General features: G+C 40.3%; 2 protein-coding genes across 2 annotated transcripts; both read right to left on the reverse strand.

The window, feature by feature from the left end:
• Positions 1-27,469: 27,469 nt before the first annotated feature.
• On the reverse strand, positions 27,470-50,014 carry LOC123269703. The gene is made up of 3 exons (XM_044735539.1): positions 49,911-50,014; positions 27,962-29,009; positions 27,470-27,882 (listed from the first exon to the last, which is right to left on the reverse strand). Exons 1-3 carry the CDS (start codon positions 49,980-49,982, stop codon positions 27,470-27,472), a joined length of 1,533 nt encoding a protein of 510 aa, XP_044591474.1. The 5' UTR covers positions 49,983-50,014.
• Positions 50,015-67,277: 17,263 nt separating this feature from the next.
• Positions 67,278-69,738, reverse strand: LOC123269594. Its single transcript, XM_044735429.1, has 5 exons — positions 69,480-69,738; positions 69,083-69,151; positions 68,786-68,990; positions 68,483-68,685; positions 67,278-67,413 (listed from the first exon to the last, which is right to left on the reverse strand). The coding sequence occupies exons 1-4, from the start codon at positions 69,648-69,650 to the stop codon at positions 68,681-68,683; spliced, it is 450 nt and encodes a 149-aa protein (XP_044591364.1). The 5' UTR covers positions 69,651-69,738; the 3' UTR covers positions 67,278-67,413; positions 68,483-68,680.
• Positions 69,739-72,089: the final 2,351 nt, after the last annotated feature.

The following is a 72,089-nucleotide window of genomic DNA, read 5'->3' on the forward strand; positions in this document are numbered from 1 at the left end:
TAAGAAAAAAAATTTTTTCAAAAGTGGTTTTTTTGGAACAACTTTTACACGGCTTTACCGATCGATTCCAAAAACTAATCAGCTCTCAATCTTGAAAAACCACGTTGAACGCCGCCAATCTGGTCAAAATCAATTGATTCGTTCGAGAGATCTCGTGAACGAAAGAAAACCGAAAAAAGTGTTTTTTTGGACTTACTCCGAAATTTCTCGTTTGACCAATTGAAACTTAGAAATTCTTCATGAGGCTCAAAAAACTGCGTTGAATGCTGCCAACTACGTGAAAATCAGTTCATTTATTCAAAAGTTATTGCGGTTTGAAAATTCAAAAAATAGTGTTCTTTGAAACGTCTATCAGACTTTTGAGCTCAAAGAGCTCAAAAGTATAGAGGAGATAGCTTTTTGAGCTCAGAGAGCTCAAAACAACACATAGATTGTATTTTTGAGCTCGAAGAGCTCAAAAACTTCGTAGGTGCAATTTTAAGCGCCCAGGTATTAACGAAGTTAGAGGGAAGTTGCAGAGATGGCCTTTAGGGTCAACCGTTTTCCTAATTTTTTTTTTTCGTTCTAGTACCGACGATAACTATACTTATACTAATTAAAAATCAGTCATATTTCTTAATTTCAGATCAGAGGGAGAGATCAATCTACCTCCACCAGTCAGGTCCATTTTTTTTTTGAGTAGGGGACTTCAGCGTCATTTTTCTAATTTTTAGAAAAAAATTTTTTTCTGTTTCCATTGTCATTTTTGTGTAGTTCATAAGTAATAGAATAAGTGTAAAAAAAATTTGAAAGTATTAGTCGTTCCCTTCATATAGAAATAAAATTTTTAAAATAGCTTAAATTTTAGGCCGCTAGACCACCGGATTCCCCTTAAAAATCAAAAAGGATTATTTATTATTAAACTTTTTTGAATTTTTTTTCATTCTTGTGACTCCTCCGCGAGAACAAAATTAAAATATTATTTAAGAATTCAAAAGGATCAATTAGTATTAAACTTTTTCGAATTCTTTTTTATTTTTTCGAATTCTCTGCAAAATTGAAATTACAAAATTTTTCAAGAATTAAAAAATATTAGTTAGTATTAAACTTTTATGAATTCTATTTCATTCTTTCGAATTCTCCTCAAGAACGAAATTAAAATATTGTTCAAGAATTAAAAAGGATTAGTTAGTATTAACCTTTTTGAATTCTTTTCTATTCTTTCGAATTCTCCGCAATATTGAAATTAAAAAATTATTTAAGAATTAAAAAGAATTAGTTAGTATTAAACTTTTTTAATTCTTTTTTATTCTTTCAAAATCTCCTCAAGAAGGAAATGAAGATATTTTTTTTTTTTCAATTTGTTTATTTAAAGTCGCCTTAACATCTTGGTCAATAGTGACTACAATTACAGAATATGATTTTACTTCATTAAGCACTTTAGTTATATGTCTTTTATTATATTAAACTCGCTGAGGAAGTCGATGGTCCTGGAACAGCCGCTGGTAGTACTAAGGCACTCCTTCATGCCCATGAGGAGTTTCACTTTTATTCTAATAGTTGATAGTTCTGGGCAGTCTACTCGGACGTGTTAGACACTATTTTCCACTCAACACCATTTACATCTACTTTTTGGTTCTTTAGTCAACAAGTGTTCGTGAGTCATTTTTATGTGGCTGATTCTAAATCTGGTAAGTACCACTTGTTCTCATCTGGGAAAAGCGTCTACTGGGTTGGGCTCCATGATCGACTCTCTGATCTCGCCCAAGTCGGTTTTGCATTCTTTTATCCACCAGTCATTCCAGTAAGTCAGAATTATTTTTTTAACTAGTTTCTTCGTGTCTTGGATCATAACTATAGGCAACTCATCGATTGTGTCTTTGTTGGTTGCTTCTTTAGCCAGTTGGTCTGCCTCTTCGTTGCCGTTGATCCCTTGGTGGCTTGGGATCCACACTAGTTCAATTCTTCTGTTATTGTTGATTAAGTTGCTGAGAATTTCTTTGATGTTGATTATCAAAGGTCACATATTGTCTGTATTTTGTAGTGCTGTGAGGCATGACATGAAGTCTGTTATTATAACGATGTTTCCTTTGTCCTGATCTTCTATAGCTGTTTTTTGTGCTAGCCAGATTGCAGCAGCTTCACATGTAAATATTGGCAGAAAATCATACAGTCTATACTCTTGCTTGAATTGACTGCTTACAACTGCACAGCTAGCTTTTCCTTCCTTCACTGATCTATCAGTGTAGTAGGGCTTGTATTATTTATACTTCTCCATAACTGCTGCGAATAAGTCCTGATATGTTTGTTGCACTGTAGTGTTTCTTTGAAGGTCAGCTAATTCAGTATTGATTATGTTGGGAAATTTTTCCCAGGGTGGACTCGATTGCTTTCTCGGTAATGCTTGAGGCACGTTGATCCTAAGCTCTTCTGATACCTTTTTTAACCTGACTCTTGGTGGTTTTGTTTTAGCGTTCTTGATTGAGTATATGATGTCTGTTCCCGGTTTGTCACTCATGAAGTTGAAGGCTGGGTCTTATGTTTGAGCTTTGGCTTTATTTGCGTATTTTACTAACAATTATACACGTCTGAGCTTTAATGGGACCTCACCTGCCTCTGCTAGTAAACTGATGACTGGGCTTGTGCTGTAGGCGCCCAGACTAAGTCGTAGAGCCTGGTTGTGTATGCTATCAAGTTGTTTTAGTCTAGCCTTAGATGCCGTGTCGTAGAAAATGGCTCCATAATCTATCTTTGTACGTGAGAAGGAGAGAATGTTTGTCAGCTCCCCAATGAATCGAGCAAATAGCTTTCAATATGTTCATTTTTTTGTTACATTCAACTTTTAAATTCTGCAAGTGATCTTTTCATGTTAGTTTATCGTCTAAGTAGGCTCCTAGTAATTTAATGCACTCGTCTTTTTTATTTCGACATTACCCAGTTGTAGGGTGACATTACTTTTCCAATTTCTTCTGGAAAAAATGATAAATTCTGACTTAGATATAGTATGTAAATGGCTGTGGATGTTGTTTTTTCCTGAGCAAGAAATTGATAGATCATCAGCGAATAATCTTCCTTTGACTGGTTTCTGGATCACTTTCATTACGTCATTAATAGAGACCAAAAAAAGTTTGGAAAATCCAAAAGTGCACGCCTCATGACGCTCATTCATTTTTTAAGAAAAAAATTAATTGTGTAATTGATTAAAAAAAAAAAAATTATAATTAAGTAGTTTCTTACAGAGTATTTTATATTTTTTTTTTAAATATCGGCGCCCTTTTTTCTTGTCATATGCGCACGCAGTCTAAAAAAATCTAGCTTGATCAAGTGGCACCATAGTTTCCACGTGACAAATAAGAAAAGTTCGTTTGGCTTTGTACAGTTGTATCGCGTAGTGATAGTGAATTTTAATAAAAATTCAATTAAAAAAAAAAATACGTAAACTAGACCACTGATATGAAATACGGACCCAGTTAATCGAATTCTTAAACTAATAAAAAAGTTCCGGTCTTGAAATATCAATTTGTTCGGGAGTAATCGTTGGTACATCCAATATGGGGTGACATCCGGACGTCCACGTAAAATTTTTTTCAAAACGTTTTTTTTTCCAAAATAGCAACATGAAATGATTTTAGAAAGTAAAAGATGGTTTAATTTAAGTGTTTTTCCGGTGTACATCTACTTATATCATTGTATAAGTGTGATATGATTGGGATAGAGGCATTTAAAGATCACAAAATTGCTTGACCTTGACTAGTCGAGTATAAAGCACAACCTTACGCGCTTCGCGCTATGAGGCGTGCAATAGAATGACACTCAGAACTGCTCCCTGGGGAAGTCCATTTTCAATTTGTGTTAGTGTTGACAACACTCCGTCAACTCTGACCTGTATTTTCCTGTCACTCAGAAAATTACTGATATATGCTAGTTTGTTACCTTTGATATCTCGTTTATCAAAAGTGCTTAGCAACCCAAATCTCCAACTCATCTCATAGGCCTTTTCTATGTCCAATGCTACTGTGATCTGTGCGTGATTTACTGCCAGTGAATCACAAACTTGGGTTACGAAGTCAGCTAAGTAGTCTTGAGTAAAATGAAATTGTCTGAAAACATATTGGTTTGGAGAGATAAGCTTTTTTTCTTCTAGAAACCACTGGAGTCTTCTGGCGACAATTTTCTCCATTAATTTTCCGATGTTGCACGTTAGGGCTATAGGCCTATAGCTTTTAGGGTCATTGGGCTTTTTGTTAGATTTTAAAATCGGGACTATGATTGCATTCTTCCATTTATTAGGGAATACCTGTTGGATCCATATGAGATTGTAGAGATCTAGGAGATAGCACAATCCACTGACTGATAAATTTTTTATTAATATATTTGGCACATCATCAGGACCTGGGCTGGAAGTTTTTAATTTTGTTAGCTCCCTCGTCAGTTCTAGCATTGATAATTCTCTATTGATGGTATTACTATTATCCTGAGTGTTGAGCTGTCTTTAAGATTCCTGGTCTATTTTGTAAGCCACAAATTGATGTTCGTAATTGGAGGAGCTTGAGTTTTCCGCGAAGGACTTTGCTAGTATGTTCGCCGTTTCTTGCGAATGAGCCGTCATGATTCCTTCTTCGTTATCCAAAACTATGATAGAGTGGTCTTTCTGTTTGCCCGTATTTATAAAGTAAAGTTTTTTCCAAATTTCAGTGGTTGGTGTATTGTTATTGATGGAGGGTACGAAGTTTCTCCAGGTGTTTTTCCGGCTCTCTTTGAGTGTTCTTCTGGCCACAGCTCTTTTTTTCATAAATTCTATTATAAATTGTACGCTTTGATCAGATTGGGCATTCTTAAGATACAGTCGGTATGCTCTATTTTTTTCCTCTGTGGCTTTTTTGCATTCTACGTTCCACCAGTACGGTTGTAGTCGTCTGGTGTTAGTTGTCTTAAGGATAGTTGCATGAGCTGCTTTTAGTATAATCTCTGTGAATTCTTCGATTAATTCATCAACTGAGACTCCGTTTCTAGAGTCTATTTTTGAAAGTCCCTGAATTAATCTGTCCGTTTCTTCTTGATATTGGACCCAATCTGCTTTGCTAAAAAGAAACTTTTCTTTAGGTTTAGCTATGTGGATGTTATTATCTGATAAGAATTTTATTGCAATGGGGAAGTGGTCACTATCAAACGTATGGTCCATGGTGTACCATGAGAAATCAGTTGCAAGCACGCTGTCTACCATTGTTAGGTCGATGCTACTGGTGCTTCCGCTCCTTGAATTGAAGTGTGTTGATTGTCCTGAGTTTAATAGTACCAGTTCGTCATTGATTTTCATCCAATCAGCTATAAGCCTTCCTCTAGGGTCACTGACACTAGAGCCCCAATATTCATAATGACTGTTAAAGTCACCCAAAATCATAAATGGTTTGAGTAATTGGTTTAAAATTTCTGTTAGCTCTTCAATGATTAACGATCTACTATTAGGAAGATATATATTACATATGGAGATTTTTCATGGGTATTTTGTTATTATGGCTACTGCTTCTAATTCTGTGACGAGTGGAATTTTTTCTGGTAACATGATGGGCTTAGCGTAGATGGCAACACCACCACTAGCTCTGCCTGCCTCAACTCTATTTTTGAAAAATTTCTCATAACTTTTTAGGTTAGCACAGTTGGTTTCCTGTAGGCATATACATAGGGGCTTCTGTTGATGGATTAGTAGGCTTAGTTGTTCTATTTTGATGTAGTAGCCGTTAATGTTCCATTATAGGATTTCTTCTGTCATCGGCATTGCTTAGCCCTAGGATGATTTTAAGTTTGTTGGTGAGTCTTGTGGATCTGCTCTTGATGGCTCTAGTTATAAGTGGTCTAATATATTCGCACATTAATATTATACCCTCTATGTTATCTGTATATTTCTTTGCGAGCTCCTTAATGTCGTTTCTGCCCGAAGAATTTTCAATCAGATGTCTTAGTTGATCGATATTTAATACATAGTTAGTTGAGTCCCCTTGTTTGTCGACGTTGTACTTAATACTTTCCCAAGCTGCTTTACATGCTTCATCCTTAGCTTCTGATATTTTACGTTTTTTATTTACATTTTTAACTTCCCGCTAAAACCAATAACTTCCCGCGAAAATTGAAAATTTTCAAAAATCGGGAAGTTATTGGTTTTACCCCGTTTTTCGAAAATCGAGTTTTCATCAGATCTCGACGTTTTGATGTCCTAAGAAGCATCCCTGACTATTTCCGCGAGGGTGTCACTATGTCTGTATGTATGTGTGTGTGTGTGTGTGTGTGTGTGTGTGTGTGTGTTTTTTTTTTTTCCCTTAGGGGGGGGAATCCTTTTTACGGATTCTAGGCATAGTTGTTTGGCCTGGATATGTGGCGACTCGACGCAGCGTCATACTAAAACTCGACACTAACGCCCCTACCCACTAAACCCTAAACCCCTTTTCCTTCTTTCCTCTAATCCCTTATGGAAACCGCCGTCAGGCATTACTTTGTGAAGGGAGGATCTAGCTACTGCTCTTCCTTCTGGTGGCTAAGGTGTTAACTACCTTCCTTCTATCTTCTGCTATTTGCTTTTCTTCTTTCGGTGGAACGCAAGTCTTTAAGGACTTCTGTTGCAAACGTATTGGTAGCGTTCCAGGCAGCTTCTGATGACAACATTGCTTCCACTAGTGAATCTGGTTGCATTCTCTGATTCAGGATCCTCTCCAGTTCTTCACGCTGTGGATCGAAACGAGGACATACAAAGAAGACGTGCTCCGCGTCTTCAGTAGCTCCTGGGCAGGACGGGCACTCCGAAGAGTCATCGCGCTTAAAGCGGTGTAGATACTCTCGAAAACACCCATGTCCCGACAACATCTGCGTAAGATAGTAATTGACCTCACCGTGATTCCGGTTAAGCCAAATGTCGATCCGAGGTATGAGACGGTGCGTCCACCTACCCTTCTCTGCAGCATCCCATTGTAGTTGCCATCGGCCTATGCTCTTCTGCCGTTCTTCAATTCTAAGTTCTTCAGGGCTCAGTGCAGTTGACCTTTTTCGTTGATAAAGGGCCCGTCTTTCCTCTGCTAGAACTCTAAGAGGTAGGATTCCAGCAATGACGCACACTGCTTCTTCTGATATAGTGCGGAAGGCAATAGCTACTCGTAGGGCACTCAGTCGGTATATTGGTCCAGCTTTCCTCCATGATTCTTGGGTTTCCAGTGCATCAGCCCAAATAGATATTCCGTAAGTGAGCACTGATGTGACTACTGATGACAATAGTAGCCTCCTGCTCTGCATTGGGCCTCCGATGTTAGGCATCAGCCGTGCGAGACTAGCCCTCACTACTGACGCTTTGGCACTGAAATGTTCCACCTGCTGCTTAAAGTTGAGTCGTGCATCCAGCATCACTCCCAGATAACGGATAAATGGTTGTGATGTGATTTCTTGTTCTCCGACTCTCAACTTGATGGTTTCTACCGTTTTTCTGCTGGTGATGAGCACTGCCTCGGTTTTATGATTGGCTAGTTGCAAGTTCATCATGTCCATCCACAAATTGACTCGTCTCAATGTAATATCAAATGCCATTTCTGTCTCTTCGAGGTGCTTTGCGACAATCACGACAGCTACGTCATCCGCATATGCTACAAGTTTGACTCCCGTAGGCAATGCTATTCTCAGGAGGCCATCATACATGATGTTCCATAGCAGAGGACCTAAGACTGATCCCTGTGGCACTCCTCCGGAGATTTCGTACACTTCCGTTCCATTCGTCGTGTCATATTTCAGGAGCCTGTTCGTGAAGTAGCTCGCTACTATTCTGCGAAGGTATCCTGGTATGTTTTTTTCTTCTAGAGCCCGCATAACGCAGTCCCAGTTAGCGGAGTTGAAGGCATTCTTGATGTCCAAAGCAGCCACCAAGCAGTATTTCTTCTTTCCACCCTTCCATCTCGTTCCGGCGATTACATCCTTGGCTATATCAACAACCAATTTGATAGCATCCAGAGTTGACCGTCCTTTTCGGAAACCAAGCTGGTTCTCTGCTAGGAGTGGATCAAATAAAGCCTCTATTCTCTGATGAATTATGCGCTCGAATATCTTGCCGGCCGTGTCTAATATGCAGAGTGGTCGGTAGGATGACGTGTATGTGTGTGTGTGTGTTTTTTTTTTTTTTTTTTAAGGGGGGGGAATCCTTTTTACGGATTCTAGGCATAGTTGTTTGGCCTGGATATGTGGCGACTCGACGCAGCGTCATACTAAAACTCGACGCTAACGCCCCTACCCACTAAACCCTAAACCCCTTTTCCTCTTTCCCCTAATCCCTCATGGAAACCGCCGTTAGGCATTACTTCGTGAGGGGAGGATCTAGCTACTGCTTTTTCTTCTGGTAGCTAAGGTGTTATTTTAACTTTCTTCTAGTTGTTGTCATTTGCTCTTCTTCTTTCGATGGAACGCAAATCTATAAGGACTTTTGTTGCAAATGTGCTGATGGCGTTCCAGGAGGCTCTTGATGACAACATTGCTTCTACTATTGTCTCTGGTTGGATTTTCTTCTTTAGGATCATCTCCAGCTCATCTCGCTGTGGGTAAAATCGTGGGCACTCAATGAAAACGTGCTCCGCGTCTTCATTGATTCCTGGGCAGGACGGGCACTCCGGTGAATCATCATGCTTGAAGCGGTAAAGATACGTCCGAAAACATCCATGTCCTGACAACAACTGCGTCAGATAGTAATTGACCTCGCCATGACTTCGGTTTAGCCAAACGTCGATCTTCGGTATGAGACGGTGTGTCCATCTCCCTGTTGTCGCGGCGTCCCACTGCGATTGCCATCGTGCGATGCTGTTCTGCCGTTCTTCAGCTTTGAGTTCCTCGGCACTTTGTGTGGTTGTCCTCTTTCGTTGGTAAAGGTTCCGTCTTTCCTCAGCTAAGACTCTGAGCGGCCAAGTTCCGGAAATGACACACACTTCTTCCTTTGATATAGTTCGAAAGGCGCTTGCAACTCGTAGGGCACTCATACGATATATTGGTCCAGCTTTTCTCCATGAATCTTGCACCTCTAGTGCGTCAGCCCAAATGGATATTCCGTAGGTGAGCAACGATGTGACTACTGATGACAATAGTAGCCTCCTGCTCTGCTTTGGGCCTCCGACGTTCGGCATCAATCGTGCGAGACTTGCTCTCACTACTGACGCTTTCGTACAGACGTGTTCCACTTGCTGCTTGAAGTTGAGTCGGGCATCAAGCATTACTCTCAGATATCGTATATGAGGTTGTGATGTGATTTCTCGGTCACCGACTTTTAGCTTAATTGTTTCAACTTCTTTTCGGCTGGTAATAAGCACTGCTTCGGTCTTCTGCTTGGCCAGTTGTAGGTTCACTGTATCTATCCACTGGTTGATCTTCTCAAAAGCGATGTCAAACAGATGTTGAATCTCGTCGAGGTGTATGGCGACGATCACTGCGGCAACATCATCCGCATACGCTACCAGTTTGACACATCTTGGAAGCTTCAGTCTCAGGAGCCCGTCATACATGATATTCCACAGAAGTGGACCAAGAACAGAGCCCTGTGGCACACCACCGGTTATATCATACTCTTTCGGACCATTCTTTGTATGGTATTTCAGCACTCTATCTGTAAAATAGCTAATCACTAGTCTGCGAAGATATGTTGGCACGTTCTTCTCGTCGAGAGCTTGCATGATGCAGTCCCAATTAGCGGAATTGAAAGCATTTTTGATGTCCAAGGCAGCCACCAGGCAGTACTTCTTCGTTCCACCCTTCCATCTAGTTCCTGCGATTGCCTCTTTGGCCATATTAACAACCAGGTTGATCACGTCCAGGGTTGATCGTCCTTTCCGGAATCCATACTGGTTGTCTGCCAAGAGTGGGTCGACTACTGCATCTATTCGCTGATGGATGATACGCTCAAATATCTTACCCGCCGTATCTAGCATGCAGAGTGGTCGGTAAGATGACGGTTCTTCTGGCGGTTTCTTTCCTTTAGGTAAAAGTACTAACCGTTGCTGTTTCTACTTACGAGGAAAAGTCCCCTCATTGAGGCATGCGTTGTAAGCGTCTAGAAATAATGTTGGTGCTGCCTTTATGATGGTTTTCAAGGCTATATTAGGGATTCCGTCCAATCCCAGCGCTTTATTATTTCCTACCCGATTACAGGCCTCCAACAATTCTTCTTCAGTGACAGGTGGAATGTTGTCCAGTTCATCTTGCGTTGACTGATAATTGAGACTGTGTTGCTGTGGAAACAGCGCAGTGACGATTTTCTGAAGGAGTTGTGGACACGTAGGTGACAGCATTTGTTGTTTCTTCAGGTGCGTCATGACCACCTTATGTCGACCTCGTATATAAGCTCTTTCCAGCATCTTCCTTTGCTCTCTTTTATGGCCTTATTAAGTTCACGACGAGCTTTTTTGTACTCTGCGATCAGCACTGCAGAGTTAGGTCGTTGATAGCCACGCTGTGATATTCTTCTCTTTCGATGACACTCTTTACGGAGGTTGCTGATATGATCATTCCACCAGTGTACCGCAGGTCTTGAATTCATAACACGTTTGCGAGGCATACTGGCATCACAAGCTTGTGTTACTCTCATCATCAGGGCATTAGTATGTTCTTCTGCACATCCAGTCTCCATCGGATCACTATCGAGGGCTGTTAGCAATACTTCCGGGTCAAAAGATTTCACCTTCCAACCGACGGTGTTAAATTGCTTGATAGGCCCCCTGAGGTTCTGGTCGTTTGACGTATCCCAGAGTATCGCATGATGGTCACTGGCAGTGTAGATGTCCAGTACCTTCCAGTTAGTGTTACTTTAGCAAGGCTGGTACTGACAAAAGTGACGTCTACAATCGAGCTTGCGTCACCTTTGGTGTAGGTCGGCGTGTCACCACTGTTGAGCAAGACTACGTCTAGTGTAGAAAGAGCTTCTAGCAGCTCTCTTCCTCGTGCATTAGTCTGCTTACTGCCCCAGTCCACTGCCCAGGCGTTAAAGTCCCCGGCTATCGCCACTGGATGATGTTGCTTCGCGTCCTCGGTCAGTCGATCCAAGAAGTCAGTAAACTCAGCAATTGAGAGGCTAGGTGGTGCGTAGCAGCTGTAAAAACGGATGCCATCTACTGATGCTGCTACAAAGCCAGCGCTGCCATTGGTAGCTACACTCTGAAAAGGGAGCTTACCACAAGCCCAGATCACAGCTTTCGTGGTGATATCCGTCTCCTAAGGTTGTCCAGCTAAATGTTTATATGGCTCCGATAAAAGCACAACGTCGAGCTTTAATTCCCGTACTGTCTGCATAAGCAGGTCATGCGCAGCTTCGCAGTGATTGATGTTTTGCTGCAGTATCCTCATGTTCGTTTATTTGTCAGCTTCTGGAGTGCTTCTTGGAAAATTGGGCATCGGCCAGAACCAGACCGGTGAGCAGTGTCCTGAGAGCCAGGTTTTTCCGCATATAACGCACATTTCACTTTATTTGGGCATTGAGCAGCTTGATGACCTGTTTGCCCACATTTGATGCAAAGCCCAGATCGGTCGACTTCGCTTTTACATTGGGCAGTAGTGTGCCCAAAGTGCCAGCACTTATAGCATCGTAGTGGTGTCTTAACTGCTCTGACACGGCAATTTACCCAGCCAATCGTTATTTTGCCTGTCTTTCCGAGTATCTTCTGCACTATTGCTGCTGGCAATCGTACCGAATCAGTTTGAGTATCTCTGTAAGCCGGACGAATTTTAATGACATCTTCAGGTATTTCGTAGTCATTTCCAGCTGCCTCTTGTAAGGCCTTCCGGACATCGTCTTTAGTTGTTTTGTCGTCAATGTCCCGGATTTCAAGCTGTTCCTTTGGGCCTTTACAGATGACTTGCGCTTCTTCTTTAAGGATGCTCTTGATGGTCTTCAGCAAAGCTTGTCCTTTGTCTGCGGTCTTTCTGGAAAGCGTCATGAGCATATTCCTATCATTCGTCTTTGGAACCTTGTCAACGACGTCACGGGTCTGATCTGGTGGGACATCTTTTCTAATCTGACGCAGTATCTCGGCATATTTTGCCTTCTCAACGGGTCGAATAATTGAGGCATCTGGTTTGGTGAATTTTCGCGGTTTTTCCCGCTTAGGCTCCGGCCGAGATTTGTTATTTTGGTAACCGCTCTCTCGCTTGCTCCTTTTTCTCTTTCTTGGATTGGACCTCTGCCATTCAGTCACCTCTTTTTTTCCGGCGTTCTGCACTGCCGTGTTTTTCGGAGGGCTTGGTTTCAGGTCCTTTTTCTTCACAACTTGGCAGATCGTTGGGTCAGGAGAAGATCGATCTTTTCTCTTAGTTGACTTACTGCTAATTCTGCTTCTGTCTTCCGCGACTGATTCACCGTCACCTTCGGCTCCAGTGTCCATTGCTTCTTCATTCACGACAATTGCTTGAATGCTTCTCTCCGGTGTAGTGCGAGAAGTGCGTCGTACTGTTAAACGCCATTCTTCATCAAGTTTCTTGAATCTCTGGAGGGCATTGGCTACGCTGGTCGTCTTGGTCTTAATCTCCTTGTGGATATTGACCTTAGATTGGATGAAGTCATTTAGCTCACTGGTCAGCTTTTCAAGGCGTTCCAACGCTTGCGACCGCTTCATTTCAGCGCTTGCTTCAATCGCTGTTTGATGGGCAAGAGGCCCGTTTTCACTATTGTTGTTTTCCTGAATTTTACTCATACTTTTAAATTCACCAGCGCATCGTACGGAGTAGAGCGGGTTGTCATAACTAGGAACGGGTGTACCCTCGGAGATAGTACTCCTACCCCAGTCCCCTGAGGCCTAGCCGACACTTAACCAGTCCCGGAATACACGGACGGACTAGACTCGCTCGGAGCGGTGAAGATTCCGATCTCTAACACTCACTGCGTACTTCCTGATCAAGGTCCGAAGTGGCTGGCTCCTGATCCACTGCTGCAACTTACACCTCGGCAAGGCAAGCTCACATCAGCCGTGGCCTGCATCGTCGGAAACTACGACACGTGGTTCCGGTCACTCCCAGTGGGTCACAGCAGGGAACGATCGTCTTGTTAGGTCAGTTAGTGTGACCAACTCATTAAAGGGGAGTTTCGTCCACGGGAACGTATTTTATTTGGCTCCTACCCTCTGTACCAGGTACAGCGAGCGTTCTCCCATCCGCTACGGGGAGACGCGCCTGGTAGCAGTTTCTCCTCTGCCCCAAGTGTGTGTGTGTGTGTGTGTGTGTGTGTGTGTGTGTGTGTGTTTTTTTTTTTTTTTTTTTTTTATAGAGGAGGTAAAATACGTTTACGTATGCCAGAACTTGGTGTTGTTGCCAGGACTAGGTGTTGGTACCTGGGTATGTCGGACTCAGAAGACAATATTATTTTGCAACAATACCGACTAAACATCCTCCTCTCTCGTTTCCCTATAGATGTTACAGGGAAGACTGGATCAGGACCGCGTTAGCATTACTTCAATCCAGTCCATGTTGTGCCTCACGACACCTACTTCTTGTTATTACTGGTTTCTAATCCCTTTCTGCGATTTTTTCTTTCAAGAGACGCTGCGCGTAGGCTACTACAGCTGTCCAGTTTTCTTCTTTTTTTATCATGCAGGCTACCAAGCTCTCAGGGGAGAGCGCGGTGCCCATTGTTTCTTCGGTGCAGATTCTATCGTACTTCCATCGATCACACTCGAAAAACGTGTGCTCGGAGTTGTCAATTTTGTCCGGACAGTATTTGCACGTTGGTGTGCTGTGCAAACCCATCTTGAATAGATAGGAATTGAACTGCCCATGACCGGTCAGTAGCTGGGTCAGAAAGAAGTCCGTGTCCCCGTGCTTCCGAGAAAGCCAGACGTTGATATTTGGCATCAGTCGCGCTATCCATCTGCCTGTCTCTCCCGACGTCCATCGGTCCTGCCACTCTTGCTGCGTTTCGGTTTTTATTCTCGTTCTTGCCTCCTTCATGTTTTCGCCACCGATTTTAGCGTCGTAGAGTCTTGCTCTCTCAAACGCTAATAGGTCGATTGGCGCAGCTCCCGCAATGACCAACACAGCCGCTTCGGAAACCGTGCAGTAGGCGCAGGCAACTCTGATAGCGCCTCACCGCTGCACTGCTGCCATTTTCCGCCGATAGGTTTTCTGCTTTAATAGATCTGCCCATATTTCCGCTCCATAAAGCAGTACCGAATGGACTGCTTCCAGAAGGACTCTCCTCTTTTTGGTTCTTGGTCCCATAGTATTCGTCATAATTCTTGCTAGGCTAGACACCGTCTTGCTGGCTTTCTGGCATGCACTATCGAGGTGTTCGCGGAAAGATAGTTTCTCGTCTATCATTACCCCCAGATAGCGCAGAGCTCTTGTTGACGTTAGCGTTATTCCTCCCATGTCAACAGCAAATGGTTTTGGGAACCATTTTTGGCGAGTCAGAACGAACATCTCGGTTTTGTGTTTTGCGAGTTTCAGGTGGTGTTTATCGAGCCAAATCTCGACAGCATCAATGGTTTTCCGAACGAGTAGTTCGGCCTCCTCTACGCTGTCTACTATTATCATGGCCGCGACGTCGTCTGCAAAGCCCGTTAGCTCCACTTGCTTTGGCAACGGGATTTCCAGAAACTCGTCGTAGTCCGCGTTTCATAGATCGGGCCCCATTATTGAGCCTTGCGGCACACCAGCCGTTATGGCGTATTCTTGTGGACCTTCCGTGGTTTCTGCTATCAGCTTTCTCTCGTCAAGGTAGTTGTCGACTAGTGCCAGATTCTCCGGCTCCACGTCAAATCTGTGCTCCAGGGCGTCCAAAATATCTCTCCAATTTGCGCTGTTAAAGGCATTTCTAATGTCTAGCGTGAGGATAAGACACACCTTGCGGGCTTTGAGGCCACTAGTCCATGCTTCTCTCGCTGTCGCTACGACTTTCTGGATCGCGCCGACTGTTGAACGTCCTTTCCGGAAGCTGTGTTGGTTTGCGGCAAAACCTCCAGCACGGTCTATGTCGTTGCGAAGTCTCCCTTGTATGAGCTTCTCGAGCAGTTTTCCAGCAATGTCCAGCATACAGAGTGGTCTAAACGACGAAGGTGTTATGGGGGTTCCCTTACCTTTGTCTAAGAGAACCAATCTCTGCTGTTTCCAGACCACGGGAAACGTGCCAGTTGCCAAGCATGCGTTGTAGGTGTTCAGGAGTATGTCTGGGTATTTCAGAGCTACAGTTTTGATCACCGATGCCAGGATGCCATCAGGTCCAGGTGCCTTTCCTGTTTTGAGTGACTTGGCCGCGTCTTGTAATTCCTTAGTTGTGAAGGGTGTTACTTCGCTGTTCTTAGTGTAGTGTTTCTTCTCCCGCGGTGGGTGTTTGAGGAAAAGCTCCGTTACAATGCTCTCCATCAAGGCAGGAGACTTCGGTGCCTCTGGTGAAGCCTTTCCAAGTCGTTTGGCGACAATTTGGTAGGCTTTACCCCAGAGGTCATTGTCGAGATCGTTGCAGATCTCTTTCCACAGTTTCACTTTACTTGCTCTAATGGCTCGGTTTAGCGTTTTTTTGGCCTGCTTGTACTCTTTTGAATACAAGTCTTGGCTTGGGGAGCGTTTCGTAGCTCTCGTTGCTCGGCGATGTAGCTGATGGCATATTTTGCGAAGTTCTGCTATGTCTGCTGACCACCAGTACGCCAGCCTGTGGAAGCTCTGGTTTTTCAGCCGGGGCATAGAGGCGTCACATGCGGCAGTAATTTCCTTCATCGTGTTTAGCACTGCCTTTTCTGTCTCGCTTCAGGTATCCGGTGTCGGGTTGTTCTGGAGGATAGACCAGCTTCGTGCGAGTGAAGCTTGCAATGCCTTTGGATCAAGCCTTTTGGCATTCCACTTCCGCTTAGAAACGTCGCGTTGGGAACCGGAGCAAATGCCAATCCAACGCTGAATGTCACAAACTGGTGATCACTGCCACTGCATTCTTCGGATACTGTCCAGTCTTCAATCATGTTGGCAGTCCTTGGAGTCGCCAATGAGATGTCGAGGATGGATTCTTGGTACCCTGGTCTTCTAAAGGTCGTAGTGCTCTCGGTGTTCAGCACTATGAGGTCGAGTATAGCCACGACGTCAGCGACCTCGTTTCCTCTGGTGTCGGAGAAAGCAGTGCCCCACTCAGCCGATTTAGCGTTGAAATCTCCGGCTACGATAACTTCGTCGTCGAACTTTGTGACCGCATCTTCTATATTTGCGAGTTTCTGTCAGAACACACTAATCCCTTCGTTAGGTGAGAGATAGACGCTCATGAAGTAGGTTGTGGGGGTTTGAATCCAGACAAAACCTGCTCCACCTCCGCTGTTGTTAACGGTAACGTTCTTTGTGTTCACAATCCAAATTGCTGCCGTTCCCGTTTCGTCTGCGAACCATGTTTTACCTTCGATGTTTAGATATTGCTCGCAGATGAAGCAGACGTCAATTTAATTTTCGAAAACAGGCTGGCGCTGCAGGTTTTGCGCCAAGGCGCACCTATTCAGGTTGCCTTGTAGTATGCGTGTCATTTCTGACCTTTCGTGGCTTCTGCAAGTGCTTTGCGGAATGCCTTACACGCTCCAGTGCCAGAAATATGGCATAGACTATCCTGGGCATCTTTGTCCGAAGCACAAAGAAAGCATTTTAACTTCTCCGTGCAGTTTACGGCCTTGTGGTTCTCTCCGCCACATTTGTAGCAGCACCTGCTTCTGTCTGGTCCCGCACACTGACGTGTTTGGTGTCCATAACCAAGACATTTAAAAAAACGTGTTACTTTTACTACTGGGCGTATACGACAGTTCACCAAACCGATCCGTATACGGGCCTTGTCAAGGGTCTTAATCGCACTGGGCTCGTCTAGTTCGCAGAAGGCTGCCCGATTACCTCGTGGTGTGGGTTTTGTAAAATTTACCCGTTTGACCTCCAGGTTGTCAGTGAATTCACGTTTGAGTTCTTCACGGACTTCGCTCTCGGTAGAGATTTCATCTAAGTCGAGGATCTCGATCGTTGTTGTTGGTGTTAGCGTCTTGACTGTGCCGATGTTTGCAGTGGGTGCCCTTACTGCATCGGTGAATGCCTTGCTGTCTTCGGTCTTTCGAGCCATTTCAAGAAGAACGCCTCCATGTTTCGTCTTTTTAATAGACCTTATGTCTACGCCCGTCTCGACAGGGCTTACCTTGGCCTTGATTTCCTTCAGGAGATCGGCGTATGTTTGCCCTTCAGCTAGTTGAACTAGGACAGCTTTAGTTCTTGTCTTCTTCCTCCTTGGTTTCTTGGAGCCACCGCTGTTTGGCTAGTGTTAGGCTGTAGCAGCTTGAGTCACTGGCTCCTGTTCTTTCTTTTTCTTGTTTTGCCGAGTCACTTTGGTCCAGGTATCATCCCGGGCTATCTTTTTCTGTGCTGGCTTGTCAATATCTGAGGAAGGGCTGGGCGTGGACAGTGGCCTCTTCTTGTTGCCATCTCCTTGCTGTGGTAATTTCTTAGGAGTGGTCAGAGGTGGCTGTGATTTTTTGTTCAGACTCGGAGATGTTTGAGTCGTTGACGCCGACTTTGTTGGTGATTTGTTGGCCAGCCTATATGCCGTACTAATAGACGAAACCAATTTTCTGATCTCATGGTGGAGATTCTTTTTGTCTTTTATGAAGTCGGCTAACTCATCAATCCTGTTGCTGAGCCTCTCCATTGGTGACTGTTGGCCGGTGACGGTCGGTAGAGAGTTCATTCTTCCTCGGTGGGTTTGATTAGTGGCAGGAGCAAAAGGCCCTCCACTTTTTGTGCGTGTGTGTGTGTGTGTGTTTATGTGTGTGTGTGTGTGAGTGAGTGTGTGTGTGCGTGTATGTGTTTTTTTTTTTTTTTTTTTTTGGGGGGGGGGAATCCTTTTAACGGATTCTAGGCATAGCTGTTGGCCTGGATATGTGGCGACTCGACGCAGCGTCATACTAAAACTCGACGCTGACGCCCCTACCCACTAAACCCTAAACCCATTTCTCTTCTATCCTCTGATCCCCCCATGGTACCGCCGTAAGGCATTTCTTCGCGGGGGGAGGAATAAGCTGCCGCTCTTCCTTCTGGTGGCTAAGATGTTATTTCTTCCTTCTAGATTCGGTCTTTCGCTCTTTTCCTCTCAATGGATCGCAACTCGGTAAGCACTTTCGTAGCAAAAATGCTTGTGGCATTCCAGGCAGCTTCTGACGACAAAATTGCCTCTACTATTGACTCTGGTTGGGTTCTCTTCTTCATAATCTTCTTTAACTCATTGCGCTGTTGGTTGAAACGTGGACACACAAAGAAGACATGCTCCGCATCTTTATTGACCCTTGGACAGGACGGGCACTCTGGGGTATCATCGTGCTTAAAGCAGTGGAGATATTTCCGGTAACATCCGTGTCCTGATAACATCTGCGTTAAATAATAGTTGATCTCACCGTGACTCCGGTTGAACCACACATCAACCCGAGGTATGAGACGGTACGTCCACCGACCCTTATCTGAAGCATTCCACTCTTGTTGCCATCTTGCGATGCTGTGTTGCCGTTCTTCGCTTCTAAGTTCTTCAGGGCTCAGTGTGGTTGACCTTTTTCGTTGATATAGGTTCCGTCTTTCCTCAGCTAGGACTCTGAGAGGCAGAGTACCGGAAATAACACACACTGCTTCCTCTGATATTGTGCGAAAAGCGCCAGCTACTCGTAGGGCACTCAGTCGATATACTGGTCCAACCTTTCTCAATGATTCTTGCGTTTTTAATGCGTCGGCCCAAATGGATATTCCGTAAGTGAGCACCGATGTGACTACTGATGACAGTAATAGCCTCCTGCTCTGCTTTGGGCCTCCGACGTTCGGCATCAGTCGTGCGAGACTGGCCCGCATTACTGACGCTTTGGCACTGACATGCTCCACTTGCTGCTTGAAGTTGAGTCGGGCATCAAGCATCACTCCCAAATATCGGATATAAGGTTGTGATGTGATTTCTTGTTCGCGGATTTTTAGCTTAATGGTCTCTACCACTTTTCTGTTGGTAATAAGCACTGCCTCAGTCTTGTGTTGCGCCAGTTGCAGGTTCACTGCGTCCATCCACCGGTTAACGCGCTCAAAAGTGAGATCGAACATATGGTTTATCTCGTCAAGGTGTTTGGCAACAATCACTACGGCTACGTCATCTGCATATGCTACGAGTTTGACGTTTCTTGGCAGAGTTAGTCTTAATAGACCGTCATACATAATATTCCACAGGAGCGGGCCTAGGACTGAACCTTGTGGTACACCTCCAGTAATATCATACTCCCTCGGACCGTTCTTCGTGTCATACTTCAAGACCCTATTTTCAAAGTAGCTTGTTACGATCTTAAGAAGGTATTCTGGTTCATTCTTCTCTTGGAGGGCCTGCATGACGCATTTCCAATTGGCGGAGTTGACCAGGCAATACTCTTTCGTTCCACTCTTCCATCTGGTTCCTGCGATTGCTTCCTTGGCCGTATCAACAACCGGTTTGATTGCGTCCAGGGTTGATCGTCCTTTCCGGAATCCATACTGATTGTCTGCCAGGAGTGGATCGACTACTGCTTCAATTCTCTGGTGAATTATGCGTTCAAATATCTTACCCACTGTATCTAGCATGCAAAGTGGGCGGTAAGATGACGGTTCATCCGGTGGTTTCTTCCCTATAGGTAACAGTACCAATCGTTGCTGTTTCCACTTATGCGGGAAAGTCCCCTCCTTAAGGCATGAATTATAAACGTCTAGGAATAATGTTGGAGCTGCCTTTATGATGGTTTTCAAGGCTATATTAGGGATTCCGTCCAATCCCAGCGCTTTATTATTCCCTACACGGTTACAGGCCTCCAGCAGTTCTTCTTCAGTGACAGGTGGAGTGTCATCCAGTTCGCCTGGCGCCAACTGGTAATCGAAGTTGCGTTGCTGTGGGAATAGTGCAGTGACGATTTTCTGGAGAAGTTGAGGACACGTAGGTGATGGCATTTGTTGTTTTTTTAGGTGGGTCATAACCACCTTATAAGGCCTACCCCACACGTCTTTATCCACCTCGTTGATGAGCTCTTTCCAGCATTGTCTCTTACTATCCTTGATGGCTTTGTTCAATGATCGACGGGCTTTTTTGTATTCTGCGACCAGCTCCGCAGAGTTAGGTCGTCGATAGCCACGCTGGGATATTCTTCTTTTCTTTAGACACTCTTTCCGAAGAACACTGATGTGGTCGTTCCACCAGTGCACTGCTGGGCGTTGGCTTATGCTGTGTTTCCGGACCATACTGGCGTCACAGGCCTGGACAACTCTTTTCATCAGGTCCTTGGTCATTTCTTCTGCGGATCCAGTAGTAATCGGTTCACTATTAAGGGCTATTACCAATGTGCTTGTGTCAAAAGGCTTCACTTTATATCCAATGGTATTGAATGACTTGATTGGTCTTCTTGTATTCCGGTCATGTGATATTTCCCAGAGAATTGCCTTGTGGTCACTGGCTGTGTAGATATCCATCACCTTCCAGTCGTATTTCCCACTGATGAGGCTGCTGCTGACGAAAGTGCGATCTACGATAGAGCTTGCTTCTCCTTTAGTATAGGTTGGCGTATCACCACTGTTGAGCTGGACTACATCTAGTGTAGAGAAAGCTTCTAGGAGTGCTTTCCCTCGCGCATTTGTCTGCTTGCTGCCCCAGTCTACTGCCCAGGAGTTGAAGTCACCGGCAATCGCGACCGGATAATGCTGTTTGGCGTCCTCGGTCAGTTTGTCCGAGAATTCAGTGAATTCAACAATGGATAGGCTGGGTGGTGCATAACAGCTGTAGAAACGGATGCCGTTAACTGTTGCTGCTACAAAGCCGGCATTATCACTGTTAACTACACTCTGGAAGGGATGCTTACCACAAGACCAGATGACAGCCTTGGTGGTGCTGTCAGATTCCCAAGGCTGGGTATTCAGGTATCTGTATGGCTCTGCTATCATTACTAAGTCTAACTCTAGTTCTCTTGCTGTTTGCATAAGCAGATCATGTGCAGCTTAGCAATGGTTTAGGTTTAGCTGCAATATCTTCATGTCTGTTTGTTTGTTATCTTCTGGAGTGCCTCTTTAAATACTGGGCACCTGGATGCGCCGGCATGATGAGCCGAGTTCTCCGCACTTTGATCCACGCATAATACACATTTCGCTGGGTTTTTGCATTCAGCAATCTTGTGTCCCTCTTGTCCGCACCTAATACATAGCTTAGACCGATCCACATTGCTCTTGCACTGGGATCCAAGATGTCCAAAGTGCCAGCACTTGAAACATTGGATTGGTCTTCTCGTAGCTCTGATTCGGCAGTTGGCCCAGCCGATCCGGACTTTACCGCTTCCTGTCAATATCTTCCGCGCTGCAGCTGCTGGTAGTGTCACAACAGCTGTCTGAGTACCTCTGTAGGCCTTATGAATCTTAATTGTCCCTAGTAATATCTCGCAGGTTTCTCCGATTTCCGTTTGCAAGGCAGCCTGAATATCCTCCTTGGTTGTGGTACCGTCAAGATCTCGGATTTCGACGTCTTCCTGTGGCCCTTTGCACATTACCTTCGCGTCTTCTTGGAGGATGTCCGCGATGGTCTTCTGTAAGGCTCTGCCTCGGTCAGCGCTCTTCTTCGAAAGCGTTATCAGCAAGCTCCCGGTCCTAGTTCTTTGGATCTTATCCACTGTAGTACGGACCTGTTCGTCAGGGACGTCCTGCTTTATTCGCTTCAGAATTTCAGCATACTTTGCCGTCTCTGCGGGGCGGATGATCAGTGCGTCCGGCCTGATCCGTTTGCGCGGTTCTTTCCGATTAGGCTCTGGCCTGGACTCCTTCGGCGGTTGCTTCTGGAGCTTTTCTACTGCTTGCTCTCTCTTGGACTTCCTTGACTGGACTTTTTGCCATTCATTCACCTCCTTTTTTCCGCCGTTCTGTGTTACCGAGTTTTTCGGGGGACTTGGTTTAAGGTCCTTCTTCTTCTTAGTACGGCTGGTCATTGAGTCTGGGGGATTTCGTTCTTTCCTTTTCCCGGGTCTGATATCAGTTCCAGTTTCCTCTCCGTCTTCGACAACTGACTCGACGTCACCCTCGCCACCTGTGTCCATCTCCTCGACAAACGTGTCGGCTTTTGCTGGTGAAGCCGCTGTCACACTCGTCTTCATCACGATATTACCGTGTTGCTGTTTTATATCCTTCCATTCTTGGTCCAGTTTTTTGAACCTTCTCAGGGCACTGCAGATGTTCGTCGACTTCGACTTGATCTCCTTGTGGACATTTTGCTTGGTTTGGAGAAAGTCTTGCAGTCCACTGACTAGCTTCTCCAGATGTGCCAGCGCATCTGTCCTCTTCATCTTTGCACTAAGTAGCAGTGCGTCTTGCTGGGCATGAGGCCCGTTTTCACTCTTGTTTGTTTCCTGTGCATTACTCATACTTTTTAATTTACCAGCGCATCGTACGGAGTGGAGTGGGTTGCCATAACTAGGAACGGGTGTACCCTCGGAGATAGTACTCCTACCCCAGTTTCCTGAGGCCTAGCCGACACTTAGCCAGTCCCGGAATACACGGACGGACTAGACTCGCTCGGAGCGGTGAAGATTCCGATCTCTAACACTCACTGCGTACTTCCTGATCAAGGCCCGAAGTGGCTGGCTCCTGATCCACTGCTGCAACTTACACCTCGGTAGAGCAAGCTCACATCAGCCGTGGCCTGTATCGTCGGAAACTACGATACAGGTTCCCGACACTCCCAGTGAGTTACAGCAGGAACCAATCGTCTTGTGAGGTCAGTTAGTGCGACCAACCCATTAAAGGGGAGTTTTGTCCACGGGAGCGTATTTTGTTTGGTTATTTTGCTTGGCTCCTACTCGCTGTACCTCATCAACTAAGAGATTAAGTGTCATCCAAGGACAGCGAGCGTTCTCCCATCCGCTCGGAGAGACGCGCCCGGTAGCAGTATCTCTTCTGCCCCGAGGTATCTCTTCTGCCCCGAGCGCGTGTGTGTGTGTGTGTGTTTTTTTTCCACTTGGGGGGGGGGGGGAATCCTCTTCACGGATTCTAGGCATAGTTGTTTGGCCTGGATATGTGGCGACTCGACGCAGCGTCATTTTTTTGAATTTTCAAACCGCAATAACTTTTGAATGAATGAACCGATTTCCACGTGGTTGCCGGCATTCAGCGCAGTTTTTTAAACCTCATAAAAAATTTTTAAGTTTAAATCGATCGAAGTAGAAATTTCGGAGTGATTCCGAAACAACACTTTTTTCGGTTTTCTTTCATTCATGATATCTCTCGAAGAAATCAACCGATTTTGGCCGGATTAGCGGTGATCGACGTGGTTTTTGAGGTTTTAGAGCTGATACGTCTTTAGAGTTTATCGATAGAGTTGTTTAAAGTTATTCCAAAAAAACCAAATTTAAAAAAAATTCTGTTTCTCAGTTTTTTGGAGATTTCTCAAAATCTATTGGTCCAAATCGGTTCAAATTCACAGGAAATCTAAGTTTGAGGGAACTCTTTAAAATGCCGTTTGGTAGGTTTCGATCGGTTGGTCGTGCAAGAGTTATAAGTGGGTCACATACTTTCACACACACACACACACACACACACACACACACACACACACACACACACACACACACACACAGTGACAACATCGCGGGGGTAGTCAGGGAAACTTCCTGTGACCTTAAAACGTCAAGATCTGATAAAAACTCGATCTTTGCAAGACGGGGTAAAACCATTAACTTGTTGATTTTTGAAAATCTTCGATTTTCTTAGCGAGAAGTTAAAAATCTGGAAAACAGTTGACCTTGCAGGCCATCCCTGGAACTTCCCACTATGTACAAAACGCTTGAAAAATGATCTACACCGAAGTTTTGAGCTTTTTGAGCTCAAAAACCCAACTTTTATCTTTTTCGAGCTCTTCGAGCACGTAATTTTAGTGCCCATGTAGGAACTGCCATAGTTGAATGACAGGGCTTTACCTAGCCCAGTACTGGGCAACCAAGCTTGGCGCACCGATATTGGCTCATGCTTGGGCCAAGACTGGGTATAGTAATCAGCCCTTGGCCAACCCAATGATTACCCGAGCCTGGGCCAAGACTGGTTCGCCATAGAATGGCCGAGGCAAAAGAACCCAACTTTGGGCCTAGTCTGGGCAGCCAAGCCTTGGTCGACTCAATGATTACCCGAGCGTTAGCTAAGACTGGAAAGCCTAGTCATGGCTGTTGAATGACCCAGACTTGAGTCAGAATTGGGTAACCTAGCCTTGGCCATTCAATGGAAAATCCAAACTCAATTAGTCAGTAAGTAATAGAATTTGAAACAGTCAATATTTATTGTTTAACAAATATTTGTTAGCAAATGCTAAAATTGAAAATTTATTATTCAACAAAAACAATTACATATCGTCAAGATTGATATGGTCTTAAAAAAATTAAAATATAATAATTTACAGTTAAATTTTTAATAATGATAATTTTAAACATTAAAATTTTTAATAAGATATTAAATGGACAAAGTCTGAAGTAATTTAAGAACTTGACTTTTGCATTTTTAACTTCCCGCTAAGAACATATTGGTTCTACCCAGTTTTTCGAAAATCGAGTTTTCATCAGATCTCGACGTTTTGAGGTCCTAGGAAGCTTCCCTGAATGTTTTCGCGATAATTTCTGTGTGTGTGTGTGTGTGTTTTTTATCTTAGGGGAATCCTTTTTACGGATTCCAGGCATAGCTGTTCGGCCTGGATATGTGGCGACTCGACGCAGCGTCATACTAAAATTCGACGCTAACGCCCCTACCCACTAAACCCTAAACCCCTTTTCTTCTTTCCTCTAATCCCTCATGGAAACCGCCGTCAGGCATTACTTCGTGAGGGGAGGATCTAGCTACTGCTATTCCTTCTGGTGGCTAAGGTGTTATTTTTCCTTCCTTCTAGTTTCTGTCATTTGCCCTTTTTCTTTCAATGGAACGCAGCTCTGTAAGCACTTCGGTGGTAAACGTGCTTGTGGCGTTCCAGGCAGCTTCGGATGACAGCATTTCTTCTACTTGACTCTGGTGTGATTTTCTTGTTCAGGATCTTCTCTAACTCATCACGCTGTGGGTTAAAACGAGGGAACTCAAAGAAAACGTGCTCCGCATTTTCAGCAACTCTTGGGCAAGACGGACACTCTGGGGAATTATCGTGCTTAAAGCGATAAAGGTACTCCCGGAAACAGCCGTGTCCTGACAACATCTGGGTCAGATAGTAGTTGGCCTCGCCGTGATTCCGGTTAAGCCAAACGTCAATCCTTGGTATAAGTCGATGAGTCAATCTTCCCTTCTCCGCAGCATCCCATAGTTGTTGCCATCTTGCTATACTATGTTGTCGCTCTTCAGTTCTCAGTTCTTCAACGCTCAGTGTAGATGACCTCTTTCGGTGGTATAGGTTCCGTCTTTCCTCAGCTAGGACTCTAAGAGGCAGAGTTCCAGAAATGACGCACACTGCCTCCTCGGATATTGTGCGGAAGGCGCTTGCAACTCTCAGTGCACTTAATCGGTAGACCGGTCCGGCTTTCCTCCATGATTCTTGGGTCTCCAGCGCGTCTGCCCAAACGGATATTCCATATGTGAGCACTGATGTGACTACTGACGACAGCAATAGTCTCCTGCTCTGCTTCGGGCCTCCATCATTCGGCATCAGTCTTGATAGGCTAGTTACCACCGCTGATGCTTTAGCACTTATGTGTTCGACCTGTTGTTTAAAGTTCAGTCGGGCATCCAGCGTCACCCCCAGATATCGGATAAATGGTTGCGATGCGATCTCCTGCTCGCCGACATTCAGCTTGATGTTTTCTACGATCTTTCTGCTGGTGATGAGCACAGCTTCAGTTTTGTGCTTGGCTAACTCCAACTTTATCATCTCCATCCATAGGTTAATCCGGCTAAATGTGATATCGAAAGCCAGATTGATCTCTTCCAAGTGTTTCGCGACAATCACTACCGCTACATCATCGGCATATGCTACAAGTTTCACCTCTGATGGTAATGCAACTCTCAGGAGACCATCATACATGATGTTCCACAGCAAAGGACCCAAAACCGAGCCCTGTGGCACTCCTCCGGTTATTTCGTACTCCCTTGGACCGTTTTTAGTGTCATATTTGAGGACTCTGTCTGTAAAGTAGTTTGCTACCATTCTGCGCAGGTATCCTGGCACTTCTTTATCTTCGAGAGCTCGCATGATGCAGTCCCAGTTAGCGGAATTGAAGGCATTTTTGATGTCCAAGGCAGCCACTAAACAATACTTCTTTCTGCCACGTTCCCATTTCTTTCCAGCGATTGCCTCCTTAGCTGTATCGACCACCAGGTTGATCGCATCCAGCGTTGATCGTCCTTTCCGGAAACCATACTGGCCTTCTGCTAGGAGTGGATCGACGACTGCTTCTATTCGTTGGTGCATTATACGCTTTAATATCTTACCCGCTGTATCCAGCATGCAGAGTGGTCGGTAGGATGATGGCTCGTCCGGTGGCTTCTTCCCTTTAGGGAGAAGTACAAGTCTTTGCTGTTTCCATCTTCTAGGAAAAATCCCTTCTTTGAGGCACGAATCGTAGGTATCTAAGAATAGATTTGGCGCTGCTTTAATAGCTGTTTTTAATGCGATATTCGGGATTCCATCCAATCCCGGCGCCTTATTATTCCCTACTCGGTTGCACGCCTCCATCAGTTCCTCTTCTGTGACAGGTGGAATATCTTCTTGATTTACTGGCAATGAAGAATAGCCGAACATACTTTGTCGAGGAAACAGCGTAGAAACTATTCTTTCCAGGAGCTGTGGACACGTAGGTGATGGCATTGGCTGGCGCTTCAGGTGGGTCATGACCACCCTATACGGTCTGCCCCATGGGTCCTTTTCTACCTCATCGACGAGTTCCTTCCAACAGCGTCTTTTGCTATCTTTGATGGCCTTGTTCAGTTCTTGACGGGCCTTTTTGTATTCTGCGACCAGCTCCGCAGAGTTAGGTCGTCGGTGGCCACGCTGTGATAATCTTCTCTTTTTGTGACAGGCTGTGCGAAGAGCGTTAATCTGATCATTCCACCAGTGCACCGATGGTCTTTTATTGATGCCACGCTTACGGGGCATGCAAGTGTCGCACGCCTGGGCAATTCTCGTCATTAAGTCCTTCGTCTTCTCTACAGCATTTCCTGTGATGATGGTCGAGTCACTGTCTAAGGCTACTACCAAAGCTTCCGAGTCAAAGTCTTTCACTTTCCAACCAGCTGCATTAGTTTGTCTAGTTGCTCTTTGAGGGCTCCGGCCAGCTGATATTTCCCAAAGTATTGTACTGTGGTCGCTGGCGGTGTAGGTGTTTAAGACTTCCCAAGAATAGTTTCCTTTCAATAAGCTGCTGCTGACGAATGTGAGGTCTATTATCGAACTAGCCTCTCCCTTGGTATATGTTGGTGTCTCACCGATGTTGAGAAGGACCACGTCCAGTGAGGCCATTGCTTCACGTAGTGCCTTGCCTCGCGCATTAGTCTGCTTGCTGCCCCAGTCTACCGCTCAGGAATTGAAGTCCCCTGCTATAGCTACTGGGTAGTATTGCTTTGCGTCTTCGGTTAGTCGATCCAGGAAATCAGTAAAGTCGGCAATGGAAAGGCTAGGTGGTGCATAGCAACTATAAAGACGGATGTCGTTAATAGACGCTGCTACAAAGCCGATGCTATCATTGCTCACTATGCTCTGGAAGGGAAGTTTGCCACAGGACCAGATGACAGCCTTGGTGGTGCTGTCAGTTTCCCAAGGTTGGTTATTCAGGTGTCTGTATGGCTCTGCTATTATTACTAAATCAAGCTCTAATTCACGCACGGTCTGCACGAGCAGGTCATGCGCGGCCTCACAGTGATTGAGGTTAAGCTGTAATATCCTCATGTTTGCTTGCTTGTCTCTGGAGTGCCTCTTTGTATACCAGGCACCTGTATGTGCCGGAGTGATGGGCAGCGTTCTCTGCGCTCTTATTTTCCGCGCATAATACACACTTCGCTGGGTTTTTACAGTCCGCAATCTTGTGTCCTTCTTGGCCGCATCTGATGCATAGCTTGGATCGATCTGTCTTGCTTCTGCACTGGGATCCGTGGTGCCCGAAATGCCAGCATTTGTAGCATTGGGTAGGTTTCCTCGTGGCTCTAATTTGGCAGTTGACCCAGCCAATTCGGATTTTACCGCTTCCTTCTAATATCTTCTGAGCTGCTGCAGCTGGTAGTGTCACGACAGCGGTTTGGGTACCTCTGTAGGCTTTGCGGATCTTGATTGTCTCTGGTAGTATTTCGCAGAGCTCCTTGGTTACCGTATGCAGCGCAGCCTGAATATCCTCCTTTGTTGTGGTGTCATCTAGGTCTCGGATCTCGACTTTGGCCTCCTCCTTAAGAATGTTTGCGATGGTATGTTGCAGGCCTTGGCCTTTGTCCACGCACTTCCGCGAAATCGTAATCAGCAAGTCCCCGCTTCTGGTCTTGTTGATCTTGTCCACTGTTGTGCGAACTTGCTCATCAGGGACGTCCTTCTTTATGCGACGCAAAATCTCGGCGTACTTTGCTTTCTCGGCCGGGCGGATGATCAGTGCGTCGGGTCTGATCCATTTGAGCGGTTTTTTGCGCTTAGGCTCCGGCCTGGGCTTCTTTGGAGGCTCCTTTGGGAGCTGTTCTTTGGCTAGCCTCCGTTTCTCTTTCCTTGTGTGGACATCTTTCCAATCAGTCGCGTCTTTTTTTTCGGCGTTCTGCTTCATCACGTTTTTCGGAGGACTTGGTTTCAAGTCCTTTCTCTTCGTCAATCGCCCATCTATTCCATCTGGGGAGTTTCGGTCCTTCCTCTTGTTAGACTTGTTGGAAGTATGACCTTCGTCTTTAGCATCAGATTCACCGTCAGCATCGCCTCCGGTGTCCATTGATTCTTCGATCTCCACAGTAAGTTGACTGCTCTTCTCCGGCGTAAAACGAGGAGTGAGTCGTCGAGGTGACTGCCATTCTTCGTCCAGTTTTTTAAACCTTCGAAGGGCGTTAACTACCCCGGTTGCCTTGGCCTTTATCTCTTTATGGATATTGACCTTTGATTGGACAAACTCATGCAGTTCGCTGGTCAGCTTTTTGAGGCGTTCCAGCGCTTGCGTCCGCTTCATCTCAGCGCTTACGGTAATCGCTGCTTCTTGGGCGTGAGGCCCACTAATACTCCTGTTCTTTTCTTGATTTTTCGTTTCTTCCATGGTTTTGAGTGATACTCCAAAGCAAAAGGTTGTCTCCGAACACGATGCCTCCGGAAGTGGAGGGGTGATCACTCTTACAGCTACCTCCATTGCTATAAGAGCTTTCGGTCATTGAAGCGGGAAATCTCAACCGCTTCGACCCTGCACCTGCTTCCTTCATCGGCTTCCTTTTGCTCCCGTGGGTGCGGCACGTAGATGCCGGGAGTTACCACGTACACCGCGCTATAAGGATCATTTCGCACATCTCTTTCGAGCAGCGTCACCTTATCCGCTTGCGTACGTGACCCTAGGTCAGATGGTGTGACCAACCCTTCCTGCCGAAAGGGGAGTTTTCGTTTTTTACCGCGAGAGCTATTTTATTTCGCTCTTACCCTCTGCTCCGAAGAACAGCGAGCTTTCTCCGACCCACAAGGATACACGGACGGTGGCTGTTACTCTTCAGCTCCGATGCCTGATTTGGTCCGCGAGGGCTATTTTATTTCGCCCCAATCCGCCGATCTTACGACCGGTTAGGACCCCCCTATCCGCCACCTGGGGACGCGCCCGGTGGGAGTTTGGCTTCTTCCGACGGGTGTGTGTGTGTGTGTGTGTGTGTGTGTGTGTGTGTGTGTGTGTGTGTGTGTGTGTGCGTTTATGTATGTCTGTATGTATTGACACAGTGTTTACACGCTGTGGCATTTCCCGCCGGGCTTAAGCACACTGGGGGGAGGCTCCGCCAGATGGCGGCACCTCCCGAGCTTATAATAAAAAGTTTAGTAGAAATAAGATTTAGTTTTAAGTTAATATTGTTTATTCATATTTTATTTCAGCCCAGAAGGCGATCAGGATGGTCGTCGGTGATCAAAATTAGCGTGATTTAACTTTAAAATTTAACTTAAAGAATTTAATTTGTTTAATTAATTCAATTTACTAAATTAGATGGGGCTCCAGTGAGTGGCCGACGGGCCTGAGAATACCCGAGGCCCCCAGTCTAGAGCAGACGAGCCTGATGCTCAGCTCAAATTTGTCTGTTAAACTCACGTTTGATTTTAAATTATTAAATAACTATCTAAACAATGATTATGATTGTTGTTGAAATGTTATTGCATGCGAATGCCGGCTTGATTTGCGCTTCGGGGGAGGATTACTCAGTATTCGGTGGAATTGGAAATTTTGGAAAAAGAACGGTACCGGCGGTAGCCCGAGGTAACGGGAAGTCCCTCATTAGGGCAGGTCGGTAGCCGCAGCTGGCAGCATGCTGCCGGCGGAATAGAGAGGCAGTCACAGGCGTGAGACTAGATTGCAAGCACCAGTGTGGTCAAGCCATTCATTTTTGGTATAATAATTTGCAATTGTTGCTTAAGTTGCTCAACGATTCTTTATTAATTTACTGTTTGGGTCGTTTGTGACTTAATTTGGTGATTTTGGCTGATCGTATTAACGCATTCTGGTAAGTCCTTGAGTATTATTCCACCGCGGTAATTACTGAGATTCTCCCGGGCGGGAACCGGCGCCGGGTTTTCACGTGAGGCCGCCATCTTTACCACGTGGCTGGCACGTTATGAATTAATTACAGTGAAATATTTGATAATAAAATTAAATTCAGTTATAATCAAACGTAGGCTAATTTGTTTGTTAAAGTTAAAGAAAGGCCTTTCGGGAAAATCTCACGGCGGCTGATTGCCTGATCGCGTCCTGTGGCTCGCGTCAATTTATTACGCAGATACCTAAACCAAAAGTGGTACAGCAGTATTTCTATGATTATTGTGTCCCACGCGACGCCTTATTGTTATATTTATAGTTTGTACAGCGTGATTCACGATTGACATTGTTAATTATTAATTTATTACGATTATCATTATTTCCGAGCGCAATATTATTATATTTTATTATTAATTATTACAATCATTATTTTGAGCGTGATTAACGATCGATATTACTAAATATTAATCGATGTTACTATGTTTGTTTGGATTTAATTTACAAATAATGTAGATGAATATTGCTTGGCTTCTTTTACAATTATTATTTTGCAATTGACGACATCCGTCGTCGAGTATTATAAGTATTACTTTCGTTTAATTTGTAAGTATTATTGATCATCAGAGCTATTATTTATTTGCGTTATTTATGATTAATACTGTTATACGTTAATCGCCATCGCAGGTCTTATTGTCAAGCGCAAGTCATTTTTAATATTATTAAATCTTGATCATTGTTAAGATTATTAATTTATTGCGATTATTATTATTTCCGAGCGCAATATTATTATATTTTAAGTCGAATAGAAAGTTATTTGTTAATCAAGAATTCCAAAAAGGATTTATTTGTAATTTGAAATAGACTTAAGTTGGCCCACGGAGGATCTCAGTGATTTAAACCTCTTAGGCCTTAATCTGAATAAATTTATAGTTAAGAATTTATTTTGAACAATTTCATTTTCTTGAAGTATTTTCTTAGATTAATACCTTTATGCTAACTATTTGACTTCCCTGTATTCTTTCCTTGCAACTCATCTTCATATCTTACTTAGTGATTATAAAACGGTATTTTACAATTAATACCTTATTATTTCCGATTCTGAGGTCCATTCCAACCGTAATCTCGATTCCTTCGTGGCCTGTTTTCCACTCATACTGATTCAAATCGTTAATTGATCGTCCGGCGCGGCCCCTGGAATCTTTATTATTTTTGGTAATTTTTAGAAAAATTACCTGGCGTCCTATCGAGCACTAACCCAGCCTGAGGAGTTTCGGGTTAATTTTATTATCATTTGGTAATCAGGGCGAGCGTAAAATACCCTATCCAGCCGATACCTCCGCCATCGGTCGAATTTATTTAAATTTTGGGGAAAAGTATTGTTACAGTATGTATGTATGTAACCCTTTTACAACTTTTGAACGGATCGACCGATTTCATCGCGGTTGGTGCTATTCGAAGGGGTTTGATCAAACTTAGATTTTATATACACTTAGGACCGATTCGAACCAGTAGATTTTGAGAAATCTTAAAAAAAACGACAAAAAAAAATTTTTTGAAATGTGGTTTTTTTGGAATTACTTTTAAATAGCTTTACCGATTAATTCCAAAATCTAATCAGCTCTTAAGATCAAAAAACCACGTTGATCACTGCAAGCCCGGTAAAAATCGGTTGATTCGTTCGTGAGTTATCGTTGTCGAAAGAAAACCGAAAAAAGTGTTTTTTCGGAATAACTTCGAAATTCCTGGCTCGGTCGATTTAAACTTGAAGATTCTTCATGGGGCTTTAACAACTGCGTTGAATGCCGCCACCTGCGTAAAAATCGGTTCATTCATTCAAAAGCTATTGTCGTTTGAAAATTCAAAAAATTGTGTTTTATTAAACTGCTATTAGAGTTTTGAGCTCTAAGAGCTCAAAATGACACAAAAATCATATTTGTGAGCTCGAAGAGCTCAAAAACGTAATGTGTAATTTTTAGCGTTTAAGTAAAAAATGAGCGGGAAGTTGCAGGGATGGCCTTTAGGGTCAACCGTCGTCCTAATTATTTTAGTTAATAAATATTATTAAAAAATAGTTAATTTTCATCAAAGCACATTAAATAACATAAATTATATAAATAATAAATCATCGCACTCCGTCATCATATAGATTTAACTTATAACAATGATGAGATGTGAGTCATCATATCGGGCGTACGGCGTAGGGATTAGTTATCGGTCTGACGTTGTATTTTAGTATCGACGCCGCCATGTGACAAAAGTCGCGCGGAATCCTATTTTCAACATTAAATAAAAATTATTGTTTTTCAAGCTAGAATTCCGGGAGTCGAGACTTTTTTTTAGAAATTTTGTTTTGTCGAAAACTATCCACTTAGGATAGTTTCCGTAATTGTTTTAAAAATTATGATTAATTTGGGATTAGGATATTAAATAAAATATGCGTCGATTTGTTGGGGAATAAAATAAAGATTTATTCATCCCCAGAGGAGGAAAACTCAGTTGGGCTGAGAAAAAACCTGCTCGAATGAAAAAATGTACAAGTAAGAACGCAAAGCGTGTAGTGCGAATGAGAAAATATGTGTAAATTGCCGTCGCAAACAACACAAACGAGGTGAGCTCAACCGCTTTAGAAAATCAAATGGTATTAATTCAGAATTAATGAATTGACGCTAGCTTTTAAGCTAACTAGAGTCAATTAATAGTGAAATACTAATTAATTGACGTAAAATGTCAGTGCAGAGATTGATTGATTGATTAGAATTATTAGTGTAGGAACTAATTAGATAATTCGATATCAGAATCGAATAGTTGATAAATTTTGATTTGATAGAATGATGATTAAATATTTAGCAATGAATTTGATATAATTTGTTACAAATATTGCGTGTTAACTATGGATTGACTAAAGCCGCGTGGCTGATGCAATCCTTTGTTGAAATGGCGCGTAATGACCGCGTGGCGTCACTTATTAATTTTAATTAATTTAATTCACTGAACAGTTACTAATGATTTTTAATGATTTGAGAATTTAATTGGTAATTGAAGTTTGTTATGTAAAGAAATTTTTCTTTACATATTTATTAACTATAAAAATCGAGTATAATATTTATTAATAAAAAAAAAAAATCGAGTATGATTTTATTTAAATTTTAACGATTGTAAAAGATAATTCGAGTGCGGTCATTAAGTGTCTCGTTCGATTTTTACAAAAGGCCCAGGGAAATTTCCGTAATTAGTCTGGAGCCCAGGTATATTTAAGAGATTAAATAGATAAATGGGAGTTTTGTTATACGTAAGCTAACTCACTTAAACTCAAAATAAGAAATACTTAAAGATAAAGAACATTAGATAAAAAGATTTATTTTAAACCAAAAGATTTTAGAATAATTTAATTACAAAATTTTAGTGTTGAGACAAATATCGAAATAAATTTTAATAATGCACTTTCTGAAATAATTTTTAGACAACAAAAATTAAATATGAAATGAGAAACAAATAAAAAAATAAAACTTGAAAGTTAAATAATTTACAATAGACAAATAATAAACAATTAAATTCTAAAATAATACAACAAATTATTAAAACGATAAAACAGAAATATTTCTACAAATAAATAATTAAATTTAAGAAAACGTAAGAGATGTTAGTTTCAAGTACATATTTATTCATACGATTTAAATAAATAAATTAATGTAGACAGTACAAATGTATGTCTTTGTCTATGCGTAAATGCGCTTACGTATACACAAACACATAGATGAATAATAGAACATAAGAGTAAGTGAGAAAGCATGTTGCACTCTGACCCAAGCAGAGGGACTCATGCAACATTTTTAGACAAATTTAAGAGAGAGGGTAAGGGCCCAAGAAAATAGACAAATAATTGGACATTTGTTTCCCCCAATGAGTGGAAATTAGTAACGCCCTAAAATTCGATACCTCGCAATTGTCACCAAAAAAATCTCTCTCGTTGTCCTGACGTCCTAGTGTTAACATCGTACATAGTTTAAATAAGTCTCAATAGACCACGTGTAAATCTTTTGTATAGAAAGTAAATCATTTGTAAAGGTAAAGTAAAATCGTAAAGTGAAACCAACTAAATCAAATTAAATCAACAAGGTTCATCAATTTTTATCAGGTATATTTTAAATTATTAATATTTGTGAATTTAGTAATATTGTAAAATCGTTATATGAAAGAAAAGTTAACTTCAATCACTGTGTAATAATTGTAATAATTGTAAACTTAACTAATGATATTAATTTTGGACTTAAACAATATATGTATTAAAATTATTCAACTACATCAATTTATTCAAACAAACCTATCATTCTCAATAAATTAAACTCGGAAGTTCCCGGTCTATTAGCCTAACACGCTAGGACCAAATACTTAAACACATTAAATATTTTAAATGTAAAATTAATTAATTATCCTAAATTAAATATTTTTTACATAACATTTTTGGCGCTCGAACAGGGACCCCGAAGTTGTTTGTTGAGAAGGTAGAGTTATTAGAGAAATTTTTAAAGAAAATTTAATTGAGAATTTAGTTTTATTTTTTAATAAGAAACTGAGATTTTGTATTGTTGAAAAAGTAGAATCATACGAGCAATTTTAAAGGAAAATTAATAGAGAATTTGAAGAATTTTTTGATAGAAATAAAAAGCACGTGTTCTTTTTATTTGACAAATACCAGTGAGGTTAAGAATTTTCTTTCATAATTTATGAAAGTGCATGTGAATATTATTTACATTTTAAAATTTGTGAATGTGTACGTAAAATTTTATTTACATCTAAAATTTTGTGATTCGAAAATTGTTCTGAAATTACCTGCGTTAATTTCAGTAAGTTCAAAAGAAAGTAGAATGAACAATTGTTAAAATTTTTCTGAGAGGACACGAGCAAGCACCCTTACCGAGGGTTTACCATCAAACACTAGGGACAAATTCAGACATTTAACACGTTAACGATATGGAACTAACAGACAGTCAAAACATATCGTTACATGACGCACTTACCTTCATACCTCGTTTTGAGGGAGACTCGGACGAATTGATAGATTTTATAAGTTGTTGTCGAGACGCGAAACAAATTCTGCCAGACGCTGCAGAAGCAAATTTGGCGAAATTAATTTATCTCGCGAAATTAAGTAGCAACGTTAAATTATCGATAAATCACGTCATACCTATTACGATTGAAGGTCTAGTTAAAGCTTTGAAAAAATTTACGTTACAACAAAATCAATTTATCAGCTACAAGGCGAATTAGGTTGTATGTATCAACAAATAGAAGAGCCGGTTATAGATTTCTTAAATCGATTAAGAAGAAAAAGTCGAGAAATCATAGAATGCCATTCAGGGAATTATTCGAATTTGAGCGCGGAAGCAATTTTGAGTTTTAGAACAACGGTAGATACCGCAATTTTAGAGATTTTTACAGAAAATTTAAATAACGAAATTGACGAGCGAATGCCGATTTGTGATAATATCGAAGAAGCTTTAACCAACGCGATTAGAATTGAAAGGAAATTAAAAATGCGTCGAGAATTAAGAAACGAAACAAAGACATCGGAAGTTAAAAGTATAACAATAGAGAGTTTTGATAATTTCACAATTACGACCGAAGCGTGTCAGATTTGTGATAGTATAGGGCATACCGCAAAAAAATGCCCACAAATCAGTCAATCGGATATTCATCGCGAAGTAGTTTATTCGGAAAAGGTAACACCCTTATTAGATAAAATTCGAGAATCTGACTTCGACACTGGCTACGAGTCTTTCACCAGTGAGTCAGGAGATTTGATAGGAAATTTAGAAATGCAGATAGAACAAGTAATAGATCGTTTCACAGAAGCTGCAGCAGAAACTCAGAATACTTCTCTGCAGGAAAAGGACTCTGTAATAGAAGTTCCGAAAACTTCTATACAGGAAAACCCCGTTGTGGATGCCCCTAAAACAAGGAGGGGTAGACCACGTAGGCATCGGGTGAAATTCAAGGAAAGGAGGCTCAGCCCACACGAGGTGACTCCTTTATTGGACCCCGGTATAAATTCGGAACCTGACTCCGCAGTTGGAGAAGATACCTCCAGCGAGTCAGTTGACTCGATTAACGATCTATTACAGCATAAGGACAATACGATACAATTTCCTAAAGACAATACAGTACAAGTTTTGAACAGTAACAGACAGCCTGACGACGAAGGCTTACGAATACAGAAGTTAAGCGACACCCGACTTAACAGTAGATTCACAGACACAAGACAAGTGTACTGGACACAAAAGACGAACACGAATAATTTCGATTTAGAAATCCACGAATGGGAAGCTAGATCGAAACTCAAGAAACCGACGGTAAAATTGAAAGGACTGTTCAAAAGGGTACTTGCTCCAACTGCTATGGCAGCTTAAAACTCAGAAAAATTCTTACAAAGTAACGAGACAAATCGTTAATGAAAAATTTAAGGTAATCTTCGAAAATACAGTAAGAATAATTTGAGAACAGAAAATTTTGAAATGATTTTGAGAAAACGGCTGAAATAATTTATAAACGTAAATTTAAATTTATTTTGAATAAACGAACAATTGAAAAGTAAAATTATAGACACAAATTTTTTTAAATTATTTTTGATAATAGAAATAATTTATGAACAAAATTTTTGAGGAAAAGTTAAAATAATTTGTGAACGAAAAATTAAAAGGTAAATTTGTAGACGAAAATTTTGAAAATATTTTTTTTAAACGCCATAAAATAGATTTGAAAATAGGAACTTGAACTTAATTTTGAGAATAGAAGATTTTATTTGTGAACAAAAAAATCCAAAGTAATTTTTTTTGTACAGTCAAAATAATTTAAGAACGAAACATTTGAAATAATTTGAGGAAAAGGTTAAAATAATTTGTAAACGAAAAATTTAAATCAGCTTTTGAGCGTAAAAAAAAAAAAAAAAAAAAAAAAAAATTTAGTTTGTGAACGAGAATTTAATCGATTTTAATAAGAATAGTAACGACAATTTGTAAACGAAAAATTTTGAAGAAATAGTTAAAATAATTTTTGAGTGAGTCTTGAGAATACAATAAAATTAATTTTTGGGCGAAAAATTTAAATCAATTGTGAAAACATGGTAAAAATAATTGTGAACAGAAATTTTGAAATTTATTTTGAGAGTACAGAAGAATTAATTTTTGAATATTAAAATTGAATCCGTTGCGAAAATACGACAAAAATAATTTTAGAACAGAAAATTTTAGTTAATTTTGAGAATGTAGAAAAATTAATTTGTGAACGAAACAATTAAAGTAAATTTTGAGTAAATAGTAAAAATAATTTTGCAAACGAAAAATTTTAAGGAAACACTAAAAATAAATTGTAAACAAAAAAATTGAATTGACAGTAAAAGTAGATATTAAACAAAAAATTGAATTGATCTTCAAAACGATAAAAGTAATTAGTAAAAGAAATACGCGAACTAACAATAAATTTTAATTAAAAAAAAAAATAATGTCACGAATTAGAGTTATAGAAATTTGAACTGTGTTGAATTTGAAAGATATCAGGAAAAAGGAAATTATGATTCTGACTACAAATTATGATCAATAACAATAATTTTTTTTCCAGGTACTATAAAATTAACAGTTTTAAATAAATTTTGTATGTTTTCACAATATCCCGTCTGGATATTGGAGATTGTCGTTTGAGACAATATCAGATGGAGTTAACCAACTGATTTCACTTAAAGTGTGTAAGGTGGCGCATCACTGGCACTCTTCGAGTTAATAATACATTTTTTTTGATAGATCTAAAAGAGATCATTTGATAAATTAGACAAGGAAACAGTTTTGATTAATTAGACTAGCAATTGAAATAAAATAAATGTATTACGGTAACACAACAATTGTTATCGGGAGAAATATTTGTATTTAGATGTAAGATCATTCTTGTTAAATTAGAATAGGTCTTCAAGAGAAAATTACAGCAATTACGTCAACACCGCTAGATGAGTCCATGTGTCGACTCAAGACAGGATCGGACTATACAGCAGTACTTGGAGGAGAGGTACTAAACATCGACTAGTGTCAACCTGTAAAGTTTAAATTAGGATTGAATTGAAGAAGTTGCTTCAAACGAGATTACGAAGAATCCAAGCAACATCAACTTTTTCCGGAAGCGAAGAAAACATTTCTTCGCATATTGATGTCAACAATTATAGAAGCCGTTCAATTGAAGACAAAACAAAGGCAATTTGAAGAACTTGAAGAAGAATCAATCAAAAGAGATCACTACAAAAGACTGCAGCAGAAACACCGAAGACTTCTCTGCAGGAAAAGGAAACTACAGTAGGAACACCGAAGACTCCTCTGTAGGGAACAATAGGCGCTCCAGCCAAAAAGAGGGGAAGACCGCCTAGACATCCAGCGACCTGATGGAATACGGATTGACCTGAGCGAGGTAATGCCATCATTAGGTCCTGATGTTAATCCAGAACTGACTCGACATCCGATGACGAATCGAGTTCCAGTGAATTGGACAGTTTGATTCAAAATACCAGCGAAGAAAAATAACAACAAGGCAACATCGATATGCGTTTAATAAAGTTCAAGGAAATATAGAAAGACTGGGAGTACCGAAGCTTCTAAGACATTTTCCATTATAATTCGAAGGATTAAGAAGAGTGTTCCAAGACAAGACTTTTACGGATCTAGGAAAAGAAACTTCAACAGCGGCACCGGACCGATGTACCTCTCAGTGCAAATAGTCGATCCTCTGATCAATGATCCACCAACAATCATCGATGGATAGAAGACAAGAAGAAAATAGAAATAGTTAACAGTTTTTAAATGATTTGTAACGTAAGATAGATATGGTCCAACGAAAAATTTAATTGACTTCACACTCGTTCATTTGATAAATTTCACTCGTGCTTCAGTCTAACGGCGGTGGTGTTATGTAAAGAAATTTTTCTTTACATATTTATTAACTATAAAAATCGAGTATAATATTTATTAATAAAAAAAAAAATCGAGTATGATTTTATTTAAATTTTAACGATTGTAAAAGATAATTCGAGTGCGGTCATTAAGTGTCTCGTTCGATTTTTACAAAAGGCCCGGAAATTTCCGTAATTAGTCTGGAGCCCAGGTATATTTAAGAGATTAAATAGATAAATGGGAGTTTTGTTATACGTAAGCTAACTCACTTAAACTCAAAATAAGAAATACTTAAAGATAAAGAACATTAGATAAAAAGATTTATTTTAAACCAAAAGATTTTAGAATAATTTAATTACAAAATTTTAGTGTTGAGACAAATATCGAAATAAATTTTAATAATGCACTTTCTGAAATAATTTTTAGACAACAAAAATTAAATATGAAATGAGAAACAAATAAAAAATAAAACTTGAAAGTTAAATAATTTACAATAGACAAATAATAAACAATTAAATTCTAAAATAATACAACAAATTATTAAAACGATAAAACAGAAATATTTCTACAAATAAATAATTAAATTTAAGAAAACGTAAGAGATGTTAGTTTCAAGTACATATTTATTCATACGATTTAAATAAATAAATTAATGTAGACAGTACAAATGTATGTCTTTGTCTATGCGTAAATGCGCTTACGTATACACAAACACATAGATGAATAATAGAACATAAGAGTAAGTGAGAAAGCATGTTGCACTCTGACCCAAGCAGAGGGACTCATGCAACATTTTTAGACAAATTTAAGAGAGAGGGTAAGGGCCCAAGAAAATAGACAAATAATTGGACATTTGTTTCCCCCAATGAGTGGAAATTAGTAACGCCCTAAAATTCGATACCTCGCAATTGTCACCAAAAAATCTCTCTCGTTGTCCTGACGTCCTAGTGTTAACATCGTACATAGTTTAAATAAGTCTCAATAGACCACGTGTAAATCTTTTGTATAGAAAGTAAATCATTTGTAAAGGTAAAGTAAAATCGTAAAGTGAAACCAACTAAATCAAATTAAATCAACAAGGTTCATCAATTTTTATCAGGTATATTTTAAATTATTAATATTTGTGAATTTAGTAATATTGTAAAATCGTTATATGAAAGAAAAGTTAACTTCAATCACTGTGTAATAATTGTAATAATTGTAAACTTAACTAATGATATTAATTTTGGACTTAAACAATATATGTATTAAAATTATTCAACTACATCAATTTATTCAAACAAACCTATCATTCTCAATAAATTAAACTCGGAAGTTCCCGGTCTATTAGCCTAACACGCTAGGACCAAATACTTAAACACATTAAATATTTTAAATGTAAAATTAATTAATTATCCTAAATTAAATATTTTTTACATAACAAGTTAATGAAATTAATAGTATTTAATGAATATTTTAAGTGTTCAAGTAAATGCGTAGTATACGTGATAAATCAGAAAACGATTGACACAGAGTAGTCGTACTAGTACAAGCGTCCAAGCACAACTGCTTGCCGCCAGCCACGTGAGCCGGCTTCTCTCCCGCTAACCAAGGCGCGCATGAGCGACAGCCATGGTGTGACACGATTTTTCACGAGTTGGAGCGATCAAGCCCGAAGGCGCAACTCCTCTTATAAATTTTTATTAAATGTCTTTTCTATCGGTTAAACATACTCCCCCCGTTGCGAAGGCTGAGCAAGATGTTATGAATAGTGTTTACAATTAGTTACATCACATGATTACAATGTTTTGATTTTATAAAATTCAAGAATTGATTGGTAAAGGACATAATAGAGTGATATTTCGTTTGTATATCACTTGAGCCGTTCGGATTGAAGCTACTCTTGTCACATCATCATCTCCTGGATGAATGTCGACCATCACTCCCAGCTGCCACCGCATACATGGTTGGTTTTTGTCCATCAATAAGACGATTTGATTGATTGAAATTTCTCCTTGAGAGGAATGCCATTTTTGCCGAATTTGAAGTTCATGGAGGTATTCCAAATACCAACGTCTCCAAAAGTCTTGTCTAGCCTTGACAATGAATTGCCAAACATTGAGTCTGTTATCTGGAACATCAGAAAAATCATTTTCAGGCAGCATTGTGAGAGGACGTCCTATTAAAATATGAGCAGGCGTTAAGGCAATAGGATCATTAGGATCACTAGATAGAGAACAGAGAGGACGAGAATTTAGTATAGATTCTATTTGAATAGTTAGAGAATTCAATTCTTCGAAAGTGAGAAGTTTGTCTTTTACCACTCGTTTAAAGTGGTGTTTGAAAGATTTTACAGCTGCTTCCCAAATGCCACCAAAATGAGCAGATAGTGGAGGATTGAACGTCCAGATAATGTTTTTGCGTATAGCATATTCGTTAACGGAATTTTTATGGGATTTTGAATTAAATAACATATACAATTCTCTCAATTGATTATTTGCGCCTACAAAATTAGTACCATTGTCCAAATAGACGTGAGTTGGAACCCCTCGTCGACCAATGAATCGACCAAATGCCCCGAGAAAACCTTCTGTTGTTAAATCGCTAGCAATTTCTAAATGTACAGCTTTAGTAGCCATGCAAACAAAGACGCATCCATAGACTTTAATTTTTGTTCTGTTTCTGAATTTACGTTCTTTAATAAAGAGCGGTCCAAAGTAGTCTACACCTACGTGGGAGAATGCCGCTGATTCGGTGACTCGAGAGCTAGGTAAATTAGCCATTTTACCTTGCAGTACTACAGGCTGATGTCGAATGCATGTGACGCAATTTTTCACAATTTTACGAATCTGGTTTTTACCGTCTAGCAGCCAAAATTTGTGTCTGAGATTTGAATGTGAACTCTGTATACCTGAATGGTATAATTTTTCATGTGTTTCTCTAATAATTAAATCAGTAACATAATGACGTGAAGGTAATAAAATAGGATGTTTCCTTGAAAAAGATATAGGAGCATGTTTCAAACGACCTCCTACTCTTAGTAATCCGTTTGAATCGATAAATGGATTGAGATATCGCAATCGTAAGTTCTTAGTCTTTCCGGTTTCCTTAATTTGTTCGATTTCATAATGATATTGTTCGTTTTGAATCAGAGTCAAGATTTTTATTTCAGTTAATAATTTTTCTTCTACGCTTAAAGATTTGTATTTGAATAAATTACTTTTTAACATTCGTAAACAATAAGAAAAGGAATTTATAAGTTTAGAATATGATGAAAATCGTTTAAACAAATTCTCAGTAGTGGCTAATAAACAGGTAATTTTTCGAGTACCCGGAAGTTCGGAAGGAACAGCAGGCTTTAAGTTAGGCCAATTAAGAGGGTCCTGTGAGAGCCACGTGGGACCTTCTAACCACATTTTGTTATTTAAGAATTCAGAAGGAAGTTGACCTCTCGATAAACAATCTGCCGGATTGTCTTTAGTTCTAACATGCCATTCGACTTTACTGCAAAGAGTTTGAATTTTTGTTACGCGATTTGCTTCAAAGACCTTTAGAGAGTTAGGAGACCGTTTGAGCCATTGAAGTACAATAGTTGAATCAGACCAAAACGTAACTTTAGAAATATCAAAGTCAAAGGAGGGAATTGTGTCTTTATATAATTTAGCAAGTAATAATGCTCCGCATAATTCTAATTTTGGAATTGTAACATCTTTGATGGGAGCAACTCGAGATTTAGAACAAACTAATTTTACGAGTACGTCTCCGCGTTCATTTACTGATCTTATATAAATACAAGCACCATAGCCCACTTTACTAGCATCACAACATCCGTGCAATTGTATGTCAGTCGGATTAGGAAGTAAAATATTACGCTCAATAGAAAAATCTTTAATCAGAGGTAATTGTTCAGCAAATTTACACCAGTGTAAATGTAACTCTTGTGGGACCGCTTCGTCCTAGTGGACCTTTAATTTCCAACATTCTTGAATGATAGTTTTTGCAGCTAATACTATAGGACCCAGAATTCCGATAGGGTCGAAAATTTTTGCAATATCAGATAAGATAGTTCGCTTAGTTATTTTTCGCGATGAATCAATTGGTTTGACTGTGTAAATAAATTCGTCCGTTAGAGAATTCCATGCAATGCCTAAAGTTTTAGAAATCGGATCATCATTGATAGCACAATCTAAATCTAAAGTTCTTTGATCGAAATTATCCAGTGCGTGTCGATGATTTGAAGCCCATTGTCTGAGTTCAAATCCACCCTTTCGCACCAGTTGAATGATTTCATCACGCAATTTTAAAATTTCGGTCAAAGAATTAGATCCAGTTAATAAATTATCGACATAAAGATCTCGTTTTAATATTTTTGAAGCTACAGGAAAATTATGAGATTCGTCATCAGCAAGTTGATTTAAGGTGCGTATAGCTAAAAATGGGGCTGCAGAAACCCCGAACGTAACTTGTTTAAGTTCAAAGGTGCTAATATTGTTATTATGATAGTAAAGAATTCGTTGAAATTTGTGATGATCCGGATGTATACAGATTTGTCGATACATTTGAGCGATGTCAGAAGTCATAGCATAAACAAAGGTGCGAAAACGCAAAAGAATAGTGAAGAGATTGTCCTGTATAGTAGGCCCAGTTAGTAGAACTTCATTCAATGAGATACCTTTATCGGTTTTAGCTGAAGCATCAAATACAACGCGTACCTTGGTGGTAGTACTAGATGTTTTAATTATCGGATGATGGGGCATATAATACCCAGGTCCACTATCATCCGGTACGTGTACCATGTGGCCAAGATCGATGTATTCGTTCATGACTTTAGTGTATTCAGATTTTAATGAGGAATCTGAATTTAATCTCCTCTGTAAGGATAGAAATCTTTTATAAGCTAGTTGTTTAGAATTCCCGAAATCAACATCGTCTACGCGAAAGGGTAATTTTACTACATATCTACCGTCTGTATTGCGAGTAGTGGTATTTTGATAATAGGTCTTACACGTAGAATCATCAAAGGATCGAGAATCATTAGAACCTACGTCTTCAATATTCCAAAATTTAGTTAATTGACTCGATAGATCAGTTAATTGACAAGTTACAGGAAATACATCTTTATCGTTATTGACTCCCCCCAATACGACCCATCCCAATTGCGTTTTTTGTAGTATTAAATCACAATCATTTTGTGAGCAATTAATCTGTCCGACAGATAGAAGAGAAAGTGTGGTACCTGAACCGATAAGGAAATCTACAGGTCTTGGTATGTGAAATTGGGGATCAGCGAGTATTATGTTTTTAGATATACATATTTTATTACGTGGAAATATTTCATTCGGACCTCATTCTGCAATTTCATCAACGGTCAAAAATGACAATGTTCTTTGAAATTTATCGTTTAAAGATTTACAATTTATTTGTACGACATGTTTTGAAAGGGTTTGCATTCCATTAACAGCCCCGATTGGAATAGAACAATTTTGCATAGGAAGTTTTAATTTATTAGTCAAATTTTCAGTAATAAAATTAGCTGTTGCACAGGTATCAAGTAAAGCGTGAGCTCGTATGAATTTACCTGTTGAGTCACGCATCTGGATGAGAGCACTCAATCATCAATTGAAAACGCGGTGTTCTAAGTATGGTTGTATAATTATGTACGACTAGTCAGGCTGTAGATCCCTTATCAGTTGTTACAGTAGCGGGTGATTCGATTTTAGCAGAATTATTTTTTGATACATTAGTATTATTTGTTTGTTGAGTTACATTTCGATTAATGTGCAATGTGGTATGATGGAATTTCTTACAGACTCGACATCTGCTGGAAGTGCAAGTTCCTTTGTGTACGCGAAGACAATTATTACAGAGTTTATTAGATTTTACAAATTTTATTTTTTGATCATATAGGTCACCAGGCTTGAGGGGGAGAGCCTGGTGCCTATGATCTCTTCGGTGCCTCTTCTGTAGTCCTTCCATCGAGCACACTCGAAGAATGTGTGTTCGGCGTCGTCGATTTTATCCGGGCAGTATTTGCACGTTGGTGTGCTGTGCAAACCCATCTTGAAAAGATAGGCATTGAACTGCCCATGTCCCGTCAATAGCTGGGTCAGGAAGAAGTCCATATCCCCGTGCTTCCGAGAGAGCCAGACAGTGATGTTTGGGATCAGGCGCGCCGTCCATCTGCCCGTCTCTCCCGATGTCCATCGGTCCTGCCACTCTTGCTGCGTTTCCGCCTTTATCCTCGTTCTTGCGTCCTTCATGTTATCATCACTGTCTTTAGCGTCATAGAGTTTTGCTCTTTCGAGCGCTAATAGGTCGATGGGCGCGGCTCCTGCAATGACCAATACAGCCGCTTCGGAAACTGTGCGGTAGGCGCAGGCAACCCTGAGAGCGCCTCGCCGCTGTACTGCTGCGATCTTTCGCCGGTAGGTCTTCTGCTTTAATATGTCTGCCCATATCTCCGCTCCATAAAGCAGTACCGAGTGGACTGCTTCTAGAAGAACTCTTCTCTTTTTTGTTCTTGGTCCCATGGTGTTGGTCATAATTCGTGCTAGGCTAGACACAGTCTTGCTGGCTTTCTTGCATGCACTGTCAAGGTGTTCACGGAAAGATAGTTTCTCGTCTATCATAACCCCTAGATACCGCAGGGCCCTTGTTAACGTCAGCGTTGTTCCTCCCATATCCATAGCGAATGGTTTTGGAAAACATTTTTGACGGGTCAAAACGACCATCTCGGTTTTCTGTTTGGCGAGTTTCAGGTGATGCTTATCGAGCCAAGTCTCGACGGTGTCGATGGTTTCCCGAACTGGCAGTTCGGCCTCTTCCACGCTGTCCGCGACTATAGTGGCTGCAACGTCGTCTGCAAAGCCTGTTAGCTCTACTTGCTCTGGCAACGGGATTTCAAGAAGCTCGTCGTAGTCTGCGTTCCATAGATCAGGCCCTATTATTGAGCCTTGCGGCACGCCAGCCGTTATGGCGTATTCTTGTGGGCCTTCAGTAGTTTCCACTATTAGCTTTCTATCGTCAAGGTAGTTGTCGACTAGTGCCAGATTTTCTGGCTCCGCGTCAAACTTGTACTCCAGAGCGTCTAAAATGTCTCCTAAAATGGCTTTATTCAGTTCCTCTTTACGGAGGACGCTGATGTGGTCGTTCCACCAATGCACCGAAGGTCTCGAATTTATGCCACGTTTACGAGGCATACTGGCATCACAAGCATGTGTTACTCTCCTCATCAGGTCCTTAGTATGTTGTTCTGCACATCCAGTCTTGATCGGATCACCATCGAGGGCTATTAGCAATGCTTCTGGGTCAAAAGATTTCATCTAATCAACGATGTTAGACTGCTTGATTGGTCTCTTGAGGTTCTGGTCATTTGATATTTCCCAGAATATCGCATGATGGTCGCTGGAACTGTAGATGTCCAACACTTCCCAGTTGTAGTCACCTCTAGCAAGGCTATTACTGACAAAAGTGAGGTCTACAATTGAGCTTGCGTCACCTTTGGTGTAGGTCGGCGTATCACCACTGTTGAGCGAAACTACATCTAGTGTAGTAAAGGCCTCTAGTAGTGCTTTCCCTCGTGCGTTGGTATGTTTGCTGCCCTAGTCAACTGCCCAGGAGTTGAAGTCTCTGGCTATCGGTACTGGATGGTATTGCTTCGCATCTTCAGTTAGTCGATCCAAGAAATCAGCGAAGTCAACAATGGAGAGGCTAGGTGGTGCGTAGCAGCTATAGAAGCGGATGCCCTCTACTGATACTGCTACAAAGCGGGCATTGCTGTTGTCGACTGCATTTTGGAAAGGGAGCTTGCCACATGACCAGATGACAGCTTTGGATGTGCTATCAGATTCCCAGGGTTGGGTACTTAGGTGTTTATATGGCTCTGCTATTAGTACCAAGTCAAGCTCTAATTCTCGCACGGATTGCATGAGCAGGTCATGCGCTGCCTCACAATGATTGAGATTGAGCTGTAGTATCCTCATGGTTGTTTGTTCGTCAACTTCTGGAGCGCCTCCTGAAATACCGGGCACCTGTGGGTGCCGGCATGGTGAGCCACGTCCTTTACTCGTTGCTGCTCAGCACATATTGCACACTTGGCAGGATTTTTACAGTCAGTGATACGGTGCCCTTCTTGTCCACATCTGACGCAGAGTTTAGACCGGTCTACTTGGCTTTTACATTGGGACCCAACATGTCCGAAGTGCCAGCATTTAAAGCATTGGACTGGTCTTCTAGTTGCTCTTATTCGGCAATTGACCCAGCCAATCCTTATTTTGCCGCTTCCTTCCAGTATCTGTTGTGCTCCAGCTGCTGGTAGTGTTTTTTTTCCCTTGGGGGGGGGGGAATCCTCTTTACGGATTCTAGGCATAGCTGTTTGGCCTGGATATGTGGCAACTCGACGCTGACGCCCCTACCCACTAAACCCTAAACCCCTTACTCTTCTATCCTCTGATTCCCCATGGTACCGCTGTAAGGCATTTCTTCGCGGGGGGAGGAATAAGCTGCCGCTCTTCCTTCTTGTGGCTAAGATGTTATTTCTTCCTTCTAGATTCTGTCTTTCGCTCTTTTCCTCTCAGTGGATCGCAACTCGGTAACCACTTTTGTAGCAAAAGTGCTTGTGGCGTTCCAGGCAGCTTCTGACGACAATATTGCTTCTACTATTGACTCTGGTTGGGTTCTCTTTTTCAGAATCTTCCCCAACTCATCGCGCTGTTGGTTGAAACGTGGACATACAAAGAAAACATGCTCCGCATCTTCATTGACCCCTGGACAGGAAGGGCAATCAGGGGTATCATCGTGCTTAAAGCGGTGAAAATACTTCCGGTAACATCCGTGTCCTGATAACATCTGCGTTAAATAATAGTTGATCCCACCGTGACTCCGGCTGAACCACACATCAATCCGAAGTATAAGACGGTACGTCCACCGACCTTTCTCTGAAGCATTCCAGTCTTGTTGCCATCTTGCGATGCTGTGTTGCCGTTCTTCCCTTCTAAGTTCTTCAGGGCTCAGTGTGGTTGACCTTTTTCGTTGATATAGGTTCCGTCTTTCCTCAGCTAGGACTCTGAGAGGCAGAGTACCGGAAATAACACACACTGCTTCCTCTGATATTGTGCGGAAGGCGCTAGCTACTCGTAGGGCACTCAGTCGATATACTGGTCCAGCCTTTCTCCATGATTCTTGCGTCTTTAATGCGTCGGCCCAAATGGATATTCCGTAAGTGAGCACCGATGTGACTACTGATGACAATAATAGCCTCCTGCTCTGTTTTGGGCCTCCGACGTTCGGCATCAGTCGTGCAAGACTAGCCCTCACTACTGACGCTTTGGCACTGACATGTTCCACTTGCTGCTTGAAGTTGAGTCGGGCATCAAGCATCACTCCTAAATATCGGATATAAGGTTGTGATGTGATTTCTTGTTTGCCGACTTTCAGCTTAATGGTCTCTACCACTTTTCTGCTGGTAATAAGTACTGCCTCAGTCTTGTGTTGCGCCAGTTGCAGGAGCTGCTGGTAGTGTCACTGTAGCCGTTTGCGTACCTCTGTAGGCCTTACGGATCTTGATAGCCTCTAGTGGTATTTCGCAAGTTTCTCCGGTTTCCATTTTCAGGGCAGTCTGAATGTGCTCCTTCGTCGTGTCATCATCAATGTCTCAGATCTCGATGGTCTCCTGCGGTCCTTTGCAGATTACTTCGGCCTCTTTTTGAAAAATATCCATGATGGTCTTTTGCAAGGCTTGGCCTTTGTCGATACTCTTCTTTGAGAGCGTAATCAGCATGTCCCCAGTTTTGGTTTTGTGGATCTTTTCCACGGTTGTGCGGACCTGTTTGTCAGGGACGGACTGCTTTATACGACGCAATATTTCGGCATACTTCTCCTTCTCAACCGGACGGATGAACAGAGCGTCAGGCCTGGTCCATTTTCGCGGTTTCTTCCGCTTAGGTTTCGGCCGGGGCTCTTTCGGCGGTTGCTTTGGGAGTTGCTCTCTAGCTAGCCTTCTCTTCTCCTTCTTAGACTGTACTTTTTCCCAGTCAGTCGTCTTCTTAGGTTCGTCGACCTGCCCTGCCAGTCGTTGGGGAGGGCTTTTTTTCAAGTCCTTCTTCTTTGTGACTTTATCGGTTGGCTCTGGCGAGTTTCGGTCCTTTCTCTTTCCAGGCCTTGTATCAGTTTCACCCTTGTCTTCAGCGACTGATTCACCATCACCATCAGCTCCGGTGTCCATTGCTTCGTCAGTCACGACGACAGCCTGACAGGCTTTCTCCGGTGTACCATGAGAAATGCGCTGCAATGATGACCGCCACTCCTCATTCAGCTTCTCAAACTTTTGAAGGGCGTTAGTTACACCAGTCATCTTGGATTTTATCTCTTTGTGAATGTTGACCTTTGGTTGGACGAAATCATTCAGCTCACTGATCAGCTTTTCAAGGCGTTTGAGCGCTTGCGAACGCTTCATTTCAGCGCTTGCGTCAATCGCTGCTTGTTGGGCATGTAGCCCGTTTCCACTCTTGTTTGTTTCCTGTGGGTTACTCATACTTTTTTGATTTACCAGCGCATCGTACGGAGTGGAGCGGGTTGTCATAACTAGGAACGGGTGTACCCTCGGAGATAGTACTCCTACCCAAGTTCCCTGAGGCCTAGCCGACACTTAGCCAGTCCCGGAATACACGGACGGACTAGACTCGCTTGGAGCGGTGAAGATTTCGATCTCTAACACTCACTGCGTACTTCCTGATCAAGGCCCAAAGTGGCTGGCTCCTGATCCACTGCTGCAACTTACACCTCGGCAAAGCAAGTTCACATCAGCCGTGGCCTGCATCATCGGAAACTACGATACAGGTTCCGGACACTCCCAGTGAGTTACAGCAGGGACAAATCGTCTTGCTAGGTCAGTTAGTGTGACCAACCCATTAAAGGGGAGTTTTGTCTACGGGAGTGTATTTTATTTAGCTCCTACCCTCTGTACCTTCTCAACTAAGAGACCTAGTGTCATCCAAGGACAGCGAGTGTCAACCCATCTGCTACGGGGAGACGCGCCTGGTAGCAGTTTCTCCTCTGCCGCAGGTGTGTGTGTGTGTGTGTGTTTTTTTTTTTTTTTTTTTTTTTTTTTTGCCTAAGGGGGGGGGGAATCCTTTTTACGGATTCTAGGCATAGTTGTTTGGCCTGGATATGTGGCGACTCGACGCAGCGTCATACTAAAACTCGACACTAACGCCCCTACCCACTAAACCCTAAACCCCTTTTCCTTCCTTCCTCTAATCCCTCATGGAAACCGCCGTCAGGCATTACTTCGTGAAGGGAGGATCTAGCTACTGCTCTTCCTTCTGGTGGCTAAGGTGTTAACTACCTTCCTTCTATCTTCTGCTATTTGCTCTTCTTCTTTCGGTGGAACGCAAGTCTTTAAGGACTTCTGTTGCAAACGTGTTGGTAGCGTTCCAGGCAGCTTCTGATGACAACATTGCTTCCACTAGTGAATCTGGTTGCATTCTCTGGTTCAGGATCCTCTCCAGTTCTTCACGCTGTGGATCGAAACGAGGACATACAAAGAAGACGTGCTCCGCGTCTTCAGCAGCTCCTGGGCAGGACGGGCACTCCGAAGAGTCATCGTGCTTAAAGCGGTGTAGATACTCTCGAAAACACCCATGTCCCGACAACATCTGCGTAAGATAGTAATTGACCTCACCGTGATTCCGGTTAAGCCAAATGTCGATCCGAAATATGAGACGGTGCGTCCACCTACCCTTCTCTGCAGCATCCCATTGTAGTTGCCATCGGCCTATGCTCTTCTGCCATTCTTCAATTCTAAGTTCTTTAGGGATCAGTGCAGTTGACCTTTTTCGTTGGTAAAGGGCCCGTTTTTCCTCTGCTAGAACTCTAAGAGGTAGGGTTCCAGCAATGACGCACACTGCTTCTTCTGATATAGTGCGGAAGGCACTAGCTACTCGTAGGGCACTCAGTCGGTATATTGGTCCAGCTTTTCTCCATGATTCTTGGGTTTCCAGTGCATCAGCCCAAATGGATATTCCGTAAGTGAGCACTGATGTGACTACTGATGACAATAATAGCCTCCTGCTCTGTTTTGGGCCTCCGGCGTTCGGCATCAGTCGTGCGAGACTAGCCCTCACTACTGACGCTTTGGCACTGACATGTTCCACTTGCTGCTTGAAGTTGAGTCGGGCATCAAGCATCACTTCCAAGTATCGGATATAAGGTTGTGATGTGATTTCTTGTTCGCCGACTTCCAGCTTAATGGTCTCTACCACTTTTCTGCTGGTAATAAGTACTGCCTCAGTCTTGTGTTGCGCCAGTTGCAGGTTCACTGCGTCCATCCACCGGTTAACGTGCTCAAAAGTGAGATCGAACATATGATTTATCTCGTCAAAGTGTTTGGCAACGATCACTACGGCTACGTCATCTGCATATGCTACGAGTTTGACGTTTCTTGGCAGAGTTAGTCTTAATAGACCGTCATACATAATGTTCCACAGGAGCGGGCCTAGAACTGAACCTTGTGGTACCCCTCCAGTAATATCATACTCCCTCGGACCGTTCTTCGTGTCATACTTCAGGACCCTGTTTTCAAAGTAGCTTGCTACGATCTTAAGCAGGTATTCTGGTACATTCTTCTCTTGGAGGGCCTGCATGATGCATTTCCAATTGGCGGAGTTGAAGGCGTTTCTGATGTCTAGTGTCGCCACCAGGCAATACTTCTTCGTTCCACCTTTCCATCTGGTTCCTGCGATTGCTTCCTTGGCCGTATCAACAACCTGTTTGATTGCGTCCAGGGTTGATCGTCCTTTCCGGAATCCATACTGATTGTCTGCCAGGAGTGGGTCGACTACTGCTTCAATTCTCTGGTGAATTATGCGCTCAAATATCTTACCCGCCGTATCTAACATGCAAAGTGGTCGGTAAGATGACGGTTCTTCTAGTGGTTTCTTCCCTTTAGGTAACAGTACCAATCGTTGCTGTTTCCACTTACGAGGAAAAGTCCCCTCCTTGAGGCATGCATTATAAGCGTCGAGGAATAATGTTGGTGTGTGTGTGTGTGTGTGTGTGTGTGTGTGTGTGTGTGTGTGTGTGTGTGTGTGTGTGTGTGTGTGTGTGTGTGTGTGTGTGTAAGTATGTAAACCTCTTATAACTTTTGAACGGTCGAACCGATTTCATCGCGGTTGGTGCCATTCGACAGGACTTCGCCAAACTTAGATTTTCTACTAATTTGAACCAATTCGGACCGATAGGTTTTGAGAAATTTGGAGAAATCTAAAAAAAAAATATGAAAAAAAATTTTTCAGAAGTGGTTTTTTTGGGATAACTTTTAAACAGCTCTACCGATCGATTCCAAAAACTAATCAGCTCTCAACCTCAAAAAACCACGTCGATCGCCGCCAATCCGGTCAAAATCGGTTGATTCCTTCGAGAGATATCGTGAACGAAAGAAAACCGAAAAAGTTAGTTACTCCGAAATTTCTTGTTTGACCAATTAAAACTTCAAAATTTTTTATGAGGCTTAAAAAACTGCGTAGAATGCCGCCATCTGCGTAAAAATCGGTTCATTCATTCAAAAGTTATTGCGGTTTGAAAATTCAAAAAATAGTGTTCTATGAAACTTCTATCAGACTTTTGAGCTCAAAGAGCTCAAAAGCATAGAAAAGGTATCTTTTCGAGCTCGGAGAGCTCAAAACAACACACAGATTGTATTTTTGAGCTTGAAGAGCTCAAAAAAAGCGGCCAGGTATTAACAGAATTAGCGGGAAGTTGCAGGGATGGCCATTAGGGTCAACCGTTTTCCTAATTTTTTTTGTTTGGGACACTGGTTATTTTGTCTAAAGATAGAGGTGGGTATTTAGTTGAGTCTTCTGATTCCGACGCTGCAAATGATTCACTCTCTTGATCCGTTTCATTTTCCATCTCTTTATCGGAATTTAAGTGATCTGACAAGTTTGATGAGGTAGTTATTTTAGATGGTGGGTGCTGTCTCTTATCTCCAACTTTTGGAGGTTGTGGGTTTGCGAAGGCTTCTTCTATGTGTTGTGTTTGCTCCAATTCTCTGGAGAGGATTACCGGAGTGAGGTCCATGCTACTGTTACTGTAGCTTGGAGTTGTTTCTGGAATTTAGTCCTGTTGTTCTGTATCAGGTATTATTTCCTCGGTTCTCGCTTCTGCCTCTCGTGGATTCTGTGTGCGACTTAGTTTATTTGTTTTACAATTTTTTGCCAGGTGACCAGTTTGTTTACATATAAAACACTTTAATGAGTCACATGATGGGTAGATCCAGTAGTTTATGTCATCATCATTAACCTGGAATTTCTCAGGTAGCTTACTTTCATCTGCTGGTGAGACAAACACCTGTCTGCGAAAACTTAGGTCGTGTGAGAACTTTGGGTTTGTTGTCCCTGTCCTTAAGTCGCTGATTGGAGACATGGGTACTATACCCATTTTTTTCAACTCCTCCTCAATCACGTAGTTCGGTATGGTTGGGCTAACATTAGATAAGACTAATTTTTTGTTTTCAACTATGAGGGGCCTGATTGGTAGTTCGGTACCATTGATGTCGAGGAAGTTTTTGTTTTCTACTAGTTCCTCCACTAGTTTGCTAGAGTCCAAGTATATGCATATACGGTTTTGAGCTATTCTGGAGATGTATCGAATTACGGTTGGTTCAATGACATTGGCTAAAGCTTCTAGGTAAGTTTCGGTATTAACGCTGTAATAAAAATTACGATCCAGCTGACAGTGGAGTGGTCAGTGGACACGTAATTTTGTCCAGGTCGCCCAATATAAAAAAAAAGTAAATAAACGACTTGGGAGGTAACTCTTCACCTCCCAAGCAACCCTCAGCTTGTCCTCAGGCTGGATTAGTGTACGATTTGGACACCAGTTGCTCTTTTCACTAGGGAAACAACAAACCCTTTGATTTTCAGGGCCTTCGATTTTCAGGAGGTAGACAAGTTAGAGAGAGAGACGAGAATAAATATATTAAAATATAGCGTGCAAATAAATAGGAGGCAAATAAATTATCCCCATGGTGTTCGTAAACAATAATAATCAAATATATTTACAAGATAATACTTAAATCTAGTTAACAATGTTGTCGGTATCCTTTCTTCCTGAACAAAGTTGCTTAAAAATTAAAAATGTCCATATTTGTCGAATAGTAAATTTCTTTTAGTTATATTTATGAATAAACAAATTTAATTATTCGACGCGGATTTTACAAACTGTATTACTCCTGGTGCGCCAAATCCTCGAGGGCAACACCAGCGAAGGTACTTATAATCTAATCTCAAAATTATTATACGTAAATTATAAATATTTAATGACCGTTAATCTATAAATTAACTTCCTTATTAATTTATTGCAAATCTTTGATTAGTTAATTCGTGAAACCTGATTTGGAATAATTATTGCCAACCAGCTCAAACAAATTACAACAGAATTTAATAATTAGCTGGGTTGAGCTGGCCTGCACCGTTGGTTATTTATTGCCGAATACGGCTATGTATATATCTATATATATGTCAAAAGAAACTTAGCAATATTTATATCAAATTTATTAATGACGTCAGCGCCGTTGACGGTGAGCAAAAAGCATAAATAAACTAAAAATAATACCAATGTAATTATTGTTAAATAATACCAATAAATTATTTTTCTAATACGTAACTTCAAACAAATCAATTAAATAATAATCAGAACTTTGCGGGCTCGACCACGTGTCGAGACACCAACACAACCTCACCGTCGCCGTGGATGCCGGTACGACCACCAAGGAATCACAGATCAAGCAATGCTGGGACTCACCCAAATAACAGCTCACACGGGAGGATAGGCGATCGCTGGCTCCAAAATATGTAGGCACTATTTATTTATGATATTTATCACCACTCGTGATAAAAGAATTAGTTAAATTTTTATACTTTAATAATCCAACAAAAAATATCAAGTGCTCACTACACGTGCTACCGCCAGAATGCCTTCCCTCTCGCGGCCCTACTTTCTACTCGTGTTATTGCGCCATGAGACTAGTCAAAACATTGACTTTTATTCGTTTGATTCTGCGATTCCCCCGACGACGGACCCACCGACGACGGATTTACTCATGAAAAACCATATTTTATTTTTCTGTAACTAAATTATATTTTATAGACTCCTTAAATAAAATTTTACATATTAAATAAATTATATAAAATAAAACACCAAAGTCCGTGACATAGCTCCGCGCATGCGCGCTCTGCGGCTACCAACTAGTCCCTGTAGATACTTTTTATTAATTAAAGAAATAATAAATCTCACCATCAACAGTTGACAATTTATTCCCTGTTGAAAATGTCCAATAGATTCCAATAAAAAAAAATTTATATCGGAATCTATTGTGCTTTTGTCACAGTAATTCCTTTTACATACCAATACCGATTATAATGTGGAAAATGCAATTGGGGTGAAGTTCTATTGGAGTGTATATGGAAGATTATTTCTTACGTGGATATCCAGTTATTCCAATTAACAAAGTTTATTTTATGTCAATAAAAGGGAGTATCCAGATAAAGTCTGTTGTGTTTCTTAAAAATTTCAAGAGGATGATCCTTATAGAATTTGCGATTTTCACTTCTGGTCTTGATCAGGATTTCCAGAATCAAATGACGATTTTTTCTATCGATAACTACTTGTCAACACTTATTAAATATGAAAAGAAGTATGCTTGGATTTCCAGAACGGGCTTAGCTTATAACTCAATGAATTTAATGGGGCGATCCTTGTAGAATTTAAAATTCAGATATCTGGCTTTCATCAGGATTTTCACAATCAAATAACAATTTTTTCTATTGGTACATATGCGTCAACACTCATTGAATGTGAAAAAAAGTATATTTGGATTTCCAGATTGCGCGTAGCTTATAACCTAATAAATTTAATGGGGTGATCCTTTTAGAATTAAAAATTCAGATGTCTGGTTTTCATCAGGATTTTCACAATTATATAACAATTTTTCTGTCAGTACCTATGCGTCAACACTCATCAAATGTGAAAAGAAGTATGTTTGGATTTTCAGGTTGGGCGTAGCTTTTATAACCTAATAAATTTAATGGGGCGATCCTTTTAGAATTTACAATTCAGATGCCTGGCTTTTACCAGGATTTTTACAATCAAATGACAATTTTTTCTAACGATACCTATTTGTCAACACTAATTGACAGTGACAAAAAGTATGATTGGATTTCCAGAATGGGCTTAGCTTATAACCTAAAAAATTTAATGGGGCGATCCTTTAAGAATTTACAATTCAGATGCCTGAATTTTATCATGATTTTCGCAATCAATTCAAAATTTTTTCAGTACATATTTCTTAATATTTATTAAATATACTTATACAAATGTTCGTTTGAAAAAAAATAATGTAGAAACAGATAGAATTACTATAGAAATGGTTTGTTTTTGATTTTTTTATGGAAGTTTAGTTTAATTTCTGCCAAATATAATTTTGTCGTGTAACTATTTAAAAACAATCTGCAAAAAAGAAAAGTACGATATAAAAGAACAAAATAACTATCTTGACCATCTTAGACTTATTTATCTGATGCGGTGTCATCACTAGGTGAAGTTGGTGAACTGTCTCTAGAAGAATCTGAATCTTCACCAGATCCAGAAGAGCTGCTTGAGGAAGAGCTCCCATCCTTGAGCGGCAATTTTGTTTTGTTTGCATCACGTAACGAAATCTTGGTGGATTGACGAACAGAAGAGTTACTTTTTGCCACAGCGAGTGTAGTGGAGGTACTTGCAGATGTGGCATTGCCATCAATGTTAGGATCTGATAAGGAGCTCGCATCCTTGGCCTTCGATTTCTTTTTATTTCGATTTTTTGTCTTAAGCTTGGAGGATCGATCAGCCGAAGAGTCCCTTTTTTGGAAATTGAGTGGAGTAGAGGTATCTGCAGGCACGACAGTTCCATCAATGTTAGGACCATTTTTTTGAGAATCATTACTTGAATCCTTTTCATTTATCACTGCATCTTCTGCAACAATAAAGTGCCGATTTCATAGTAAGACTTTGTTCAAACAAAAGCATAATTTTGTTCGTCCAACTTTATTTGAAATCTGACTCCGAAAAAAAAATCTATGAGCATAACAATTTGTTGATGACTTGTGGCTTCTACAAAACTTTCTTTTAAAATAAAAAAAATTATGTTTTTATGCATAATTTATTTCTGATGAAATTAAAAAACGAAAAGATGTGATTATTAGAAACATAACTTCATCACCTTGATTTTTGGAATTTTTATAGCAATAAATTAATATGATTTTACACGATTATCTAATATCATGATGCACATCGACATTCTAATTAGCAAATTGTCTAACTCCATTTTAGAGAATCTTCTATTTGTATGAAAAAAACAATTAGTTCAAAATTTTTTATTTCTTTAAAAAACTATTTAATATCATTATTATTTAATAGAGATATAATATTCAGGTTTAAATCATTCAAATAATTTATAATTCGATTATGACTACATCAAAATGTTAAAAAATCACCCTCTAAAAAATATGGAGTTAGACAAATTGCTAATTAGACCATCGACATGATTGTTTTCCACTCATAAAATTGCTAACAATTATTATTATGTGAAAGTTTTATAAACGAAATTACAAAAATCGCAGTTCTCATGATTTCAAACATTTCTAATAGCTACCATTTCTAAGCAAATCTAACAATTTTGTTTATCTTCAAGCTCATGCAAGGTAGTCGCCTAAGAAAAAAATTTATTTGTTTATTTGTTAAAAATTGTGGACACTATTGTACCAACAAACTAAGCGTTTTGTTCATGCATTCATACATTATATCATCTCCAAATTAAAAATTTTAATAGACAAATTTCCAACGTATACATAATATAATTTGATATCACCTAAACGAGAATTATTATTTTGGAAAAATTATCTATTATTGAAAAAATATCGACACTTTCAAATATATTAACAAAATATACATTAAAAAAAAAGTTGTTCTTACTTATTCCAACAGTTTTAAACCCTCTTTTTGGTCGGATCAGATCCGAAATTTTTTTGCCGGATGTAATCTTCATAGTTATCTACTTCGTCCTGTAACTCTGATCCTTGCATATTCTTCTCGATTTTTAAATAATATTCGTAAATGTCTACAACAGATAATATTTTTTATTGCGTTTGCGGATTTTTACTTAAAAATGCTGAAAATGTATAAAAAAAAAAGTATATCTTTGAGCTTGAAAAAATATCAAAAGCATTACTTTCCGCTCGTAAAGCATAATAATTGACTCACAGGGATATATTCAAGCACATTGAGTTTGAAAATAGTTCAATAGTATTCGAGATAGTCTGTAGTCTCTTATATTTAAAAATGCATTAACATTACCTCAAATAGCAAGAGCCTTCGTAGAATCTATAGCCGGTCTCGGCACACTTTTAGTTTTGTTGCACCCTTTTCCTTTTACGCTATGTTTTTTAAGGTAATCTGTTCCGAAAACCGACACAGCAATATTTTTCACATACATAGCCAGTGATGCTCCAGCAGTGTAGACATCATTATCGTAGGAAGCTCGTGATAACCATACTCCACGTCCCAGATGTATCTACAATCATAAATGACAGGAAGTACACGTATAACCAATAGAAAAATGTTTTTTCACATCACTTGTGAGAAAACTTCAAGTTTCAATGACTTTTGAGACATTTAAGATAAAATCTGAAAGAAAATCGGCATCTATAAATATAGATGGATACCAACTCATAAATAAATATTCAAGATCTTTCTTAAAAATGTAGGGTAAAAGCACCGTTTGTGGCCACTGTACCGTTTATGGCCATTTATTGTTCAAATAAACGATAGAAATTAATTTATTTTAATAAACCATTACAAACTCGATTTGTTTTAATATAAATTTTTTGAAATTCAACAAATATATATAATTTTTTATAAATTAATTCAAATGTTCACTGTCCAAAAACGGTGCTAAGGTAGCCAAAAACGGTACTTCTACCCTATAGCTGTCTCAAATAGTCTTGTTTCTATTACATATAGACATTAAAGCTCGAAGTTTTGATACAAATGATTAACTACAGGATCACAGAACGATTTTAAACTGTAGGTTACGTTAGGTATTGCTTTGCTTGAGCAGACAACAATAACCTTAGGTTAAAATCTTTTGATATTATCCGTTATCACATATGTGATATTATATAATATACCGTTGTTTGCCAATAAGTTTTATTACCATGTTATCATCGACTCGGGTGAAACCGACTTCAGATGGCCGTTTAATATCCTTTGGATTAAGTGGAGCAGTTTGAGTAGATGTTTTGACGTCTGAAAAATTATTTATAAAAATTATAAAACTTGCAAAGCATAAACCAAGCTTGTGTTTTATTATATTGTATGCCTTTAGTCCGATGTGTAGAAGCAATACTCTTATCGCCTAAAAATAATCTACTTGTCACCTGAAAATTGACTTTTTCCGATTTTGCCACATAAAATCATATCTAGAATCTTTGGTACACATGTAAATGATATAAAAAACACATTGTTGTGATTAGAATTATTATTTTGCAAATTAAAAATATTCCTAAATCAAAAAATTGAAATTTTTTCTACAAAATAAATATTTTTAAAAGCTTTTGATATGATATGGATTTCTCACGTTCTAATAGGGACGTAAACATTAAAACGTTTAAAAAACAAAATTTTTAATGTTTTGCCTTCTATTTTAATATTCTCGTCTTGTGTTCGCAATGAACTCTGTTCGGAATCGCTACATGATTTGCGAATATGGTTTAGTATAATTATATTTAATATGTTTTAACTAGCAGTTACATGCAAATTCCTATCTTCCAAACAATGATGTTATCTTATCCTTCAAATATCGATTGAAAACACTAGTGAGTTTAAAAATGCAATGTATGAGATGATACTATACTCTTAAGAAAATGGCTGAGATTATATTTTGAATTGGTTTGTCAGAACGTGGTAAGACGTTTGACCAACGTAATAATAAACCCCATTTTGTGCAAAAATTTGAAACAACCTTTAATATTTGATTATAAATAGTTGAGATTAAAAAAAAATCCAGAAGAGTAATTTATGTGAACATTACTTGCTAATAAATTATTCATCATTCAGACAATTCTTTCTATTTTAGTTGAAAACATAGACTTTCAATTTTGCTAATGATTATATAAGCTTTTTAACTTCCCGCTGGAAAATTGAAAATTTTCCACTGTAGGGAAGTTTTTGATTTCTGTCCAATTTTCGAAAGTCGAGTTCTCATCGGATCTCCACGTTTTGAGGTCCCAGGAAGCTTCCCTGAATGTTTTTGCGATGATGTTCATATGTCTGCATGTGTGTGTGTGTGTGTGTGTGTGTGTGTGTGTGTTTTTTTTTTTTTTTTTTTTTTTTGTAAAGAGGTACGAAAAAAGATCTTCAAAAGACACCGGTATCGTTAACTCTGCCGCCCATCTTCCGGCGGTTATCGATAGGTGGTAGCGTGGAGATTTTTACCCACTAAAAAAAACATTCCTCTTCCCCTCTCCCCTAGATGGTACGGGGAGGACTGGATTGGAACCGCGTTAGCATTACTTCAATCCAGTCGTGCTGCGTCTCACGACGCCTACTCCTGGCTACTGGTCCCTTTCTGCGATTTTGTCTTTCAGGAGGTGCTGTGCATAAACTGCAACAGCTGACCAGTTTTCCTCTTGTTTGATCATATAGGTCACCAGGCTTGAGGGGGAGAGCCTGGTGCCTATGATCTCTTCGGTGCTTCTTCTGTAGTCCTTCCATCGAGTTACACACTCGAAGAATGTGTGTTCGGCGTCGTCGATTTTATCCGGGCAGTATTTGCACGTTGGTGTGCTGTGCAAACCCATCTTGAAAAGATAGGCATTGAACTGCCCATGTCCCGTCAATAGCTGGGTCAGGAAGAAGTCCGTATCCCCGTGCTTCCGAGAGAGCCAGACGTTGATGTTTGGGATCAGGCGCGCCGTCCATCTGCCCGTCTCTCCCGATGTCCATCGGTCCTGCCACTCTTGCTGCGTTTCCGCCTTTATCCTCGTTCTTGCGTCCTTCATGTTATCATCACTGTCTTTAGCGTCATAGAGTTTTGCTCTTTCGAACGCTAATAGGTCGATGGGCGCGGCTCCTGCAATGACCAATACAGCCGCTTCGGAAACTGTGCGGTAGGCGCAGGCAACCCTGAGAGCGCCTCGCCGCTGTACTGCTGCGATCTTTCGCCGGTAGGTCTTCTGCTTTAATATGTCTGCCCATATCTCCGCTCCATAAAGCAGTACCGAGTGGACTGCTTCTAGAAGAACTCTTCTCTTTTTTGTTCTTGGTCCCATGGTGTTGGTCATAATTCGTGCTAGGCTAGACACAGTCTTGCTGGCTTTCTTGCATGCACTGTCGAGGTGTTCACGGAAAGATAGTTTCTCGTCTATCATAACCCCTAGATACCGCAGGGCCCTTGTTAACGTCAGCGTTGTTCCTCCCATATCCATAGCGAATGGTTTTGGAAACCATTTTTGACGGGTCAAAACGACCATCTCGGTTTTCTGTTTGGCGAGTTTCAGGTGATGCTTATCGAGCCAAGTCTCGACGGTGTCGATGGTTTCCCGAACTAGCAGTTCGGCCTCTTCCACGCTGTCCGCCACTATAGTGGCTGCAACGTCGTCTGCAAAGCCTGTTAGCTCTACTTGCTCTGGCAACGGGATTTCAAGAAGCTCGTCGTAGTCTGCGTTCCATAGATCAGGCCCCATTATTGAGCCTTGCGGCACGCCAGCCGTTATGGCGTATTCTTGTGGGCCTTCAGTAGTTTCCACTATTAGCTTTCTATCGTCAAGGTAGTTGTCGACTAGTGCCAGATTTTCTGGCTCCGCGTCAAACTTGTGCTCCAGAGCGTCTAAAATGTCTCCCCAATTTGCGCTGTTAAATGCGTTTTTGACATCTAGCGTGAGGAGAAGACATACTTTACGAGCTTTGAGGCTACCAGACCATGCTTGTGTTGCTGTCTTTATGACTTTCTTGATCGCTCCGACTGTCGAATGACCTTTCCGGAAGCCATGCTGGTTGGTGGCAAAACCTCCAGCACGGTCGATGTCGTCGCGAAGTCTCCCTTGTATGAGCTTCTCGAGCAGTTTTCCAGCAATGTCTAGCATACAGAGTGGTCTAAACGATGAAGGTATTATGAGGGTTCCCTTACCTTTGTCTAAGAGAACCAATCTCTGCCGTTTCCAGACCGCGGAAAAGGTGCCAGTTGCCAAGCATGCGTTGTAGGTGTTCAGGAGTAAGTCTGGGTATTCCAGGGCTATAATCTTGATCACCGATGCCGGGATGCCATCAGGTCCAGGTGCCTTTCCTGTTTTGAGTGACTTGGCCGCGTCTTGTAGTTCCTTAGTTGTGAAGGGCATTACTTCGTTGTTTTTAGTGTAGTGTTTCTTCTCCCGCGGCGGGTGTTTTGGGAAAAGCTCCGCTACGATGCTATCCATTAAGGCTGGAGACTTCGGCACCTCTGATGAAGCCTTTCCAAGTCGTTTGGCGACAATTTGGTAGGCTTTACCCCAGATGTCATTGTCGAGATCGTTGCAGATCTCTTTCCACAACTTTGCTTTACTTGCTTTGATGGCTCGATTTAGCATCTTTTTGGCCTGCTTGTACTCTTTTGAATACAAGTCCTGGCTTGGGGAGCGTTTGGCGGCTCTCGTTGCGCGGCGACGTAGTTGATGGCACATTTTGCGAAGTTCCGCTATGTCTGTTGACCACCAGTACGCCGGCCTGCGAAAACTCCGGTTTTTCAACCGCGGCATAGAGGCGTCACATGCGGCGGAAATCTCCTTCATCGTATTTAGTACTGTCCTTTCTGTCTCGCTGCAAGTATCCGGAGTCGGGTTGTTCTGAAGGGTAGACCAGCTCCGTGCAAGTGAAGCTCGCAGTGCCTCTGGATCAAGCTTCCTGACATTCCACTTTCGCTTAGAAAGGTCGTGTTGTGGTACCGGAGCAGATGCCAATCCAACGTTAAATGTCACGAACTGGTGATCACTGCCACTGTATTTTTCGGATACTGTCCAGTTTTCAATCATGTTGGCAATTTTGGGGTCGCCAACGAAATGTCGAGGATGGACTCTTGGTACCCCGGTCTTCTGAAAGTCGTGGTGCTCCCAGTATTTAGCACTATGAGGTCGAGTCTAGCCACGACGTCAGCGACCTCGTTGCCTCTGGTGTCGGAGAAATCAGCGCCCCATTCAGCCGATTTAGCATTGAAGTCACCAGCTACGATAACTTCGCCGTCGAACTTGGTGATCACATCCTCTATATTTGCCAGTTTCTATCGGAACACACTAATCCCTTCGTTAGGTGAGAGATAGACGCTCATGAAGTAGGTTATGGGGGTTTGAATCCAGACAAAACCTGCTCCACTTCCGCTGTTGATGGTGGTAACGTTCTTTGTATTTGCAATCCAGATTGCCGCCGTGCCAGTTTTGTCTGCGAACCATGCTCTATCTTGGAGGTTTAGATATTGCTCACAGATGAAGCAAACGTCGATCCTCTCTTCAAAGACTCGCTGGCGAAGTAAATTTTGTGCCAACGCACATCTATTCAGGTTTCCTTGAAGTATGCGTGTCATTTCTGCCCTTTTGTAGCTTCGGCAAGTGCGGTGCGGAATACCTTACAAGCCCCGGAGCCTGGAATATGACATAAGCTATCTGGAGCTTCTTGTTCCTCTGTACAGAGGAAGCACTTTGGCTGTTCAACGCAGTCTGCAGCTTTGTGGTTTCCTCCTCCGCATTTAAAGCAGCACTTGCTTCTGTCAGGCCCCTTGCAAGAGTTCGTCGCGTGCCCGTATCCGAGACATCTGATGCAGCGTGTTACTTTTACAACTGGTCGAATGCGGCAGTTGACCCATCCAATCATTATACGAGCCTTGTCAAGGATTTTGAACGCGCTAGCCTCGTCTATCTCGCAGAAGGCTGCCTGGTTGCCCCGTCGAGTAGGCTTTGTCAAATTTACCCGTTTGATCTCCAGGCTGTCGGTGAAGTCACGTTTGAGTGCTTCGCGGACGTCGTTCTCAGTAGTGATGGCATCCAAGTCCAGGATCTCGATCGTTGCTTTTGGTGTAAGCGTTCTGACTGTACCGATGTTAGCAGTTGCTGTTTTTATCGCAGCCGTGAAAGCGGTAGTGTCTTCAGTCTTGCGACCTATTTCTAGAAGAACGCCCCCTCGCTTCGTTTGTTTGATAGACTTTATGTCTACTCCAGTCTCTGTCGGATTAACCTTGGCTTTGATTTCCTTGAGGAGATCGGCGTATGTTCGCCCTTCAGCTGGTTGGACAAGCACAGCTTTAGTTTTTATCTTCTTCCTTCTCGGTTTCTTGGAGCCAACATTGCTTGGCTGGTTTTGGGCTGTAGCAGATTGAGCCACTGGCTCCTGTTCTTCCTTTTTCTTGTTTTTCCGAGTCACTTTGGTCCAGGTATCACCCCGGGCTGTCTTCTTATGTGCTGGCTTATCGATTTCCGAGGAAGGGCTGGGCGTGGATAGCGGCCTCTTCTTGTTTTTCTCTTCTCTATGCTGTGTTTTCTCAGGAGTGACCGAAAACGTCTGGGATTTTTTGTTCAGATCCGGAGATGTTTGCGTGGTTCTCGCCGTCTTCGTTGCTGGTTTGTTGGCCAACTTATATGCCGTGGCAATGGACGCTACTATTTTTCTGAGTTCATGGTGGAGATTTCGTTTATCCTTTATGAACTCAGCTAATTTTTCGATCTTGCTACCGAGCCGTTCCATTGGTGATTGTTGACCGTCGACAGTCGGTAGAGAGTTTATCCTCCCTCGGCATGTGTGAGTGTTGACGGGAGCAACAGGTCTTCCACCTATTGGAGGAAAGTTTGTTTGCTGTGCGTCTACTTCCATCAGAGCTGTTTCTTTACTCCCTGTAGCATTGCTAGCATTGCTAGACAGCAGAGCCATGGGGTCTACTCCACTGTTCAAACGGTCGCTTGATAACGACGAGTTCAGGCCCGTTTGTACGCCTTCCCTCGCCGGCACTGAGGTATCCCTCCTCTGCAGCGTAGACGATGTTTGAAATTGTTCTGACATTTCCATACCATCTTTTGCTAGGTTTTGGTCCACCCCGAGTATTCTATTTCCTCGGTACCCGACGCATCTGACGTGCAGATATGCCGGGCATTCCCCTATCCGCCACCTGGGGAGGCGCCCGATGCGGGACCCAGCAAGCCCGACACGAGATGTGTGTATGTATGTGTGTGTGTGTGTGTGTGTGTGTGTGTGTGTGTATGTGTATGTATCTAACCCTTTTATAACTTTTCAACGGCTTGACCGATTTCATTGCGGTTGGCGTCATTCGAAAAGGCTTGACCAAATTTATATTTTAAATACAATTCGGACCGATTCGGACCGGTAGACTTTGAGAAATCTCAAAAAAAAAACTACAAAAAAAAATTTTTAAATGTGGTTTATGTGAAATAACTTTTAAACGGCTTAATCGATAGATTCCAAATACTAATCAGCTCTTAACATCAAAAGACCACGTCGATTGCTGTCAGTCCGGTCAAAATCGGTTGATTTGTTCGTGAGTTACTGTTGTCGAAAGAAAACCGAAAAAAGTGTTTTTTCGGAATCACTCCGAAATTCCTAGTTCGACCAATTCATACTCAAAAATTCTTTATGAGGCTTCAAAAACTGCGTTGAATGTTGCCAACCACGTGAAAATCGGGTAATTTATTCAAAAGTTATTGCGGTTGGAAAATTAAAAAAATTGTGTTGTATTAAACTACTATTAGAGTTTGAGCTCGGAGAGCTCAAAATGACACAAAAATCATATTTTTGCGCTTGAAGAGCTCAAAAACGTAATGTGTAATTTTGAGCGCTTAAGTGCCTATCCCTTCTTTTTCTCGCGTCGCACTCACGGCGAGAAGCGGTACTATTCTTGTTGCACTCATGATGATAAAGCTAATTGCAGTTTGGGTTTGTTCTCTTAAATAAATGAGAATTTCGAAAAAAACGCTCAGCTATAAAATAGATAATACAAAAATCTATTACGTAGCTGAGCGTTTTTTTCGAAAATCTTCTTTATTTAGACGAGCAATCAAAAGCTGTAATCATTGGGACCGGCTCTTATTAAGTACAAAATGAGCGGGAATTTGCAGGGATGGCCTTCAGGGTCAACTGTCCTCTTATCATTAAAAAACCACATCGATCACCGCCGGGCCGGTTCAAATCAGTTGATTTGTTTGTGAGTTATCGTTGGCGAGAAAATTCGGAAAAGGTCAATTTTTTCAAATTTCTCCAAAATTTTCGGTCTGATCAATTTGTGTCTAAAAATAAATTATAGAATTCGAATATCTGCTTTGAATGTTACGAACCTCGTGAAAATTCGTTTATTCATTCAAAGGTAATTGCAGTTTGAAAATTTAAAGAATGGTGTTTTATTGAACTTTTATCGGACTTTTGAGCTCGGGGAGTTCGAAATGACACACAAATTATATTTTTAAGCTCGAAAAGTTGAAAATCGTCATAAGTGGAATTTTAAGCGCTTAGGCACGGAATTATCGGGAAGTTGCAGAAATGCCCTTTCGGATCTACCGTCTACCTAATTTTTTTATGTTGAACTGATAATTTTTTATGAGAAAATGAATATATCAGAGATGTGCATTTGGCCTGACCAAGCAAATTATATAAATATCATTTTTAGTTTAATTAAAAATTGATATCTTACTTTTTAACTGTCACCAATTTTCATCAATTGCAGCTAATTTTGACGTGGCATACTCTTGAAAATTGTTGAAATTTTCGATTAAACTAGACATTGCCTCTCTCAGGAATTTTACTTCTACTTCAACTTTTGAAGTTTCCTGAAATAATAGGAATGATATTGTTGCATTCTCAAGAAGAAATGTTTTATATCTACATAAATCTACTACATCATATAATGAAGAAAAGTTGTGAATATTTGTGTGGATCTAAGTAGATTAAACTATATAACAGAAATATACGTAGATCTATTAATGATAATTTATAGCTTATATTCAGTATGGTGAGTAAGTATGGTGTATGACGTACATTACAATTTGAACTTTTTATACCTCTATGCGTCTAGAAAAAGACTAGTTAGATGTTTAAGTTAATCAGTTAACTAGCAAAAAATTATTAAGCTAATAAATTTTTCAAATTTCACGGAGGAGTAAATTAGTTATTTAAAAACGTTGAATTTCTCGATATAATAAACTATATGCTTTCGATGATGATTTTTATATTTTACTTCTAAGGATATATAATCTATATTCATAAAAATTAATCGCTAATACTGATTTTGAAATATTTTTGGAAGTTCAGGGAAAGTTTAAACGGTGACAAACATAAATAATAAATAACAGAAAATATTAAAAACGACAATTTAGTTTTCCAATATAAAATGTTCCTATACACTGATAAAAAAATTGACTTGACTCAAGAGCTTAACTCTTGAACCAAGAATACCATTTTGAAGAAAATGATTTTCTTGAGTCAAGAGAATAAATTCTTGAGCTAAGAAATTATTCTTGGTCTAAGAAAATTTTCTTGAGTCAAGAATTTATTTCCTTGACTCAAGAAAATCATTTTCTTCAATATGGAATTCTTGGTTCAAGAATTTGGCTCTTGATTCAAGTCAATTTTTTTATCAGTGTATGTGAAATGAGATCCGATCTTTTTGGTATGTTTTGTTTCAGAAATTAAAAAAAAAGTGTTGGTTAGTTGTCAAAAAAAAAAAAAATTTTAATTTCAAGACAATTAATAAAATCTATTATTAGTTTATCAGTAAATAAAATTTTTATTTTACATTACATTTGATGTAAATAAAAATTTTGTATCAACTTTTGAACATACCGGGTCGTATAGTATAATATAATTGAAATACCAATTGCAATTAATAATTCAACTTACCAACATTTTCTTATCATTTTTTTACGCTTTTTTCGCGGTTTTTCTGCCTTTGCTGAATTGGTTGATTCTTTTAGATCACTTGGTGTTTTTTGAATAGCAGGTACATCATTTTTAGGTGGATTAGTTTCCAGCAAATCCTGGTTGTCAGTTTCTATCACTTGAGTCAACAACTGGTCTCCACCCACACCGGCATCAAGTTTACGCTGTAAAAATATTCGGTTAAATAAGTTATTTATAAATAGCGAAAAAATCATACACGTCTGTATACAAAAAATATTAAACTTTTTATGTAATTGATCTTACTTTTTATTTTTTTTTTTGATTTTTTTTCCTTCTTTTTGCGTCGATGACCACGACATTCAGATTGTTTCATTGCATCCGAATCGAAATCTTTATTCTCGGTTACGTCATCGACTACAATTTTCTCTTGTTCTTTGTCTATAGCATGTTCATGAGAAAATGGAGGCGTACTTACAGTTCCTATCTCACTCGTTGTCTCTGTTAGATCCTACATTAAAAAGAGAAAAAAAATTATTATCATCAAAAAATAATTATAGTTCAAGCCACATCGTTCTAATTCATGCAAATCAGTATTAATACCTTAGCAGATTCTTTTAAGGCATACTTGAATTTTTGTTCCAATAGAGTGTCGTTCAAAACTTTGAGTTTCTAAAATTGTAATAATTTAGAAATACGACATTGCGTTATAGTTATTTATTATATAAAATATATAAAGATAAAAACAGTGAGGGTCAAGATTGATAAAAATCAAAGTTGATGATAAAGAAAGCAATTGAAAAATTATCATTTCGGGATGAAAATTATGTAAGGATAGTATAATCCATATTATTGTAATTAAAATTTTCGTAATGATGAGATTGTCATATTTGTAAAAAGTGAATATTACAGTATAAAAAACTTTTTACCGTCACGCTATAAAAATTGACATTAAGATTATATTTTCTTTCAATGAAAATATAAATACAACGTGACTTACCTTTAAGCTTGTATTCTTTGGGTCGTTCTTAGGAATGTTCAAGTCTTTCTCCATTATTGTAGCTCCATTGGTGGACATACTTTCAGCCTCGACTTGACTACCTTTTAGATCAAAATGCAAATTACTTGCATTTTGACAGTTTTCCTTAGTTTCAGTAAAATTTTTCTCCATTTCCTGTAACAATATTCTATTAATATAATTATACAAACTAAATCGAGAAATAACGATTTACCGACGATATTGATGTTGTGATATAAGTACACTGTAAACATTTCCTATTAAATTTTACTATTGCGCATTGTGTCATTGGAGCACAGCGACACTGATCACAATTTTATTAATTGTATTTATTAAATTAGAATATGTTCCATTGTATATGTATGCGTATTAGTCATAAATTACGAATATTTCTTTGTCTTTGCTCTTACAGCAAAATATTGTTCTATGTACTAAAAAAATTAATAAAAACACTAAGAATTTGAGCACTTCATTTCAATTCTAACTACTTTATTTTCAATTTTAAAAATTTTTCTTTCAATCTTAGTATAATTTCACACACTCATTTTTCGAGTGACTATTTTGGATGGGTTCAGAAAAAAATGAAATTAATCAATTTCTTTAGAGATGATGATCACTTTAATTTTCTTAAATCATCGAAAACACAATTACTATGATTTCTTTCATAAATAACTTCAGAAAATATAAAAAGATTATTTATTTTTGAAAAAAGCATTTCCTAGAACTGATAAAATTATTCTTAAAAATAAGGTATTCATTTTTTACTTAATCACTATGTTCATTGCATCAAATTTTAAAAATTAAAACAAAGAAATTGATAATTGATAATTTTTTCAAATACAAATATTGTGAACCTTCAAAAATCACTCATAATAATTACAAAGTAACAGTTTTATAAGTCAAATTAAAGATTTTTTTCTGGGAACAGTAGTGCTTAACTTTCAAAAAGATTACCCGTTTATAAATTACCACGACTATAATTAAAATTAGTTAAGATTTGAGATACAATATACTCGTTGACTTTTGAAAAATTCGTCCAGAACTGTAGCCGCGATCCCGGTAATATGCCGCGTTATATTGTATACATATATAAAATTTTTTATCTTTACTTGACTATATCAGAGATATTAAAATGAAATTCTAGGTATATTCCGGCATAAGGATCAATGCTGTCGATGAATTTTCATAAAATCTGCCTAAAAAAACGACGAATGAAACTAATTAGATAGTAATTCTATTAACATTTGATTTTCGGTAAAGTGCACTAATTAATATTTTGAGTAAATACAATAATAGTAGCTTACGATAGATACTATAATTATCAATACCTTGATCAAAAAAATATATTTGAAAAGATTAACCCTTTAGAGTCTGACCTTGAAACCCCACTCTTGGGTCTTACTATGGATTTGCGCTCCCCCCACTACTCTCACGCAAAGACGTTTCAAGATCCTCTGACTCTAAAGGGTTAACTCAGTGGGAAATGTATATTTAAATAGTATTTAAATCAAATCATTTTGATCTTTTCCAATCGTTTTTAATCATTTCAAATTTCATTCTTTTATCAAAGTATTTGAATTTGAATATTTTTATTTTAAGTAGAATCAAATATTTATTTTTAATTTTCAATAATTTGAATAAAACGTACAATAATAATATAAAAATAATGAAATAAAAGTGACATAAAAATTTAACATAACTATTTTACAAAGATGAACGGTGATATCATTAATTTAAATTTTAATCACAAATTAAATGTTATACAAAGCTCATCAGATTATCTAACAAACAACTGAACATATAATTGACTGAAAATTTTGGAAAGTTCTCATTAAGAATATGTATTTTTCAAGTTACATTGAGAACATTACATTTTATAAAGAAAACCCATGCATAGGTTCTTAATAGTTTATTAATAAAATAATTTAAACCAATTTTTGTACGATCAATGTTTTGCATTCCTAACACAAAAAAAAAATTTTTTTTTCATCTAATCAGGTTCCCAAATGATCTAGTAAAAATGATATATAACTTTTGGTTCCAGTTGAAAAGAATACTATTTTCTTTTCTAAATCATTTGCATTAACAAATATCTCACCACCTTGTTTATCGATCACTTCATAAATATGATTCAACCGAGCTGTACAGAATTCCGCAGGGGCTACTACAAGCTCACGGCCGTATAAATAGCAGGTATTATCAACAACAACAAAATCGTGAATTTGGAGTATTTTTTCAGATTTCAACTGAATCGCTGTGTCATCCGTTTTTGTTGGGCGTGTGTACTTAACACTGCGGAGAATCATTTTTTTAAGAATGCAGCGGCTATAAATTTTGCAGGAGTGTATTTGTGGAATGTCTAAGTTACGAATTAGGTCATTAATTCTTGCATTTGGTTCGTTTGCTCTGCCAGTAAGCATTGCATCATTATTTGTACGTAGAAAATTAGTTAAGTTTAGGGGAAGAAATAGTTTTTTACAATAATCACGACAAATCACTGAACTAGTACCGTTATCAATGTTACGCCGAATATGATTTTTTTTTTAGACTTGAGGTAACTATTTGATGAGAAACGCCATGAGCAGCGTTAAT

This window comes from Cotesia glomerata, linkage group LG7, assembly GCF_020080835.1.
Source record: "Cotesia glomerata isolate CgM1 linkage group LG7, MPM_Cglom_v2.3, whole genome shotgun sequence".
Classification (NCBI taxonomy): domain Eukaryota; kingdom Metazoa; phylum Arthropoda; class Insecta; order Hymenoptera; family Braconidae; genus Cotesia; species Cotesia glomerata.

What these genes read in the sequence shown, in the direction of transcription:
- LOC123269703 (XM_044735539.1), bottom strand. Translation starts at nt 49,982, where the DNA reads ATGAAGCGTTCGCAAGCGCTCAAACGCCTTGAAAAGCTGATCAGTGAG. An exon ending in ATGATTTCGTCCAACCAAAG is followed by an intron (nt 29,010 to 49,910) that starts GTCAACATTCAC and finishes GTCCAATCAAAG; the next exon opens with GTCAATATCCATAAAGAGAT. An exon ending in AGGACACAAGATTGCGGACT is followed by an intron (nt 27,883 to 27,961) that starts GTAAAAACCCAG and finishes CGGCACATACAG; the next exon opens with GTGCCTGGTATACAAAGAGG.
- LOC123269594 (XM_044735429.1), bottom strand. Translation starts at nt 69,650, where the DNA reads ATGGAGAAAAATTTTACTGAAACTAAGGAAAACTGTCAAAATGCAAGT. An exon ending in CAAAGAATACAAGCTTAAAG is followed by an intron (nt 69,152 to 69,479) that starts GTAAGTCACGTT and finishes TTACAATTTTAG; the next exon opens with AAACTCAAAGTTTTGAACGA. An exon ending in CCTTAAAAGAATCTGCTAAG is followed by an intron (nt 68,991 to 69,082) that starts GTATTAATACTG and finishes TTTTTAATGTAG; the next exon opens with GATCTAACAGAGACAACGAG.